General features: G+C 37.9%; 3 protein-coding genes across 5 annotated transcripts in view; 2 read left to right on the top strand and 1 right to left on the bottom strand.

Moving 5' to 3' along the window:
• LOC143598789 (protein SUPPRESSOR OF K(+) TRANSPORT GROWTH DEFECT 1-like) overlaps window positions 1-1052 on the bottom strand; it is a 3919-nt gene extending 2867 nt beyond the window's left edge. The window contains exon 1 of one of the 3 annotated variants that reach the window (XR_013147174.1): window positions 381-1052. Coding sequence is in view for 1 of the 3 variants with exons in the window: in XM_077076923.1 (XP_076933038.1) it covers window positions 381-864 (484 nt within the window). In the remaining 2 variants the exon portion in view is untranslated. The remainder of the gene's footprint in view (window positions 1-380) is intronic. The other 2 variants (XR_013147175.1, XM_077076923.1) reach the window with 2 other exon arrangements.
• Window positions 1053-26082: 25030 nt separating this feature from the next.
• LOC143598787 (uncharacterized) lies at window positions 26083-28625 on the top strand. The gene is made up of 3 exons (XM_077076922.1): window positions 26083-27264; window positions 27994-28111; window positions 28287-28625. The coding sequence occupies exons 1-3, from the start codon at window positions 26623-26625 to the stop codon at window positions 28556-28558; spliced, it is 1032 nt and encodes a 343-aa protein (XP_076933037.1). The 5' UTR covers window positions 26083-26622; the 3' UTR covers window positions 28559-28625.
• Window positions 28626-32236: 3611 nt separating this feature from the next.
• Window positions 32237-38566, top strand: LOC143598786 (pleiotropic drug resistance protein 2-like). Its single transcript, XM_077076921.1, has 15 exons — window positions 32237-32860; window positions 32942-33030; window positions 33119-33494; window positions 33593-34584; window positions 34744-34904; window positions 35066-35169; window positions 35337-35502; window positions 35590-35762; window positions 35867-36199; window positions 36311-36601; window positions 36697-36780; window positions 36863-36996; window positions 37250-37477; window positions 37585-38011; window positions 38154-38566. Exons 1-15 carry the CDS (start codon window positions 32297-32299, stop codon window positions 38421-38423), a joined length of 4392 nt encoding a protein of 1463 aa, XP_076933036.1. The 5' UTR covers window positions 32237-32296; the 3' UTR covers window positions 38424-38566.
• The last annotated feature ends 33523 nt before the right edge of the window (window positions 38567-72089 follow it).

Raw genomic sequence — 72089 nt, 5'->3', positions numbered from 1 at the left:
ACCCTATAATGATGACAATGAGTCAATGACAACTACATTCTAGAACAAAGAATACCTTTTTACACAATATATAAGTTATTACCCGCAGCGCTAAAAACTATGAACTTTAATGTTTGATTAGTCTAATTAATTATACTAAACTCAAATCAATATTTTTCGTGTTAGATGTATCTCGTGCCTAAAGTTCACACTTTTAGCGTTGTGATGACAATGACAAATAGATTCTAAAACAAATAATACATTTTTACACAATATATTATTACCCGCCCCGCTAAAAGTTACAAACTTAATGTTAGATTAGTTGTCTATTAATGATAAATATGCATAACTACTTCATATATCAAAAACCATGAGATCACACAAACAGAAAGCAAACTAACCAACGAAAAACTGCGGAAACTTAACGGGCAAAATCACCGCTTCCTGCAAGGCCTGTTTCGCACTTTGCAGACCCGCAACATCATTCCAATTCACATTCGGCTTCTCCCGGATAATCGCAGAGTTAAGCCCTGACCTAAGCTTACTCTGCTCAGCATCCTCACCATCCCCATCACCACCATTCTTCTTATTCGATTTCGGTCTCGTCGCAACGCCCGTGTCACCCCCAATCGAACCTTTACTATTATTATTATTATTCCCGTCTTCAAGAACAGCCCTGATTTCCTCTGCTCTTCTCAGATAATCAGTGAATTTTTGGGTGATTGCTTCTTTAAGCTTGGGATTCTTCTCGTATTTCAAATGGGTTTTGAAGTATTCCAAAGCGTTCATGTAGAGAGTGAAGGCTTTTGCGTAATTACCGGCTGTGTCTTCTTCAACCGCTTGTTTGACGTATATGATTGCCTGTTCCTTGAAATTGCTGTACATGGTGTGTTTATATTCGGATCGGGTTGAAGAGGGTAATTGGATTGATTGATTACTGAAAGGAATTGAGAATTGGGATGAAGATGTATGTATATGGGTCAACGGAGCGTGCGAAGGAAGTTATGTTCGCGGGTTTTGATTTGGGGATAATAATAATAATAATAATAATAATGTGTGATTTGGGATGTTTCCAGGTAAATGTGTTATTTGCCTTTAATTGAAGTCATTAATTAAACATTCAATGGGAAAGAATGCTCCACGAGACCCTCCTCTATGGGCTTTGAAGTGAGCAGGAAGATGTAGAGGCTTTAAAGCACCGTTTTATACGTGTGTCGATAATGTTTCGGTCAAAAATTGGTAAAGCAACCTTTGATCAAATTAGTGCGTGAGTTGAAGTGTTTGTTGATAATAAGATCGAACACAACGATATGATTACGAGGGAAAAAACCCTTGATTACAATAATCTTACGTCGCTCAAGAATTAGCAACGTAATCTTTGGTCGAATTGCTTCGGTCAAAGATTAAGAACGTAATTTTTGGTCGGATTCGTATATGATTATGGTAATCTCCGGCACAAAAAACCCCCGGACGGTGAAAACTATCACCGTCGACTTTATTAATAACGAAAATAGGTGATTACAGGTGGTGGAGCTGATAAGTGATCGTAAGCTATGTGATACAGTGTTTGCTAGTAAGCTAAGTCGTGAGAGTGTGTGTTCTAGTGATATTATCAGCTCATTTATATAGGAAAAGATTACAACTGTTATCCCGAAATAACCAGAAACCCTAGACTAATTCTTCTTTAATCCGTTAGTTGCCCACGTTCGAATTTGACGAAGTCCAGATAATATCCGTTGTAGTCCACGTTCTTATTATCACATTTACCACGTGTTCTTATCTGCAAAACAAACAAGAACAATATAGGACAATTGAATTAGTCAACGTACCTTCCTCAGAATAGCTGATTAAGTCGTTATCCCTAAGTGAGGCTCAATTCCGAGGATAAAAATTCGCACCCAACAATTGCCCCCAATTTTTACAGCGTGACAGCTGTAAAAATTTTGAATTTTAAAATCAATAATATCTCTGTGATTTGAAAGGACGTGCACGGGGATCAAGGAGACTTCACAACCGCTTCCTTAGGTTATAATTAAACCATTCCCAATTTTCCAAATCATAATACTCTTCCACCAGTTCATTATCAGGTTAGTTCTTATCTCTTGTCTTCTTAATTTCTTGAATTTTTTCTCTCGATCCAATCGATAATGAGGAAGAGAACCCCTCGAGCGCCCAACCCTTTCTCCTTTGCACTCTCGGACGATTTTATTGACCAGGGTCTCATTCCGGCCACCTATGAAGACCAATGTCTCTTTAGAGATCTTGATATCAGATTTCTTAAAGACTCAGGCCTGCTACCCGCCGAAGCCATCATTAGACCCTACGATTCCAAGGCCAAGGCTGACTTTTCCTCCAAAACCTGGGTGTGTTTCTTCTATTATCCTTTTTCAATCGGCCTTTCATACCCTTTTTCCCCGCTTATCAATGAGTTCTTTGACATTACCGGGTTCTCGTACTCGCAAGTCATGCCAATGGTGTGGAGGGTTTTGGCCACGGTAGATCGACTGAACAAAATCCATGGGTTATCCATAGGCGTGCCTGAGATAGCTGCGACTTATAATATTCGTACTCACGGATTTTTTCGCTACTGTCTTCAATCTAAATCCAGCCGACTTTACATGGTTCCTATAATAACCCGGTTTTTCTCGTTTTGATTTACGAACTAGAACCCGACCCGTTTTGTTATTCGGATTATTTTGATCAATAAAGTTAGTGCATGTTTATTACTTAATCGTTATTTATTAAATAATTGTATGGTATATTATTATCCATTTTATTCATCTAACCCGTTTATACTTGGATCCAAACCCAACCCGAACCCAAATTGATTTAATTATCAACCCTAACTTGTTCTTGAGCCCAAATCCATCAACCAACGCCTAATTAGGTGTTCCTAAACCCTAATTCGCATCTAGCCGACCATAATCCCTCATTCAATTACGTTTAAAAGGTTCTAGAACTTGGGCCATAGCTTATTATCCACGTTATAAACCCTAATCTCGTTTTCTATATAAACGATGATAATTTTACAATTAAACTCACACCTAGCTTCCTTAAGCCGTCTCCTTCATTAGCCCTAAACTTAATTATATTAAATTTGCCGTTTTCTAGCCCGTTCGTAAGCATTTGTGGCCGGAAACTGTGGGATCTCGTTCACCTTCAATTATAACGCGTTAAGGTAATATTATTATATGGTTTTGGTCGGATTTAAATGGGAATTAAAAGCCCTAAACTTAATCAGTCGTACCTAAACCCGATTTCCCAATTTCAAAAATTAGGGTTCATGTTCAACTTTGTAACATCCCGAAATTTCTAAAGTAATATTTATTATATTATTTTGTCGGGTGAAATAAACGAGTTAGTGGAACGATAATAATAATAGCAAAATATGAAGACTTAGTAGGATAATTAGATGGGACTAGATATGGACCAAAAGGAAATATGGGCCTTCGGTCCATGGGCTTAAAGGAGTATAAATACCCCCTTAAACCCCAATCCTTTCCATTCCATCCATTTATCCATCCTAATCTCTACACACTCCAAAACACACACAACCCGAACCAAGATCCAAAGGCGAGGACCCGAGCTCGTTGGTGCTAAATCGTCGTGACGAACCAAAGCAACAAGACCAGCTCGTGTTCGTAGTTCGACTCATTTACGGTACGTTTATATCGAGAACTTGTTCGTTTAGGTTTGGATTAGTATAGAAATGATAGATCTGTGTTTGTATGGTAAAAACGAATCCAACAAAGCTAAACTTACTGAAAATGGATATGATTTGATGCATTAATCGATTGATAAAAGAACCCGTAACCTATATGCCTAAATCGCACCCTTTAAACATCGATGTTAGGTCGATTTGATGGTTGGGGTTTGTAGGCGCTGGTCAGACGATTCCGTGGATACCTAAATCGAGTTATTTGGTTAAGAAACGAAGATGATTAAGGGATTTAAGGACGAACAGTACCTGCAGCTGGACAACTTCGCCTGCAAGCTAAGTTCGCCTGATGAACTTCGCCTGCAAAGCTAAGTTCGCCTGATGACAACTTCGCTGCAAAGCTAAGTTCGCCTGATGACAACTTCGCCTGCAAAGCTAAGTTCGCCTGATGAACTTCGCCTGCAAAGCTAAGTTCGCCTGATGACAACTTCGCCTGCAAAGCTAAGTTCGCCTGATGACAACTTCGCTGCAAAGCTAAGTTCGCCTAAGGTTTAACTTCGCCTAAAGCTAAGTTCGCCTAAGGTTTAACTTCGCCTAAAGCTAAGTTCGCCTAAGGTTTAACTTCGCCTAAAGTCAAGTTCGATTAGAAAATAAATTAAAAACGATAAGTAAAAGTAAGCTAATACTAGGCCACCAGATTAAATCAGGCGAATATTGATACGTGTAACTTATACAGTCAGCCGAGCTCAGTTAAAGAAGGGATTTACGACTATCGGAGGAAGAAGCAGAGTTCAGGTGAGTTCTAGCCCCATTTATGTGTTACGTTTTCGGGGCTGTGTGCATACTCGATATGTTTGTTAATACGCTTATCCTAAGAGATAAGTGTATGCCTTATGTGAATGATGTGATATGTATGAATGATTGCTTGATGGTACGTGAACGATCTTCGGATATTGCATGTACTGTCAGGTTGTAACGCTATGTATAAGGTAAGTATGATATGTATGCTTATGTGTATGAACGTGATAAAGTTAATAAAAGAAGGAAATGATGGTTGTATGGTTACGAAAAGGGTACCGAGCCCTAATAATACTCGAGGTATGATGTATGGTTGTATGGTAACGAAGAGGGAATCGAACCCTACTAATATTCGAGAACTAGGGAACCGAACCCTACTAATATTCGAGGAAAGAGGGTACCGAGCCCTAATAATACTCGAGGAAAGAGAGTACCGAGCCCTAATAATACTCGAGGAAGGAGGGTACCGAACCCTAATAATACTCGAGGAAGGAGGGTACCGAGCCCTAATAATACTCGAGGAATGTAGGGCGTAATGCTCTTTATAACGTAAGATATGAAAGTAAGTTAATACAAAAGAAAGTATGAAAGTATGAATGAAAGAATATAAGTTTATGTGTATTGTATAGTGAATGATTAACTAGAACTCACTCAGCGTAGCTGACTTTTAGTATGCACGCAGGTGAGTAGAATGAGACAGCTAGCTTGAGCGGGCACATGGTGGGCGAATAGGAGACTGGCATTTGAAGACTCAAGATGTTTTAATGTAATTGACGTTTATTTTGAAAGACAAGAATGTTTAATTAAGGCAAGTTTTGGATTGTTGTAACGTTTCATGAAAGTTTTTATATTCCGCGAAAGTTTTAATGAACTCTGATTTGTAAGAACTGTGTTTATGAGTAAATCCGACGCTAAAGTAAGGCTACCGGGTTCGGGGCCTTACAAACTTTGTTCAATCTGTTCTGTTATTAAGTTTTGGTTCTGGTTTATATATGCGATGCTGGTTAGCCCAGCTGGGTAGTTCACTTGAGTCATGGGGGGCAGGTCGCGGGTTCGATCCCCTGCCACCCCAAATCTTTATTGATTTTTGTTATTTTTCCTTTCTAAAACCTTAATTAAGTATATTATTAATATTAATAATCAAATAAAACTCTTTTATTGAAAACCGACTTTATGATACTTGTTTTCTCTCGTTTATGTTCGTGTATATATGTATAAGTAAGCATATATGGTTATATATATAATAACATAAAAACTAATATTTTGATATATAAATATATGTAACAAGTAAATTATATATATAAATATATTTATATAATTTAAATTGACAAACTAATAATATTTTTTTAGATGTATTTTACTTTTATATTTTATATACTTTATATATTTATACTTTATAAAACTAACAATATCTTAAGATGTGTTTTACTTTTATTTAAATAAACTAATGATTTTGTATACAATATCTTTATATATATATATATATGATTAAAAAAGAATATATATTAACTTAATTATCGAGCTTTCGTATTTGATCTAGTTCGTTAACTTAGCATATTCGTATTCTATTTTACTTTCTAGGCTTTATCGTCAACGCTTGATTTTCCGCACTCTTATTATCTCAATCACCGTTGTTCGCCTATCGAGGTGAGTACCACATTCCCCTTTTTACTTGTTTCCATGTTTTGGGGACATATGCGTAAATATATTTCTACTTTGTCTTATGTGTTAACAACTTATACCTTACTTGTTTATGTGCTTATTTGCTTTGTATGCTTTCGTATTCGGAGAGGTCCAACATAATCTCAGTCTAGTATAATCATACGCCAGTCGTTAGCCTTTGTGCTTCTCGGCATCTTAGTTATACTTGCTCATTTGGTTAATTTGTTATTCTCATATGACTTGTTGCAACTACATATTTTTGTTATATACTATATGTACATTTAAACTTGTGTGTTGCTCAGTCAACCTTGTGTTGACAAACTATATTATTTTCAACGCATATGCAGGTTATTGTGTGACGTGATTATCAAGATTGTTTGAAGCAACTTAGGATGCATGTTAGAGAAAAGATACAAGAACTTAATTTTGGATGTTTAATGTAATTGTTTATTTATAACTTTGATGTACATGAATATTTGTTTAAAATAATTAAATAAATATTGAAACTTATATTGTGCATGATAGTAACCTTTGAAAAGCTGTGAGCAATCAGTCCACCCCGGCATTTCTGCCGTAGGTTGGGGTGTGACAGTTCCCAAGGTGTCAATTAGCGACCCTGATTGGAAGAAAAAATTCTTTTTTGTCCGTCGTGACTCTATTCCCGACGGAATGAATTTGCCTATCAAATGGGTTCACAAGGGTAGGAAATCTTTAGGATAGAATTTCTTTTGCAAATATTTTGTGTTAATATGGTTTCTTTGTTGGCAGTTGTGTTTGAAGATTTGGTAAAGTATAGGAAGGATACAAATAGAAGGCTTAAGGTTTTGTTTAAGATTCCACCAGAGGATAGGGAGTTCTGATTAGAAGAAGAAACGGGAGAGACGAGTGTAACTGCTGCAAAGTCTGTTGAGAGTATGTCTTCTAGTAAGTTTTTTGGGTCTTTTATGAAATCCATAGGATTTTACTTTTTTGGGAATAACTTGATAAATTGTTGTATAGGGATGCCGAAGCCAAAGTCTTCTTTCAGCTTAGTTGATCTGGACGATCTCATTGAGGATAGGACCGTGGTAAAGCAAGAACACTCCAAGACCGCTTCTCCGATAGTGAGAGTTCCAACGACCCGTCAGAAAAGCGCGGCACAGAAGAAGAGGAAAGCCACTACTTCGGCTGAGACCGAGCCCTTTGCTGATATGAGCACTACTGATGCTGTAGAGAAGCTGCAAGCTCTTGCCAACTTTCTTGGAACAGTAAGTATTTTTGCTTATCCTGAAAATAGTAAACTGCAGAAAACTTATGTCAATTTGGGGATAACAGAAATCTGAAGGTTACCATCAGAGATCCGAGGATGCTGAGTTGGCACAAAAAGATGCTGAGGCTAAGGTTGTCGATCTTCTGACATCAAGGATAAGCTGCTCAAAAAGAAGGATAAAGAGATTTCGGATCTCAGAGCCTCATTTGAGTTGGAGAAGGTTGAGTTCCTTGAAGAGGCCAAAAAGTGTGCAGCCACCAGTATCCTGGAGTCGATGCTCAAGATGTCAGAGGAAGTTCAAGCGAAAGGCTACACGATGGACTCCTGGAACTCTGTGGCTTGGAGGAAGAAGCTGTAGATGCTGAGGGGTGAGAAGGTCGAGGAAGATGATGTGGCGCGCACTTCTGAGGTGGTCAAGGAAGCCGGTGTTAGCGAGCAGGTGAAGGAAAACAAGTCTGGTGAGGTGACGGAGTCGGAGAAGAAGTAGGGCGACCAGGTTGAAGGTGATAAGGTTTAGGCCTGGTTTTCAAGTGTTTTTTTATGTGTTTTTGATGGTTGTTCGGACAATTTTTATTCTGGTTATGTAAGGATAATTGTTGGTACATAAATGTCAGTAGTTCATAGTCTAGCGTTTGTAATCGAGTCTGTAATGTAATTATGTTTAAGTTTATGTTTATGTATGTAAGCGAAGTTGTCAACAAGTTCGCTTAGGCGAACTTGTTGAACAAGCGAAGTTGTCGACAAGTTCGCCTAGGCGAACTTGTTGAACGAGCGAAGTTATGGACAACTTCGCCTGAACATATCGGGCGAAGTTGTTGTGTCTATATATACTGTAGCCGACGGTTTGTTTAGGTTACGAGAGAGGAGTCAGTGTTTGAGTTCAGTAAACGTGTCGAGAGTCTGTAATAGACGTGTTTCAAGTTATAATATATAACGTGTTCGTTTGTATCGCGTGTGTTTGTTTTACGTATTCTACGCTCGTAACTACCTACGCAGGGATTCCGCACCTACGTAGATAGCGATATCCCGTGTAAGATCCGTCCGGGAACCTACAATAATGTAGTATGCTTAGGATAACGATTTGGGTGGAGGGATCCTGGTTCAGGACGAAGCCCAAACCTTTTATTTCCTGCTTTAAGACAATATGATGGTTCAGGCGGATGGGCTCTTTTTTGAGTGAAACCTGAATCATCCTTTTCCTGCAATTTTAATATTAGTAGAATAACCTTTTATAACTTATGTTGGTGTTTTATCTTCGCTCATGTTATCGAATTTTCACAATAAAGTTGATTTCATTTAGAACTTAGAAATCTAAGTGAGATAAGAAACAAAATTTAGGTTTAAGTTAATGAACTAACATAAAGTCATAAAATTCATTAAATAGAAGGAAATAAAGAACATTGCAAAATAGGAAGTCATAATAGAATTATTTAGTAATCAAATTTGATAAGATATAGACCACTTAGTTCTTGTTAACAAGATTACCTCTCAGGTTGTTCTTCTAATCATAAGGATATCCTGCAATATTATCCTGAGAATAATTTCAGAAATTCTGGCGACAAGGCCCAAATATACTGGCGACAAGGCCTAAACTGGCGACAAGGCCCTTGAGAAGAGGTGAAAACCCCTTAAACCTTAGGATTAAACTGGCGACATGGCCCTTGAGAAGAGGTGAAAATCCCTTAAGCCTTAGGATTAAACCGGCGATATGGCCCTTGAGAAGAGGTGAAAACCCCTTACACCTTGGGAAATGGTACTGATGTGCGAAACACGGTCTATAAAAACCTAACCTAACTTAGACACTCTAGTTTTAAAATTTATAAATCTAGACTCTCCTAATGCTAGACCACTAGACAAGCAAGTGTACCTATCGACTGTAGTAAAGCCTAGTGAAGTCCGGATATCGAACCCACGAGATACTAGCGACACCTAAACTAGACTCTGACTAATAATTTAAATAAATTGATTTTATTGATTTTTGTCTTTTTTAATTATTAAAATATAAAATAAATAATACTTAAACTAAAACTGACACGAACAAATAGGGGTGGAACTCAAATAGGGGAAATAACTACCTAGGTAAGGAATCCTACTAGTCAACTCGTAAACTCTCGGAACTGGATTTATGATTGGTACCGTATTCTAAAAATATGAAATTTAAGGAATAACTAAAGTAAGCTAGATCACCTCCCGGTCTCGCTAACAATACCTAAGAATCCTAAATATCATGTAAGCTCAACGGTTTAATGGTTCGGATCACCTCCCGGTCTCACCTTACCTAACTATGCTAAGGTACCCAAAGATTAAATCACCTCCCGGTCTCTCTAATCACAAAACACCCTAAAGCGTAAAGAGGTATTCTTATTTAATTCGGTTATAATTCGGATATGTAAGAATCTAAGGGAATATAGGGTAACTCACTCCCGTGCAATCACTACCCAAACCCGCAAAAGACCAAAACAGACGACACTTAATTACCTCCCGGTCTCTCAAGTGGCAGAATATAAGGTATCTCTAAACTCTCAATTACCGCTCCTATGGAATATGTTAACTATAAACCATAAACTAGTTGTAAACACGCAGTAAACAACCTAATATGCATCCATACATGAAAGACATTCATAAAAACGCATATGGAACAATAAATTGATAATAATTTAATACCTAATACGCATGTGCATCACAACCAAATAAAATAAAAACTTTACCAAAACATGCACCAATCAATATATAATCCAAAACTAAAAATAAAACAAGTCTAAAAGTATTCATCCAAACACAGACAGTATAACAGATTAGCCAATCATAATTATATTCGACGAAACAAAGATATAAAAATTATTGCAGTTCATCGTAAAAAGAAATAAATATGATTGAGCTACTAGCCAGGTTAAATTAATTGAGTAGCCTGCTAGCTTAAATTAATTCACTTTTTTCTCTTTCTTGAGCCGTAAGACTTTGAGCTGCTAGAGTGCTTGACTTTTTCAATATTGCCGTGGACTTTTTTGACCTTCTTGGCAGCTTGTAATTTTGTTTTATTCGTACAGTGACACAGGTGCACAAAGGATTGCGTGACTTTTTAATTTTCCCCAACCTATCACCACCAGGGGTGCCCAATCTCCCAGCCCCTTCCAAAGAATATATGTATAACATATATAGTCAAAAAACTCCCTGCCGACATATCACATATAGGTTTTCATTCTCATGGGCTGGTTGACTTATTCCTTTTACTTTTAATTCTCATGAGCCTTCTATTAATAACTGATTAAAAACAAATGTTTTGAGGCCTTATTATTTTATCTCAACTCCACGTAGCATGCACTTGAGTTTACTCCATGTACCTTTTCTTTCTATTAATTTAGAATATGCACATTTGACCTGCATCAATAAATCATTATATTAAGAATAGATGAACTTTAAAATATGGAGAATTGCACCTACTCATTTTTTTCTTTATTAAACATATATATTATTATATAAAAAAAACTACTACAAAGCAAATAGGTAAATATTTAATTTGTTTAAAGTTTCAATCGTCGATCTCAAGAGTAATAAAAAAAATACATCGTTTAGTTTGTTGTCTCTTGAAACTGATACAATTCAAATATGAACCAATTTGTAGTAATATTAAATAGACTTAGCTCAATAAACGATTAAAAATGTAGGGAGTATTTATATAAAATATGTATAATTTAACCCCTATCAAATATCCCTACACTTGAACATTTTTCGTCCCTGAAAAAGTACTTTGCAATGGAATTAGAATTCGAAACTGATCTTTAAAACATATAGGTTATCTTTTAAGCACTTATAAACGCAAAAACCGCGATTGCCGATATTGTTGTCCACTTAAACCCAACCACCAACCTATCAAGCCCCCAGTTTCATTAAGCGTTTTAAGTTTAAAAACCACGGCTACACCTACCCCATCTCAGATAAAGAGAGCTAGAAAAACTCGAGTCAAAACAGAATGGTTTGACAAATCACCATAAGCCAAGAACTCATTGATGGTACTAAGTAGATGCACTCGGTGAAATTTGATGGATGAATGGTCATGTGGAGGTCGTACGAGCATACCCTAAATATTATTGGACTTTGTCCTATATATCCCTAATAAAAATATTTATTGACTAAAAACATTCGAGCCCCAATAGTGTATCCTCAGAGTCACTATCCCCTTGGTAACACGTAAACTCTAAGTCCCGTCTAGTATGTGCAACTTTGGCCTCTTTTACTAACTTTGAGAATGTTTTTTTTGGCATTTTTCATTACATAACTTTCTCATGGTCATTTGTTTTTTGAACCAACTTTTCAGAATAGACTTTCAAAACATACTTTTTTTTTCTCTTTTTTTTCTTTCTTTATTTTTTCTTTTTTTTTTTCATTTTTTTTCACCCTAAAGTATATAATTATTTCTAAGCTCGTAAAAAGATGGACATGTGGTGGTGTGTTGGTTTGAGTGCTTCTAAGTCTTACCATCTCAAAGTTTTTAGATTATGGTCATCCTCCCTAAGCATCGAAATTCGGTTTCACCGTTTTTAAAATTATTATATATATAAAATTTGCTAAAGAGGACTATCAAAGCTAGTTGGGCCTATCGACACATCCCAAGCTTAGTACGTTATCTTTTATTTAATCTCATATATAATAGTAGTTTTAAAAACTAATCTCAAATTTTTCTATCATTTTCCATTCTTTGCAAAAATTTTCGATAAAAAATTCGGGACATTTTTCAATTTTTTTTTATTTTTTATTATTATTATTTTTTTTAAATTTTTGAATTTTTTTAATATAAAAATGTCAGTTTCCTATCCCCACACTTAAATGTCACATTGTCCTCAATGAGACAGGAAAAAGACAAAAATTAAAGCACATTCAAATATAAGTAAAGTGGAACAGACTAACCTGGTAAATATGCGGATATGCCTCATGAGTCGTGTTCCCGTGCCCTCCAATTCGAACGAAAGCCTTACACTCCAATGCTCTCTACCAAGCAGTCACTTACAAACGAAAGCGACAATCAATAAGTAAGTAGCCTCCCCGCACTTGAATCAAACCGTGTATCATCAACCTTCCACAAGAAATCCCAGAGCAACCTGAAAGTAAAAACAGAAAACACACGGCCAGCAAACGAAAGCAAGAAACCCCAAAAAATTAAAATAAAAAATAAAAGTAAAAACATACTACCGGGTTGCCTCCCGGGAAGCGCTAATTTTACAGAAAAGTTTTCAGCCAGACTCGCTCCCGAAATCTCAATCGGGAGGCTTTTCTTTAATCCAACCCCGATCTAACCCGTTTAATTCCACCCGTCCAACATATTTAAACAAATAGCACATAGTGAAACTAAAAGCATTCTAAAACATTCAAACGGGTCAGACCCCCAACACTTAAACTTACCCGGACCAAACCTAATACGTGACATATAATGAGGAAAACGGTAATACTGGCGAATAATACCTTTAACCGGCGACAAAGGCCAACTGGCGACAAGGTCTAAAAATACTGGCGACAAGGCCCAAATTAACTCCATTCCATGTGGGGATATCACATATCTTCAAGCTACAAAACATTCAACTCTAGGTGAGGGGTGGGTGTTAGCCTTGCTAACACCCCTCCGATGCTTAAGTCAATACCAGGATAGAAGAATAATAATATTGAAAAAATAAAAAGATAAATTATAATACATACCTTAGTTGTTTAACATTACTGTTAAATTATCCTCGGGATAGAAATCTTACATAAAATATTTTTTGTAGTGGATAGCGTTCCAAGCCCTTAGTAGTAAGTCACCATCCAAAGTGGACAATCTGTATGCCCCCTTTCCTGCTTCTGAATCTATCAAGTAAGGACCTTCCCACTTTGGTGCAAGCTTTCCATCTACAGGATTTGTAGTATTCTGAAAGGCTTTTCGGAGAACCAAATCCCCTTCTTGAAATCTACGAACCCTGATATTTTTGTTATAGGATTTCGCTATCTTCTGCTGATAAGAGGCCATTCTGATCTTCGCCAAATCCCTGAGTTCTTCTACTGCATCTAGATCTTCAAGTAGACTTTGAGTGTTATCTTCGGGATTTTGATGACCGACTCTAGCTGTAGGGATAACCATCTCTGTCGGGATAACTGCTTCAGCCCCAAACACTAATGAGAAAGGAGTCTGACCAGTAGCATTCTTTGAAGTGGTCCTGTCTGCCTAAAGAACGAAGGGCAGTTCCTCTTCCCACTTTCCTTTCTTAGACCCCAACTTTTTCTTCAGGTTATTGATAATGATTTGTTGCTTGACTCGGCCTGTCCGTTAGCCTGAGGATGGACAGGTGTTGAGGTGATCATCTTGATTCCCCAACTGGCACAGAAGTTAGTTGTTCTCTTGCCGATGAACTACGAGCCGTTGTCACACACTATCTCTGCTGGGATTCCAAATCTTGTCAGGATATTGCACTTGATGAATGAGATAACTTCTTTCTCTCTGACTTGAACAAAAGATTCAGCCTCGATCCACTTCGAGAAATAGTCTGTCATTGCCAGCATAAAGTCTTTTCCTCCCGGAGCTCTTGGTATCTTTCCCACGATATCCATACCCCACTTCATGAAAGGCCAAGGGGATATATTAGGATACAATGGTTCAGCCGACTGGTGCAGAATGTTACTATGTCTTTGGCATGCATCACACTTCTGAGAATAATTCAAAGCATCCCTCTTCATTGTTGGCCAGAAGTATCATGTTCTCAGGATTTTGGAGAATAGTGCTCTGCCCTCAGTATGATTCCTACAGTCTCCTTCATGGATATCCTGAAGAACTTCTTGAGCTTCTGCCTTCTCCAAGCACCTAAGATATGGTCCTGCAAAAGATTTATAGTATAATATATCATTCATTATAGTATATGGGATTACCTTTGTGCGAAAAGCTCTTGGGTTTTCATCCTTGGGGATAACTCCATCCTGAATATATTTCCTGTCGGAATAATCCAAGAATTTTCAATATCTTCAGGATCCTTGGCTCCCATATCTTCATCATCTTCTGATATTTCATTGACACCTTGCTCTTCTATTGCTGGGCTCAGGATGTGTATGATGGGTGTGTATGATGGGGATCTTGACACCTTCCGGTATTCTGAAGGATGAAGCTAAGTATGCTAGGGCATCTGCTTCAACATTCTCTTCTCTAGGTACCTGTGAAATATCAAACATTTCGAAACATTTTGCTAGTTTCTTGACTATCTCTAAATATTTCATTAGTTTTTCTCCTCTAACAGTGTATGAACCATTAAAATGATTAGTTAATAATAATGAATCAACATGTACTTGAATAAACCTGATTTTCATGTCGATTGCTAGCTGTAATCCTGCTATCAAAGCTTCATATTCTGCCTCATTGTTTGTGGCTTGGAATCCGCAGGATATGGAATGAGGTATAATGTCCCCCTGTGGCGATTTCAGCAGGATCTCGAGACCTGTTCCTCTAACATTTGAAGCACCATCAGTGTATAGAGTCCACTTATCTTTGGTTTCTTCAAGTTGTTGGACTTCTAAGTCTGCTTCTTCTTTAAGTTCACTGGTGGAATCAGCCACAAAGTCTGCTAATGTTTGGGATTTGATGGCAGTCCTAGGTTCGTATGCTATATCATATGCACTCAACTTTACAGCCCATTTTGCCATCCTACCTGACATTTCTGGTTTTCTCAAAACAGACTTAATATGGTAATTAGTTTTAACAAGAATAGGACGAGTTTCAAAATAATGTCTAAGTTTAGTAGATGCCATAATAAGTGCTAAAATTAATTTCTCAAGATAAGAATACCTGGTTGTAGCATCTAATAAACTCTTACTTACATAATAGATGGGATGCTGTTGACCTTCGAGGTCCTTAGCTAAAACTGCACTCACGACATTATTTGATACAGCTAGATATAGAGATAGAGGTTCACATTCTTCGGGTTTTACCAGTAGAGGAGCAGAGGAGAGATAAGCTTTTAAGGACATTAAAGCCTCCTCATGCTTACTGGTCCATTCAAACCTTTTGTTTTTCCTCAGGATATCATAAAGTTCCTTGCACTTTTCTGAGGATTTAGATATGAATCTGTTGAGTGATGCTATCCTGCCAGTCAGTCTTTGAACATCTTTGACTGATGCTGGGGATTTCAGGTTTAGGATAGCTTGTATCTGCTCTGGACTCGCCTCTATCCCCCTTTTGGTGACAATGTATCTCAAGAATTTGCCAGCCTTCACTCCGAAATGGCACTTTGCAGGGTTCAGCTTCATGTTATATTTGTCGAGGATATCAAATGCAGTCTTGAGATCCTGGAGGTGATCCTCAGCTTTCTTGGACTTCACCACCATATTATCAATATAGACCTCCATCGTGTTCCCCAGTTGCTCTTTGAACATCATGTTGACTAACCTCTGATAGGTTGCACCTGCATTTCTAAGTCCAAAGGGCATAGAAATATAACAATAAATACCTGTGGGAGTCATGAAGGCTGTGTCTTCTTGATCTGAGGGTTCCATTTGGATTTGCTGAAATCCTGAGGATGCGTCCATAAATGTCAGCATCTCGTGGCCGGCTGTAGCATCTACCATCGAATCGATGTATGGCAGAGGGAATGGATCTTTAGGATAGGCTTTATTCAAGTCTGTAAAATCTACACAAACTCTCCATTTTTCATTCTTTTTTCTGCACAACCACCACATTTGCTAACCATCGGGGATATTGAACTTCCCTGATCATATTTGCCTTCAAAAGTCTTTCAACTTCTTCTTGGATAATTATGTTTCTCTTAGGTGCAAACTTTCTTCTCTTTTGATGGATTGGCCTGAAAGAATTATCAATTCCAAGTTTATGTGTTATAATGTCTTTGGAAATACCTGTCATATCTTCATATTTCCATGCGAATGTCGACAGTCTTGACTTGAGAAAATCGAGCAATTTTGACTAAATATCCTCAGGAATGCTGGTTCCCATCAGCACTTTGACTTCAGGATCCTCGGGATAAGGAAGTACTTCTTTGATTTCTTGTTCCCTGGCCTCCATTACGCCTCGTGCTGGTTTCTGTAATTGCTACGCCAGCTGGGGTTTGGCAGTACACTTCATAGAGGATGTGTAACAATTCTTTGCATCTTGTTGATCGCTGATGATTTTGATAACTCCCCACGGACTTGGGAGTTTCACACATTGGTGATAGGTGGAGGGGACTGCTTTCATGTCGTGTATCCAGGGCCTGCCTAATATGATATTGCAACAAGACAAACAGTCAATAACACAAAATTTTTGTATTATATTTACCCCTTCAACGTATACTGGGAGTTTTAATTCCCCAATAGTGCTCTTAGTCTCTCCGCTGAATCCAACCAATATTGAGGAACTGGGAACAATCTCATCCTCAGGAATATTCATCTTTCTCAACACATCTAATTGAATAATGTTGACAGAGCTTCCACCATCTACGAGGATTCTACGCACATAATGGTTAGCCACATATAATGTTATTACCAAACTATCATGGTGAGGATCCTGAATGTTGTCTCTATCACTTTCATCGAAGGTCATGGTATTTGTTTGAGTGAGAATGGATGTCTTTGTTGGTCTGTCAGCAACTTCTAACTTCCTCTGATCAGCATTTCTTTTTGCAGCAGAATAAGAGGTTCCACAGATGTCGGATCTTCCGGATATGAACATGATTGTTTTTGCATCCGTTGGTGGAGGAGTTGGCTTTTCAGGAATATTCTCAGGATTTTGTTCCTTTCCCTTTTTCCGGCCAAGTAGCTCCTTCAGGTGGCCTTTACTGAGAAGATAACTAATCTCCCTTCTGAGAGCAATGCAATCATCAGTCAAGTGCCCTGGAAGGCACACCACTTTGATTTGTCTTTGTAGACTCCTTGTTTTTCCACCTTCTTTGGCCACCTGGCTTTTTCACCTAAATCCTGCATGGCAAACATTAATCCGCCAATATCAACAGAAAAACAATATTCAGAAACTTTAGGATATTCTTCATTATTCTCATCATCTACTGCATTGATCCTGGGGTTATCAGGCCTGTAGTAAGGCTTTGACCGATATGATTTTCCTGGGGATTCGGCCTTCCTGTTCGTCTGATCGTACTTTGGGATACCGATCTTATAGTTTTTCTTATCATCTTCTAGCCTGATAAACCTCAGAGCTCTGCTTCTTGCTTCATCTAATGACCTGCATGGGGTTAGAGGTGCACAAACCGGTTTTTTTAAAAAAACCGGTTCGGTTATTAACCGGACCGGTTTTTTTTTGCCCGGAAAAAAACCGATTCGGTTAATAACCGGACCGGTTAATAACCGGTTTTTAGCTGTCAAAACCCTAACTGGTCTAACCGGTTAGGACCGGTTTAGAAACCGGTTAGAACCGGTTAATAAACCGGTTTTTTTATTAACCGGTTTTTTTTATTAACCGTTTTTTTTGTTAACCGGTTTTTTTTTTTATTTTTTAAATTTCGCGGTTTCAAATACGAATATTTGTTTTTTATATTTTGTACTTAATGAAGACCATTATTTTTTCACAGTATAAACAAACCGGTAACTACAAGGCAAAACGGTAACTACAAGGCAAACGGACTGACCGAAGCCATTCTTTGCTTTCGTTGTTAGGGTTCTTTGCTTGGAAGATGAGTCTGAGTGTGTGTTGGTGAATGTGTTTTCAACAAACCAAAGATTAAAAACACATAACTTTCATTTATAGTTTTTACATTAAAAATACAAACATTAAATCGTTATCGCATATTCGTAACTCAAAAATACAGACATTAAATCATTAACACTGAAGAAATATCTGCCAAGAACTGTTGTTCATGATTTAACTCAAAAATACAAACATTAAATCGTGAACTAGCAGATGCTCCTGTTGTTCCCAATCGCAGTTTGTTCATGATTTGCCTCCATGTTTGCTGTTTCTTTAACTAAATTAGAAAAATCCAAATCAACAAGTAAATAAGAGCACATATTAGGAAAAAGAATGCTTAGACACGATTACATGAACAACTTGCTGTTTCTTACTCATGATTTGCCTCCATGTTTGCTGTTTCTTTAACTAATTTTCTTCGCTACCCGATCCCGAGCTATTTCTTAGGTAATCGTTGTACGCGGCTTCTTCATCGGTCATTGGTTGAGTGTGTCCTTCATTGACCTCGTCTTCATACAAGCCCGCTTCATACTCCATTTCCCCCTCGAGTGAGCGTTGATGTTGTGCCCTATCTAAAGAGTCCAAGTAATCCTTGTAGCAAATCGACATCTCTATAGCTGGTGCAGTGAGTCGAGTCCTCCTAATCGATATAACCCTGCCAGAAACAGAAAAAGCAGACTCCGAAGCTACCGTGGAAGCTTGGACCGTTAGTAAATCTTTGGCCATGGCGGCGAGGATCGGAAACTCATCCTCCTTACCTCTCCACCAAGCCAGCAAATCAAGACTTCTAAATTCATCCGGAGTCATGTGTTTCACAAAGTTGGTACCACCATACCTTCCAAGTTCACTGCTTGGGGTGTTTACCTTTTGACGTTTACTGGCGTCTTCCCAAATCATGTAGTACATCCCCATTTCAAGGTCGGTTTGGGATTGGGATTGGGCAACAGCTCTTAACGAGTCATGAATTTGGGAAGACGACCCGTATTTTGTAAGGTAGACATCATACATGTTTGACAAGGTGGTGTTGAAAGCATTCTTTAAAGTTTGGCTATAATAGGGGTTTTGATCGTCGTTTAACCCTAGCTCATCACAAATTTTTTCTATTAAAGCTTCAACACCACCAACATTGATGCAAGGGTTTAACGCAGCAGCACATGTCAAAACAGCGGGTAGTTCTTGAAAATATTTTCTAAATTTTTCTTTCATTTTTACACCCATATCAAAATAAGGTGCACCCCTACAATGAAGTTCACTCAACTTTGTACACATGATAGCAATTTTTGGTAAAGCAATGGGGCTTGTTGGATAGTAAACCCCGGATAAACTAGTTGTGCAAGATTTAAAAATTTGAAGGACCTCCGTAACGATCTCAATCAATAACCAGTTTCTAGGATCGTACGGTGCACATTTACCCCTACTTGACAAAATTTGATGAAACGCAATTAATGATTCTTTTTGTTGGATGGCTTTCTCAAACATATTACAAGTCGAGTTCCATCTTGTTGGACAATCCCAATTTGGCCCCAACCATTGACAATTAGCTTCTACACAAAATTTTTTGTATCTTGAAAATGTTTTATTGTTGCTAAAAACATCTCGTAACATTCTTTTAAAATTGTTTCTTTGCGTTTCGATCACGTTTAACCCATCTTGCACGGCCAAGTTGATAATATGTGCAATGCATCGGCTATGAAAAAACGCTCCATCACAAATAGGTTTATACTTTAATTTTAAATGGCCAACCGCGGCCGTATTGTTGGACGCGTTATCAAACGAAATTGAAAAGATTTTATGTTCAATCTTGTATTGTCGAATGACTTTATCCAAGATTTGAAAAATATTTCTACCCGTGTGCGGGTAATCAAACAATTGAAACGCAACGGTTCGTTTCATCATTTGCCACGACTCGGGGTCAACCCAATGAGCCGTCACACAAATGTATGAGTCGGGCGAACCATGAGGTACCGACCACACATCCGTTGTTAAGTTTACACCAGTTTGTAAGTTTGAAAAGTATGAAATTAGTTCGGATTTAGCGTTTTTCCATGCTTTAAGACAATCTCTTCTAAGGGTCGAACGACTTACGTGTTGGTAGCGTGGTTGAACATAATTTTGCATCATCTCCGTGAATTGAGGGTTGTCGAAGTGGTTGAAAGGAAGTGTTTGTTGAATCACAAAGTTTGAAAACTGTTGACGTACCGCTTCAACGTCGTACGTAAACACCGCTCCTTGATTCGTCATCTCCGGCTGCGAACTACTTCCCGATTCGTCCTTCAAGGCCTTGCAAAAGGGCCTTTGTACATGCGATTTTAAAGTGGAGTTTGCATCTTTGCCATAAAACTTCAAACAATGTTTGCATCGAGCTTTTTGGCTACCGTTAGACATTTCGCATAGGTCGAAATGTTGCCAAACATCATGGTTTCGTTTCGTGGGGATGACCCGAACGACCGTTTCTCCCGTGTTCGAGGCACCCATGTTGACGGATGAAGCAGCACTTTGGGAGGCCATGATAATCGACTACGAAATAAGAGTGGTATACTCGAGTATGAAATAAACGACTACGAAATAAGAGCGTATGGAGTGGTAATGTGGTATAATTGAGCGTGAGATAACAAAATAATCGCGTATGAAATAAACGTTTAGAGCGTTTGGAGTTGTATAATCGAGTGTGATCTAACCAATACCCAACCTAAACTATATATAGATGTTTGTGGGGGTAAAATGGTAAACAAAAAAAAACGGTCCAAAAACAAAAAAAACGGTCATATAGCCGTTATAAACCGGTTTTTTTATAAACCGGTTAACCGGTTTTTCCATAACCGGTTAATAAAAAAACCCGGTTTTTCCATTAACCGGTTCGTTAACCGGTTTTGGATCTAGAACTTGTAACCGAAAGACGAACCGGCGGTTTCTAAACCGGTCAAACCGGTTTTTAAAAAACCGGTTTTCGTAAAAACCGGTTTCCGGTTTAAACCGGTAAACCGGTTCCCCAACCGGTTTTTTTGGCCATCTCTACATGGAGTCATAACAAGATCATCATAGAAAGAGGAGCCCTTTTCTAACCCCAGTTAAGAGCTTCCACTGCTGAAGCCGGGTTTAGATTTGGAATTTCCAACGGCTCCTTGCTAAACCTGGTAATAAAATCTCTCAAGGATTCCCCAGGATTTTGGGTAACCCAGTAAAGATCACCTGTCATTTTCTCAAATGTTCTACTGCATGAAAACTGGTTATTGAACATGTTAATTAAATGAGAAAAAGAAGTGATAGTATTAGGAGGAATACTCAGTAGCCATTTCATGGATGCTCCGGTCAAGGTAGACCCAAATCCCTTGCAAAGACATGCTTCCTTGATTTCCATAGAGATTGGATTGATCTCCATACGCTCTCTATACTGTGCAACGTGTTCCTCGGGGTCCGTTGAACCATCGTACGGTTTCATATTTGGGGTTTGAAACCGTTTTGGGATCTGTACGTCACCAATTGATGGTACAAATCGGGATATTCTATGACTATCAGTGGGAACTTCAGCTATGGGACGGGTAACACCAGAAACATTTGATATCATGTCCTTAAGCTTTTGTAATTCTCGGGCTAAACTTGAACTTATGCCTGCATCCTGCAAAAATCCTTGATTAGCATTAAAAGGAATTGTATTGAAAGTGTTACCCTGATTGATATTCTGAGGAACGGTTTGGGTGTTGTAGCTGGCATTCCCGAACATAGTATTTCCTGGAGTGACAAATGGAGTGGCTGAAGGGTTAGCTTGCATCGGGATGAAGTCTCCTTGGTGCATCTCGGAGGACCCTGCAAATTGCTGAGTCTGAGCAAGTGGCTGTTGAGGATTGAAGAACCCTGATGGAGGTACTCCTGAGAATCCTGCCTGTTGCGGAAATCCTGAGGATAACACCTGCTGGTAAGGACCTGAGGATCCTCCCTGCTGCGACAATCCTGAGGATCCTGCATGTTGAAACGGCCCAGCAAAGGATGCATGCAAGTATCCTTGGGATCCGGATGAGTACAATCCCGAAGACCCTGAGTGCTTGAAGAGCGAGGATCCAGGATTGTACACCGTGGTTTACTCCGGACGCACCAATCCTGAGGATCCTGGAGGAGTGAAATCCAGAGATCTCGGGATTAATGTACCTTCCTCACGTTCGAATTTGACGAAGTCCAGATAATATCCGTTGTAGTCCACGTTCTTATTATCACATTTACCACGTGTTCTTATCTGCAAAACAAACAAGAACAATATAGGACAATTGAATTAGTCAACGTACCTTCCTCAGAATAGCAGATTAAGTCGTTATCCCTAAGTGAGGCTCAATTCCGAGAATAAAAATCCGCACCCAACAGATAAGATGAAGAAACTTTAACGTCTCTTCATAGTGAACAGTTTAATGGTGGTGGTGTTTCATAATTTTGTTAAGAAATAAGAATTTTTTTATAGATAGGCTACCGTACTTTTTAAATTTGGAGAGCCCTGATATTTCATTTGGTTAGATTATGTTGTTTTAAGTGAACCACACTGGGTTTAGAGTTTGATCTGATGTTTAACAACTAACATATGTTTGATTTTTATTTTCTTTTATTATCTGGGCTACATAGATTGTGAACCATAAACGACTAATGATAAATATAAGTATTTGGTTATGTTAGAAGTAACTTATTTAAGTTCTTATTGATCATGTATGTGTGTAAGTGGGTTTAACCTATTAAATTTGTTTATGCCATGCTAAGTTGATTACTCATTCGATAGATTTAATAAACAAAATAATATGTCAACACAATGCTAAAAGTGTGAACTTTAGGCACGAGATATGTCTAACATTAAGAATATTGATTTGAGTTTAGTATAAACAGGTTATGGTCGTTTTTGGGTGTACCCCCAAACACGTGTAAGTAAATTTTTTATTTATCTATATTTTTAAAAGAAAAAAATGTAAAAGTTATTATATATAACACAAACTGAGCTACATCTGGATAATGGGTAAGCGAGCAACAAGTTGCGCCGTTATCCCCTTTTGAATCGCAAAGTCTATTCTATTAAATATAAATCATTGGTTCCTCGGGCTCTACGAGTCACTATGGACCACCTTCTACACCCGTCCAAGAAGCGAACCGCCTCGGGAGCTAGGGATCCAAATGTGTCAAAGACAAATGGAATGAACACGTGCTGATTCTCCAAACACGCTGCCTCATGCTTAGCAACCTTCCTAGATTCCGCTCTTAAAACCGCCTGTCCCGGTACGAAGCCACTGTCTCTCAGCCCCACCAACGGGGACACCCCAGTGAGGTCAACACACGCATGCTTACCCCCTGCCCAGCCAAACACAAGAACGTCTGCATGACGTAGGGTTGATCTTTGCTCTCGCGGATCAGTCAGAAAGTTAACAGGTGCCTCTTTCTTGGTTAAGATCCCGGCACGCCTAAGCACATCCCATAAAAAAATATGTTATAGATTTAACCAACTAAACATTGTACGCTAAATTTTACGAGCTAAAGAAGAACTAGTAGATTTTAATAGTCGTTCAAAAAAGAAAAAAACAATCTAACAATGATTCGTGCATATTTAGTACTTAAGACACTCAAATCACTCATGACTTAGGCTATGAGGTGTGGATCTTAAATGAGCAGATGGAAAAGAAGAAGATGAACAGAGAGAAAAGAAGTTTGTGACAAGGAAAAAGGATGGTGAGGGAAGGGGGGGGGGGGTGTTTGAACTTTAACTATATTTGATATTATTAAAAGAAATATAATATGAAAAATTGGTTTACTACCCACGATGTATACTTAGTTTTTAATTTTCTAATTTTATGTTTCTAATGTTTTTTTATTAATTAGTTGGTAATGTTTTATTAATTTCAGTTATGAATGTAGAATTACTTATATTTAATTCCTAAATATATATATTATTATTATTATATTTTAAAAATAAGGGAAGTGGTGAATTGGTAAATTGGTGACTATTTTCATGGTATTGTAAAAGAGAGTAGAGTAGGGTGAGGTATGACATGACGCTGAGGTGACACTGTAAATTAGAAAGCAAAATGGCATGTATACATTATAGTCTTAATGATTTATAATATAAAAGTGGAACTAAATAATTAATTGAGTAGAGTTAAAATGGAAATCATAAAGGAGGTTAGGTTTGGTGGCATGTTCTTGGTGCAGAAACTTGTGATTGCTTTAATGAGTGAAATATCTTTTAGGACCTTGGCTTCGACGTGCCATGTACGCTTTGACTCATGAACTAGCACAAAAACTTGCATCTAAACCCCTTAAAGTTTGTGGCTGTTGCCCTTTTAACCTCTCACTAGTTTTATCACAAAACTTTCAACATCTATTAATTTAAACGAGTAAACATGTTAACCCAAACACAACTAATTTAATTAAACAAGTAAAACTCATCAATTCAAACATACCTGGTTCTGATTTCATATATCATAATCAACGTCCCCTGTTTATCAAGTCAGATCGACCTTTTAATACAATGATACTTGGTTGCTCAATTACGAGACGTCAAATCAAACCAAACCACTTTTTACACAATGTAGAGTGAACAAAATTTGTGTTACCGTTTCAATTTCGAAACATTTCGTTGTTACCTCTTCAACAACCTTCAAATGATTATAATATGTCACTCTTAAAAACATTTATGTTTCATAAAGAATTCTATAAATGTGTTGCAAAAACATTTAAATAACTAATATAATAATTAAGTGTGTGCGTGGTGCGGTGCGGTTTTGGACTAAAATTAAACCGAAAGTTTGGTTTTGGGTTTTTGAAACGGTTCGATTATTTCGGTTTCGGTTTTTTGGTTTTCGTTTCAGTTTTTTCGGGTATTGCAATTTGAACTTGAAAATTTTAGGCCGGAAAAAAAGCTAGACCAAAAATAATGAGTACAGGTATGAATAATTTTGTTGATTATTTAAGCTATTATACACTTGGCCAACAATATTTGACCTAAATATTTATTAAATTCTTGTAAATTACGTAAAATAAAAAATTAAAAAACTTAGAAATTCGGTTCGGTTTTACAAAAATACAAAACCAAAGCGTCAGTTTTTGTTTCAGCTCCGGAGTGATTTTTTCAGTTTCTTGCACACCCCTAATTAATAATAATACTTTATAAGGGACTCAATACAAAGCACATCAAAACTTTGGTGTCAAATATGAAAACTATAGCGTACTATACGGACGTAACTAGAACATTCAATTCATCCCCACCTTTTACACTCTCAACACTTTTTATTATTTATTTTTAATAATTTAATTTAAAATTTCATAAAAAAATAATAATAATAACAATAACAATAACAATCAATCTGCACATAACAGTTAGACTGACTAGGGTTGGAGATCCAACGGCCAGCATCGCTTCAGCCTCTTTATCTTCACTTACCCCTTCTCTGCCATAACGGCCACCATCCTTCCACCACCACTTCTTTATAATTCTATACTCCTTCCTTACGCCGTCATCAGGTACGCGCCAAATCAAAACACACACCCATGTATGTATAATTGTATATGTATGTAAAACATATACAAAATTATTACTTTTTCAACGATTGCTTCGTTTTTCGTCAAACCCAGATCTAATATGTCTCCATAATCGTTTCTTGTTCATGGGTCTTTGATTTTTGTGTATAATTTTGGGTTTTTGTTGGTGGGTGTTATAGAATTAGGGTTAGGGTTTGAATTGATTTCGTGGGTGTTGAAAATCTTGAAATTGTGAAGAGAATTAGTGAAGAAAGATCGTCTGAGGGTGTAATTACGGTGCCGGAGTCGATGCCGTCGGTGGAGATGAGGAGGACGACTAGGGTTTTCGGGGCTAGGGTTTTGAGATCAGGGAGACGGTTGTTTCCGACTCAAGATGTTAATAAACATATGAGACGCCCGACGTTAGCTCCCGCGGATGCGGAAGATGGTTGGATTGATTTGCTTGATCACGGCGGTGGTGGAGGTGGAGATGTTGGTTTGAAAGAAAACGGATGGCGTAATTCGAATGAAGAGGATAAAGGGATTGATGATGGTATTAAATTAGGGCAATCGAAGGATAATGAAATCAATTCGGTTGATGGTCTTGAATTGGATGTCGAGATTGCACCCGGAAGTAATAGGTGGGGAGTGGTTTATTCTAGAAAACGAAAGAGGACCGAATCGATTGGTGGCAGTAATTTAGATAAAAAGTTTGGGAAAAAGTTTTCTAGAAAACAATCTGGAAAGAAAACTGATACCGAAGACTTGCAGTCGTCTGTTGCGGCTGAACCACCAAAGGTTAACACCACCAAGCTTCGTTTGTCATCGAAGTCTAGGAAAAAGAAGACTACGGGGGTTGCTGTCACAGCCTCGGTTGCTAAACCAACTCGTTTAAATTTACCGAATTTGCCACCAAGACAGACGCGGAGCTCGTTAAGGTCAACAAAACAAAGTAACACTTCAAGTCTCGTGCAGGACGGTGTCCCCTTCTTTCCAATAAAGTCAAACCCCGAGAGTTCACGGTCAACGCAAAAAGTTAGTTTTAAGGAGCTCAAAGAATTAACACAAGATTTAGATTCTGCAAGATGCAATGCAAGTATATTAGTAATCGAACCGGACAGGTGTTATAGAGAGAAAGAAGCAGTTATTACTGTGCAAATGTCGGGTTCTAATCAATGGTTTTTTGCTGTTAAACGAAACGGGGTTGAAAAATTTCGCGTTGAAACTCAAAACGTCATGAAACCGTGTTATGTTAATCGGGTCACTCATGCCATAATTTGGCCTAGCGGGGAAGGAAGTTGGAGACTTGAGTTTCCCAATAGGCAAGATTGGGCTATTTTTAAAGAATTATATAAAGAATGTTATGAAAGATCCATACGCGTGCAAGATTCAGGTATGAGTAGTATTATACCCGTTCCTCAAGTGAATGAAGTATCAGGTTATGCAGAAGAAACGTGTGTACCGTTTAAGATGCCCGATTTGTATATCAGTTCGCGAGGTGATGAAGTTTCTAGAATATTGGAAAAGAGTGATTCGGTTTATGAAATGGATTCTGATGATGATGAGTGGTTGGATGGATTTAATGATGGACGTGGTTCACGGGTTGATGAAGATACTTTCGAGAAGATAATTGATGCTTTTGAAAGAGGGATGTTTTGTAGTCCTGGTGATTATTCTGATGTAACGAAGGCGGTTGATTTGTGTTTGAATCTGGCATCAAAGGATGTTTTGGAAGCTGTTTATGGTTATTGGATGGATAAAAGAAAGAAGAAGCGTTCTGCTCTTGTTCGGGCTTTTGAGGTAAAATTTGTTAATATTATTACCTGTTTTTACATCTACCCGTTTCCAAATCTACATATTTTAGTTTTAAGTTTTCTGTATATGTTTATATCATATAAAAAATCAGACTGCCTGTTGCACCTTTGGTCCAATATTTCTATCTTTTTTTTAATATTTTGTGTGGCAAAATTGATCACATAAATTATAGTACCTTTGTATTAATATAACATTTTTTTTATAAAATTGTTTTATGAGGTTATATGTATTAATATACACTTTAGGCAGTTGGAAATAAGTCATGCTGGGTTGACCTATAGCACTTTTAATTTATATAAATAATAGCGTGTTGAATAAGATTACATGAATTATATTATTTTAATGGTTTTTAAACTTTGTTAATTAAAATATTTTTAGTTGGTTGAATGCTTTAGTTGTACACTAGCTGACTTTTGACTTGTTTGACCCGGTTTACACATTTCATTTTTAAGCTACCTTGTTTTTTGCTTGACTCGTTTTATGATCGAGCATAACCCAAATAGGCTCGATGTGAGCAAATGGTCGAATTTGTTTGTTTGATTTGTTTTTTTTTCTGCACTGGTGCTATATTGTGTACCTGGTGTCATGTCAGCATGGAGGAACATGTGTGTTACCGTGTGTTTATCCAGTCAACAAATTTATAAAATAGTTTTAATATTGGAAGTGTTAAGTGCGCTTTTTGTGACAAATGTTGATCATCAATCTTTGTTGCAGCTTTACAAACAGAAAAAACCCGATAGACCAAATTTCAAGGCGGTTTTGCGCAAGAAGAGATCGTTTAGACAACGTGCGGCCCAATCTGGACGAGGAAAGAAAATAAACTTCTTGAAAGGTATGTATTTTTTGCTTTGTTTTACAACTATTTCTCTGTATCGATTAATTTTTAAATATGAGCGAAGATTACCTTTTTACCCTCTCATGCTTTTATAAACAATCAAACACACATATGTAGACTGTAGTATGTGAAATTACTAAAACCAGATATTGTTTTCAATTCATCTTTACAGCCGCCTTATATGACAAAACAAAAACCGAGGCCGTGGAAGCTGAAAACGTCTCTGCGAAAGTTCAAGAAACCGAGGAGGCGGCAAATAGGGCGGCACAGGCGGCCATCATGAAGCGGGAACGAGCTCAGGTGTTAATGGAGGTTGCAGATTTATTAGCTTACAAGGCCTCTATTGCACTTAAAATTGCAGAAGCCCGAGCAATGTCGGTAGATGATGATAGTAATAATGATATTGAACTTTTTTTACCTGTGGATAATGCGGGTTTTACTTGATGTTTTGTTTTTTTTTTGCGGTTAAAAAGGTGGTCGTTTTATATGAGTTTTAGGTTTTGAAAGCTTTTGCAGGAAAAGGCTTGTAGTAGTGTAATTGCTGTACAGAACTGATTGCATGTACATTCTGCACCAATAGTAGTACCTTACAAAAATCAAATGTTGTACAATTAGAGATTTTGGTTTTCTTTCTTAAAAACCAAGTGGTTTTTAAACTTAGGCATCGAAACTCGAAAACCTCTGCTTGTTCCTTTTTTTAATGTTTGGCTTTTTGGGGTCTAGTTTAGTTTGTTCTTGTTCTTTCTGGTGCGCAACATATCTTATAGAACTATGATCTGTTTAACCTAAGGGTGGCGAACCCAATCCAAATGGATTGTTTTGGGTCAAGATGGATAAACTTTAAAAGTAAAATGGGTTACAATGGATCATAAAAATTATTCAAGTGGGTCAGGATGGGTTGGAAATATACAAGTGAGTTTCATTTATAAGTTTTAATGGGTCAAAACAAAATATCCAATTTATCCAAAATTTATCCATTTCAAAATACCCAAACTATCATGTGCGAAACAAAACTCATTCGAAACCCAAAAAACGAAACAAAAACCCCGAACTGACTAAAACGAAACAAAAAACAAAAACGAAACTGAACCGAAATAAAAAAACGACCAAAACGAAACAAAAAAAACGGGAATGAAACCGAAAAACTGACCAAAACGAAACAAAAAAAAAGCGAAATGCAACCGAAAAGCTAACCAAAACTAAACAAAAACACCGAATCGACCAAACCGAAACAAAACTGAATCGAAATAGAAAAACGACCAAAACTAAACAAAAAAACTGATATAAAACCGAAAAGTTGACCAAAACGAAACAAAATGCAACTGAAAAGCTGGAAAAAACAAAACAAAAACACCGAACCGACCAAAACGAAACAAAAAACCGAAACGAAACAAAATTGAAATAGAAAAACGACCAAAACGAAACATAAAAACAGATATGAAACCGAAAAGCTGACCAAAACGAAACAAAAAAAAAAGCGAAGTGCAACTGAAAAGCTGATCAATACAAAACAAAAACATCAAATCGACCGAAACAAAACAAAAAAAAAACAAAACGAAACTGAACAGAAATAGAAAAACGACCAAAACGAAATAAAAAAAAGCAAAATGCAACTGAAAAGCTAACCAAAACAAAACAAAAACACTGAACCGACCAAAACGAAACAAAAAAACCAAAACGAAACAAAAAAACCGATATGAAAACGAAAAGCTGACCACGAAACAAAAAAAAAAAGCGAAGTGCAATTGAAAAGTTGATTAATACGAAACAAAAACACCAAATCGACCGAAACGAAACAAAAAAACAAAACGAAACTGAACCGAAATTGAAAAACGACCAAAACGAAACAAAAAAAGCGAAATGTAACTGAAAAGCTGACCAAAACCTGAACCGACCAAAACGAAACAAAAAAACCGAAACGAAACTGAACCGAAATACAAAACGACCGAAACGAAACAAAAAACTGAATTGAAACTGAAAAACTGACCAAAAGGACACATAAAAAAACTAAATGCAGTTTAAAAACCGGACCAAAACGAATCAAAAACTCCGAAGCGACCAAAACGAAACAAAAAAACTGAAACGAAATAGAGAAACGACCAAAACGATACAAAAAAACCGATATGACACCGAAAAACTGACCACAACGAAACAAAAAAAAGCGAAATGCAATAAAAAAGCTTACCAAAATGAAACAAAAAAACTGAAACGTAGCCGGCCAAAATAAAATAAAATGAATCGAAACGAAATGAAACCAAAAAAACTGACTAAAACAAAACAACACTGAAACCGGAAAAACCGAGAAATCGAAACCGAAATTATTGTAACCGAGCAGATACCGAAACCGACCGAAATGAAAAAAACACAAAACCGAACTGAAAAAAAAAACCCCGAGAAACTTGAACCTGTACAAAACGGTTTTTTTTAATGAACAATGATGAATTGGGCAACATTTTTGTTATTTTAAATTTTGCATTTTTTATTTATACTTTAAGTTATTATTTTTTTAATAGTTATTTTGAATATTTTTTTGAGGGATTTTTAAAACCCTTTGTATGTCAACCTTTACTTGGGTCAAGATGGGTTAGCTTTACTCATCTTGACCCATATCCATCCTAACCCTCTATTTTAAAAATCCATCCTGACCCATACCCATCCTGACCCATCACCTAAATCCAACCCAACCCAACCCACTCACATTGCCACCTCTAGTTTAACCCAATATTTTACAGCCCAACCATTTAATCAAAAGCTTACAACTTGATTTTACACAATTTGTTATACATGTTTAAATGACATGTTAAAAGGGTTGTATTCAAGTAACATGATTTTAAGTATGCGATGGTTTCATTATGAATAAAAATGTGGGTGGTGTTTGGGTTGAACACTTTAGCTCGTTCACTCGACATGATTGATATCCATAGTTTTCGGAATATGTATGGTTAGGTTTTGATGTTTAGTGCACCAATCGGCTGATGTCCATATGGTTGAGTGCTATGTGTTTTATGTTCAATGCTTGATGCAAAACTACTATCGAGTCAGGGGTTTCACCGGAAGCAACCTCTATTTCTACGGGTAGATATAAGGCTGACTACATGCATTTATCTTCCCAGACCCTACCATAGCTTTGCTATTTGCTATTGGTGAAATTTACCGAGTACGATGATGTTAGGGTTTTGATGGTTTACGGCTTGGAACTTGAAAATTACCATGTAAAACAAACCAATCATTTAAGATTTATTATTATTGGTTTTTCATTTTTAGAACTATAAAACAAAAACAAGTAAATTCCTCTTCAAAAAACCGACTAGTTTGGCCAACCTATTCAACTCGGTCGGTTTGATTTGTCGTTTTCTGAAATCATAATTAGCAGCTCGGATCAAACTTATTGCTAAAACTGCGCCCTAAAGTCTAATTATACAGAACTTTAAAATGGCGAATATTCTGTTAATAGTGTTATACAAAGTCGTCGTTTTTTAGTTCAAGGAATTTGTTTTTTAGATTAATGAATTCGAACATGATCTATATACAACCCGAACATGGCCCGTGAAACATGTTAATCTAAACGAGTCAAATAGGTAGATGTGTTGTAGTTGAGATGTTAAGATTGTAAACGGGTAAATGAGCCAGAAAAGGTGGACAAGTTGTGATAAACAAAGTAAACTGCTCGTAATCGAGTTAAACATTTCAACCTGAATCTATGTCAAAAATGACAACTTAAAACTTGATCATTTCATTTCATGTTTCGGATCGTGTCAAGAACTCCCGTCAATTATGAATACCGTTAACCGAACCATTGAGTAATCAGTTTTGGTCAATCCTACCTCTTGATTCTAGGAAGAGCTATCAGCTTCGTCCATTTGATCGAATCTTGTTTGACTTAGCCACGACAAAAAGCTGAATAAACTGCCACTTTTAATATCAAATATTGCTTATAATAAAATAAACAATGATGTCTTTACACATCCTTGAGAACAAGAACCTCAAACCATGACAAAAACTGGAACCTGGGTGACACAAATAACCTTAATGCTGATTCTTGTCATCTTTATTTATTTGTACTATAAAAATAACCCAAATATTGAAACTTATGACCATAACATTTCCATACAAACCCAATCAAGATTCTTCAATTCATGTTCATATAATTTTTCTTTTTGTTGATTTACATCTGAGGTTCTAATGGCTTCAGCATTGACTGGTGACGACTTGATGCGGTCAATGAGCCGGACCATGAGCCGAAACATGAGCAGAAACATGAGCCGGAACATGAGCCGAAACATGAGTCGTGGAGGCAGTCTGGCCTCTGGGAGCACCCGGGGTTGGGGAACCTCTAGTATCCGGGAAGTGTTCACAACCCCGGGTGGAGACGTTTTCCAAAAAAGTGGGAGAGAAGATGACGAAGATGAACTCATGTGGGCAGCCATCGAACGGCTGCCCACATATGACCGGTTAAGAAAAGGATTCTTAACCAACATTTTGGATGACGGGAAAGTTGTTCGCGAAGAGATTGATATTTCAAACCTTGGACCTGAAGAGAGACAGAATTTAATGAAGAATATGCAAAAAGCCATCGATGATGACAACGAACGCCTTCTTGAAAGGCTTCGAGAACGTATTGATAGGGTCGGAATCGATATTCCAAGGATCGAAATTCGATATGAGAATTTGTCTATTGAAGGTGATGTGTTTGTTGGAAGTAGAGCACTTCCAACCTTGTTCAACTCTACTATCAATTCAATTGAGGTAAAGTTTTCAGTTATTTATATAAAAAAAAGTGCAAACAGTGTTTCAGGTCAAATCAACCCGTTTTTATTGTGTTTTTAGAACGTTCTTGGTTTCTTGAGGCTTTTCCCGTCGAAGAAACGGGTTATCAACATCCTTCATCAAGTATCTGGGATCGTGTCGCCTTCTAGGTAATGAAATCTTGTAAATATTAATCATTCTAGCTTCGGTTCGGGTAAACTTGATTTTTAAATATTGAAAACACGCGTGTTCTTCTAGGATGACTCTACTTTTGGGACCTCCCGGCTCGGGGAAGACCACATTGTTGAAAGCACTAGCGGGAAAGCTCGAAAATGATCTAAGGGTAACGGGTAAGGTAACGTATTGTGGCCACGAAATGAACGAATTTGTTCCTCAAAGAACTTGTGCTTATATCAGTCAACATGATCTACACCACGGTGAGTTGACCGTTAGAGAGACTTTGGACTTCTCGGCACGTTGCTCGGGGGTTGGAACACGCTATGAGATGTTGGCGGAATTGTCAAGACGGGAAAAAGCCGAAGGCATCAAACCGGATCCTGAACTTGATGCATTCATGAAAGCTATTGCGGTTTCAGGACAAAAATCTAGTTTAATCACTGAGTATGTTCTCAGGGTATGTTTGCTTATTCCTATTTTATATCACATATTATTATTTCAACTGAATATTAATACTAAGTACTAACCATTAATGTTATGGTTATGGTACCATAGCTACTCGGGCTAGACATATGTTCGGACACAGTGGTGGGGGATGATATGAGAAGGGGTATATCCGGGGGGCAGAAAAAGCGTGTAACAACGGGCGAAATGCTTGTGGGACCCGCAAAGGTTTTCCTCATGGACGAGATCTCAACCGGTCTAGACAGCTCAACAACGTTTCAAATAATCAAGTACATGAGACAAATGGTGCACATAACGGATATTACAATGATAATATCACTTCTTCAACCGGCACCGGAGACTTTTGAACTCTTTGATGACATAGTCCTCCTTTCTGAAGGCCAGGTGGTCTTCCAGGGCCCAAGAATAGAAGTTCTCGGGTTCTTTGAACACGTGGGGTTCAAATGCCCTGAAAGAAAAGGTGTCGCGGACTTCCTTCAAGAAGTCACATCTAAGAAAGATCAAGAACAATATTGGTTCAACAAAAGTATAGCTTATCGATATGTGTCGGTAGACGATTTCGCTCATCATTTTCAAAACTACCATACTGGCCGAAAGATTGCGGGCATTCTTCATGTTCCTTATGACAAATCAAAAGCTCATCCTGCTGCTTTGGTGACCAACAAATATGGGATATCTAACAAAGAACTCTTTAAGGCATGTTTATCTAGAGAATGGCTTTTAATGAAGAGAAATGCTTTTGTGTACATATTCAAAACTACACAAATTACAATCATGGCTTTGTTTACTTTCACCGTGTTCTTTCGAACCACGATGAAGTATGGCGATCTAGATGACGGTGGAAAGTATTATGGCGCGTTGTTTTTCAGTCTGATTAATGTTATGTTTAACGGGATGGCTGAGCTTGCCTTGACCATTTTTCGGTTGCCGGTGTTTTATAAACAAAGGGACTCATTGTTTTATCCTGCTTGGGCTTTTGCTCTTCCAATTTGGCTTTTGAGACTACCACTTTCACTTTTGGAGTCTGGAATTTGGATTTTGCTGACTTATTACACTGTTGGGTTTGCTCCTTCTGCTAGTTGGTATGCTGTTTTTCCTTCTACTTTGACTTTTTTAGGTCAGATGGTCAATTGACCTTTAGAGTCAACTTACAATTATTCTGCTTTGACCTTTTCTTGTCAACATCAAGAATCTACATTTTACATGTTAATGATGTTATTAACTTATTGTACGCATTTCAGTTTCTTCCGGCAATTGTTAGCATACTTGGGTATACATCAAATGGCGTTAGGCCTATTCCGTTTCATTGCGGCACTAGGAAGAACACAAGTCGTTGCCAACACGCTCGGCACGTTCACATTGTTGTTGGTTTTTGTTCTTGGCGGTTTCATCATTGCCAAAGGTTAGTAGTTTGTATATTAATATATAGAGGGGCGTTTATTTCAGAACCAATAATATGTTGAAAACTGTAAGAACTAAGAACCAGATAATGGATTTGTATTGTAGTATTTCTAGTAGTAAATTGGTTTTGTACTTACAAGTACACATTTTTTTTTGTGTTAGATGACCTTCAACCATGGATGAAATGGGCATATTACCTTTCTCCCATGTCATATGGACAAAACGCCATCGTGCTTGTTGAGTTTCTTGATAAAAGATGGAGTGCGGTAAGTTTAAATAGATCAATTTGTTACAATACCTTATAACTAACAAGTTAAAATCTAATAATTGAAGGCCCGGCCAGGCTTTAGCTTATTATTTTTTTTACAGTCCAACTCCAACCGCCCCTAGTTACCCTTGTTCGAATATTTATTTGTTCAATGATGTTGTGCAGCCAAGTTTTGACAAAATGTATCGTGAATCTACCGTTGGGAAAGAACTTCTAAAGGCTAGAGGAATGTTTACCGAAGGCCATTGGTACTGGATTTGTGTTCTTGCACTCTTCGGATTCTCTCTAGTCTTCAACCTTTGCTTTATGCTAGCACTTACATATTTGACCCGTAAGTCGAGTTTTGTAACACCAATCAAAATCTTCGTTCTTGAATCTTTATGCATCTGATGATCTTCTTTCAATACTTGAAATGCAGCCATGGTGGATTCTAAATCAGTTGTAGACGATAACAATGAAAAGAACAAGAAGTTGGAGAAAATGGCAAGCGAGCCCGGGCCTAACACGTTAAACAAAAAGGGAATGGTGTTGCCGTTTAAGCCATTATCTTTGGTGTTTGATCATGTTAACTATTATGTCGATATGCCTGCTGTAAGTAGCGTATGATATGTTTGGTTTTCATTTTGAAGTCCTAGTTACAATAATCAATTTGAAAGATAATAAGCTCGGCTAACATGGTTTTAAAACATTGTTAGGAAATGAAAAGCCAGGGCGTGGAGGAGGATCGGCTGCAGCTTTTACGAGATGTAAGTGGTGCGTTCCGGCCAGGGGTTTTGACAGCGTTAGTTGGGGTAAGTGGTGCTGGAAAAACAACTTTGATGGATGTGTTGGCCGGAAGGAAAACCGGAGGATATATTGAGGGAAGTATAAGTATTTCTGGTTACCCGAAGAACCAAGAGACTTTTGCTCGTGTTAGCGGCTATTGTGAACAAAACGACATTCATTCTCCTCATGTTACAGTTTATGAATCTCTCTTGTATTCAGCTTGGCTTCGGTTAGCTTCAGACGTCGATGAAGCAACACGAAAGGTATGTACAAGTTGTTATTTAGACTACCTAATGTGTGATACAGATCAGAAGCACAAAATATAAAAACCATAATTCTGAATATTACTAATGTTTTTCGGGTTGAAAACTTAGATGTTTGTGGAGGAAGTGATGGAACTTGTGGAGATAGGTCCGATCAGAAACGCTCTTGTGGGACTTCCTGGAGTTGACGGTTTATCAACCGAACAAAGAAAGAGAGTCACCATAGCAGTCGAGCTCGTGGCTAACCCATCAATCATATTCATGGACGAACCAACCTCCGGTCTAGATGCTAGAGCCGCAGCTATAGTGATGAGAGCTGTTAGGAACACAGTGGACACAGGCCGAACCGTCGTGTGCACCATTCATCAACCGAGCATAGACATTTTTGAAGCTTTTGATGAAGTACGATTCGTACCATACTTTTTAGTGAATTAACATTCTAGCATTCTTAATCATCGGGTTTGCTTAAAACTTTAGAACATCTCATCTTTTTGCAGTTGTTCTTGATGAAACGAGGAGGGCAAGCCATATACACTGGACCTCTCGGACGATATTCTCACCTTCTTGTTGAATATTTTGAAGTCAGGATATATCTTTTCTTGATCTTTTTGACTTGAACTCGATATCAAACTATCGATCTTACTTGTTTTTACTTGTTTACAGTCCATTAAGGGAGTTTCCAAGATCAAGGAAGGATACAATCCAGCAACATGGATGCTAGAAGTCAGTTCTACCGCAGTTGAAGCTCAATTAGGAGTTGATTTTGCTGAAATTTACGCGAATTCTGATCTCTATCGGTACAAAAATACTTTCAAGATTTGTATTTTTTTTATGATTTGATCATGTTAGAATAATTTAAAAGACTAAAAAATCGTATCGGTAAATAGTATTTTCTGTATATTGAATAAGTGAATATCTGGAAACCAGAATGATAAATGATGATCAACAAACAAACTAAGGAATAATAAATGATAAATCAAATAACAATAACTATAAAAGATAATAAGTTCAGCTAACACTGTCTTTGTTTTTTGATGGATGATTTGTCAGGAGGAATGAGGAGCTTATTAAAGAACTGAGCACACCGCCACCAGATTCTCAAGATCTTCACTTTGCAACACAGTATTCACAACCGTCTTTCGAGCAGTTCAAGGCATGTTTCTGGAAACAACATAAGTCGTATTGGAGAAACCCTCAGTACAATGTTGTTCGGTTCTTTATGACGACGGTTATTGGTCTTATTTTCGGGATCATCTTCTGGAACAAAGGAACCAAAATGTAAGTCTCTTGACTTTTATTATATTTGAAGATTTAGACAAATATTTGACAAAAGACATGAATTTCGAAATGCATAAGATATAATAATACTATTGATTTTCACACAGGTCAAAACAACAAGATCTGTCTAATCTGATGGGAGCCATGTACGCTGCTGTTTTGTTCCTCGGTGGAACAAACACATCCGCAGTTCAATCCGTTGTAGCAATTGAACGAACGGTTTTCTATCGTGAGAAAGCAGCCGGGATGTATTCAGCATTACCATACGCATTTGCTCAAGCTTTGGTGGAAACCATATATGTCGGGATCCAAACATTTCTTTACAGTCTTCTGCTTTATTATATGATCGGATTCGAGTGGCAGATGGGCAAGTTCTTATGGTTCTACTATTATGTCTTCATGTGTTTCGTTTACTTCACCTTGTATGGAATGATGCTTGTCGCTCTTACACCAAGTTACCAAATCGCTGCGATTGTCATGTCGTTTTTCCTCAGTTTTTGGAACTTATTCTCCGGTTTTCTCATCCCAAGAGGAGTAAGTAAATTTATTTAATTTTATTTTATTTTTACTACGCACCTTAATACCACTAGGCTACAAATTTGGTTTTTCGATGGTTACATATATACCTACATTGCTTCGTAGACGTGTTTTTTTAACACTTAATTAACTTATGCAGCAAATTCCCATCTGGTGGAGATGGTACTACTGGGGTTCACCGGTGGCTTGGACTATTTACGGGTTGATAACGTCTCAAGTAGGCGACAAGTCAATCCCGGTTTTCGTGCCTAAACACGACTACATGGAGGTTAAGGTCTATTTGAAGGAATTCCTCGGATACGAACACGACTTCCTAGGATATGTTGCTCTAGCTCATGTTGGTTGGGTACTTCTATTCTTCGGTGTTTTTGTATATGGTATCAAGGCGTTGAACTTCCAAAGGAGATGATTGGAGAAAAATATTGTCAAGTTTCATTCTTTGTATTTTGATCGTTGTATGTTTAATTGTTTATTATCTATGTGAAATAAAAGCATATTTAATTACCGTCATTTTATTTTAGGGAGAATATCATATTACCGTTACAAATCTTCTAGATATCATATATATAAATATACCCAACCAAATAGATATTATATATACCCAACCAAAGTTTAAAATATCATACATGCTCATTTTTAATGGTTTTTTTTACGTAATGACAATTTACCTTTTTCAAATATATTATTTTAACTCTTACATGTCATTGTTAAAATTATTTTTAAGACTTTCTTCTCACTTGCACTTGACACTTTTATACTCACTTTAAAAACTTGTATCTATTGTTTGATTTTGGCGCTCAACGTCTCACATTCCAACTTCTAGATATCGGGAATGCTATGTTTCTTATGTTGGGATTTCGAACTTGTATCTATTGCTTGATTTTGGCGCTCAACGTCTCACATTCCAACCTTTAGATATCGGGAATGCTATGTTTCTTATGTTGGGATTTTGTACATAGTTTTAAAGTATTTTTATCAACCGAAATAATATGACTTTTCAAAATTGTATATGTTGATGTCCTTAGCTAAGATTTAGGGTTCTAATCATATAGGGAATTATGAGTGAAGAGGTACGTTTGGCTTGGGAGAAAAAGAAAAGGAAAAGGTTAAAGATGAGACACATTTAAGAAAAATTAAGAAAATGGTTTTTCAATGTTGTTTCATCTCAATCAACGTTGTTTTGTGCATTTAAGAAAATGGCTTTTCAATACATCTAGATGCCTCATCCTCTTAAAAGTAAATATGATTTTTGTTTACTTTTCATTATTGTAAATAAACTTTTAGATGATAAAAAATTATATATCTTATATTATTTTTAAGTGATAAAAGTTACATATTATATGCCATATATGAAGAACCAAATGCTACAATGATTTCTTGTCTTAATCGATGTATCCACAGGCATCCATTAGATGTTAAATCAAGAAATGCTAGTAGTGTGTTGGCCTGCAACTCGTGAGACGCGGATTTAACTATTGGGGTATCACTCGTAGTTTTTCTTTATATAAGAAATCTTTAAGTAACACCATCCAGATTACATTGTCGCTACTGAACTTTAGTAATGTTATTTTACAATTCATTAAACTTTAATAACTTACTTTGTGTGTTTTTCTTAGTTTTTTAAAGCTTTTTCCGAGTTTTATTTTTTCTCTTAGTTTGTTGCCTTTATGGAATTTACCGTCATAATCTGCTTGTTTTTATCAACATTTTAAACCGCGACAATACATGGAGTGAACAAACTAACTAATATAAAGAACCACATGTATGCATTAGCTCTAAAAACATCCGTAGTGGGGTGTGTTGCGACACATAGATCCAGGTGTTGCCCACATTACATGTATACTTTTTCCAATCTTTACATTTGTATTAAAGATTCGATCAATCATATATTTCTCTTTTTTTTCTTAATTTGTATTTATATAACTATTTTGAACATTATTTAACTATTACAACGGCGTAAAACCACTGCACATAAAACTAGAAAAAAGAAACTCATATTTACGTGAGGGTGACGTTTTCTCTTCCACTACAGGTGCCCTGATTTGACCACTTATTTATATAGAGTTGGATATATATGTAATAAAGGATGAAAGAAGATAAAAAGTAGAAAATGGTTAGTTTTTTTTATTCATTCGTTCAATTCATGTGGTAGTACCATAGTGGCCCTCTAATAATATCAATATTGCAATAGTAAATTAATTACTTAGTAACGAATAAAACCATGCAAAAATATCAAATACCTGCAGACCGGAAGTGATAAAATTTCTTGACCGGTATATTTACATATAATAATTAATTAATTAATAAACTAATTACATCTACTTTCAGAAACCCTTACACGTCACCGAAGTTAGACCGGAGAACACCGGCGACCGGCAGAACGGACATGTCGTTTGTTTCCTATGAAGCATGTTTCCAACACACTCCGAATGAAACGCATGACCACACCGGCTGAGCTGGCAGATTACGTCATCCTTGTCATAGTCAGTTCTGCATATTAAACACATCCGATCCACAGACCTGTGCTGGTGGTTTTGAAGATCTTGGAATCTAATAATTGGTAGGTCCACTAAACAGACGTCTTCTTGGTGGTAACGAGGATTCACACCGCCGAATCCAAGCATATACGACAGGTAATCTTTTGTGAGGATGAATATATCGGTTTTGATTCGAATAATCGGGAAGAGTAGACTGATGTAGAAGAATATGTTCATCAACATCTCGATGTTTTGAAGATATTATTATTATTATTGTTATTATTGTTGTGTTTTGGTTTGTTTGTTGGGGTAGATGGGATTATATAATAGTGGGAATTATATTGTTTTAGAAGATTACATGGTTTTTTTTGTAATATTAAAATGATAATAGTAATTCATGTGGCATGGACAGCTATTTAATTTACTTTAAATAAATAAAATTTTGAGGAGTAAAAGTGGAATGACGAGATGTGACCACTAGAACATAAACACGTAGACATTGAAAGTGAAATGGATATATTTATACTTATAATATTTACAAAATGACAATGAGAACGATAAGAATCACCAAAAAGGTAAAAAAGCAATGGATAGACATCCCAACAATAAAAAGGGGTTGTAGATAAACTAACATTTGACATTATGATATGGTAATCATACATTATTGTCTTTCCATCTTTTTACTGATTTTGATTTAAGTTATAACTTCATTTTACGACTTTTATAATGTTGACATTGGTTTATCTAAAGGTGGTAAAAGAGTTAGCAGTTAGTGTTAGTTAAGTGTTAAAGTGGTTAATTTGTGAGTTGTAATAGTTAAACGGCTTGTAAATAACTTAAATATGTCAACATAAACATGTCTCATTTAGTTGAATAGATCAACCTGAATACGACACACCTACTCTTTTCATGTATTGCCTTAATCCATTTGGAGTATTTAGTTGCATTATTGTAATCTTCAAGATCACAGGATGTGAAAACTAAAAACAACAGTATGCAAGCGACTGTTTTTCAAGACAAGCAAGATTTGCATGATGTTTTGGTTTAAAAATGCCCGCTTTTGAACGAGTTGTCATCGGATGGAGTGAAGATTCGCTGAAGGTGGAGTGTTCGAGTGGTTGTAAGGAGGTTTGTGGCGGCAATTGATGTGGTGAGGTGGGCTGGTCAATAGGAGGGTTAACCGAGTGCAATGGGTGGTATTGGTTCATTAATTAGTTGGGCTGATGGACTTAGGCAATGGTCAATGGCAATCGACTTCTTTATATGAAAAGTTCGTATGCATATTGCATTGGCACACAACGGATACGAAGAAAAACTTTAAAAATGATAGATATAAACTTCAACACTAAATCATATAACTCTAAAAGAAAAGGATAAAACACAAATTTTAAAAATATAAGATGAATAATCAAGTAGAATCAAAGAGTCCTAGTTTACAAATTTTTAATAAAGTTGTTTATCTTGTTTATTATGTTTATCGTTTGGATCTAGTTAAGTTTGTATTAGATTATGTTTAGTTTAAGATATCTGGAATAAATAAAAGTCGATGTGAGTCATCTGTTCTGATTTTTTTTCTTTTGTAGAGTTCGATTAATAGAAAAGAGTCTGAATCAGTTTCTTGGAACCGTTAGAATTTTATAACACTGACTAGCAAGAAATTAGTCATCAACTAACGGAGTTATAGAGCCACGACTGGATTTTGTAACCATAACACCCAATTTATGTTACAAACCAAAAATAGAATGCACGAACAATATAAATAAAATGGTTTCCCTTAACATATCATTATTGTTAAACACAACACCGTTTTAATAACGTCACGACACCACCATGCGTGTCGACATAACAATATCTTCATCTCCGATTTCTTTGTATACCTCAAGGAGATACGGCCATGCCTTAACATCGCTTGAATTTTTAGAAGCAAGAAGATCAAAATCCACCGGTCTAGCAACTACATTTTAAGTCTTCACAACCTCACAAAAACCAAACAAGTGTAAAGTGTTCCATCGTCTCAATAACGTAAATAGAGGAAACCAGATTTAACAACGAGGACTATCACCGTCTCTGCTTACTAAATTTAACGGATTATAGAGGATATTAAAAGGATCCATCAAGCTAAGTGGTTAACCATCCTAAGAATAAGTCAATGTGTTTTCATCTAAAACCTTCAGTTTGATAAATTGTTTGTTTCCAACATTTTGATGACATGATGGAGAACTTGAGAAGACATTAGACCCAGTCACGTCTAACATTAGAAGGTTCTCTAGAAGTCGTGTGTGAGATTTACTGCTCAATAGGGACTCTTTATGTATAAAAAATGACCCATATATTATCACTTCTATTCACCGGGGTTTTGTCCTATTTACCCAAAAAATCGACCGCATCTAGAACCTTCTAGTGAAAAAAGGTACACCTATAATTGATTTGGGGAATCTAAGTGTGAGGCCGGACAAAGAACATAAGACATGTCGATTGTAAGTTGTAACAACTAGCTTTTTAATTTTAAGATAAAATTTTAAAAATAATAAAACATTTAACTATGATCGATAACCAATTAACCATTAACATCAAAATCAATATAGGCCAAGTATACTTGAATGTATAACAATAATAATAATAATAGTAGTAATTATTATTTATAATAATAATAATAATAATAATAATAATAATAATAATAACAATAACATTGATAAGTACTAATAGTAGATGCAGTAATTTTTTATTTTCAAGTCGCTCAACGTAACTTGAACATATTAAAGACAAAATAAAAAGATAAACATATAAATCTGGTAACGTAGTTTTATTATATTAAAATCCTTACAATTGTATAGACAACATATATTTGTGAAAATAATATATATTAAAACTTTAACAATTTACACCTTTAACAATTCTATACTTTTATAAAACAAAATTATTCAATCTTATTATCGCTGATTTAAGGTGTAATGATTTATGACTGTAAATACTTTTGATAAATACATGAATTTTAAATAAAATGTACATAAAAAACATGATTTTTTTTATATAAATGTAGAGAGACCTTAATAGTAAAATTTTGTTCAAAGATTTTCCGTTGTCATTTAGCATTTTTAGAAACTTTAATATGCATGATATTTATGTTGGGTGATATTTTTTTAATAGAAAATGAGAAAATACATTGATATTTTTATATCAAACCCGAATGGATATGCTTTGCGTACGTCACCTGTGGCGTGATCGTCTAGAAGTTATGTTGTCTATTCACCAGGTGGTCCCGGTCCCTTTTGGAAGTTAATAAAGATACGGGAAAGGTAAAATAAACTTTATACCCATGAAATATTAGTTCCATATCCAAATTTCATTATACAGAATTATAGCATATTAACTTTTTAGCAGTAAGTTACTATAAGTCTATACCAATTATGTTGATTATAGGATTTAAAACTCACAAGTTAGGTCTTTTGTTGTGTGTGCAATGTGCATACGTGTGGGGTACTTATCATGAAACACCATAAAAATCCAACTTTAATGACGTCACTCATATTTCAATTACCAATTTACCATAGTTCATAAACCGTTTCTTCTTTTTTACAAAATAATAATAATGATAATAAAACACAAATGATACCATTTAAACAACATAAAATAAACTATCATTAAAATAAAATAATTATATAATTCAAACTTATAAAAAAGACTAAAAATAACAAGGGCCATCTATATGTGCTCGATATTTCATGTTTTCGGTTTAAAATTATATACAAAATCGCACCGGTCACTTGGTAATGCGAGTCCGTAAAAGTTTTCAAGTCCCGGTCATATTCTTTTTGCCTTCCCAGGGCCCGTTCCTCCTCCACCATCACATGTTGCGCCTCCATCGATTCAATGACCTTTTCTCGTATCTTTTTAAATTTTGTCATTTCCGCCATTGTCGTTTATTTAATTGATGTGTACCTATTAAGTTTGTCAACGAAAGTTGTTTTGCTTGACGACTCGCTTTGTCTCTTTTCTTTTGAAGTTGGTCTTTGTCGGTGTGATGTCTTCATTGATGTTCGACGTATGACTAATGAAAGCATCGTCGGGTGTACTTACATTGTAGTTACCATCTTTTGATGACTTTCTTTTCTTGTTGGAGTGGTTATCAGATGCTTCAATCATTAAAGGAATTGCCTCCCATTCTTCATGTCATCCTACTACTTTCAACGTACCGATGTGATCAAAACCACACGGGTGTTTTTTCGGTAATCCGGTGTCACAGCCTCCGATCCCTATACCCCGGGAGGGGAGCAGTGAACATTAAGTGGTGGTATTGGTGTTTATTAAAATAAATTTGCAGCTGTTGGTACATGATGTCAGTAGTTCAGTATCTAGTGTCTGTAATTGTGTTAGTTGGTTTTGTTATTTGTTAGTTAATGTGTTTCACAAGTTCGCCCATCATAAGCGAACTTGTGGTTTAAGCGAAGTTAGTGACAACTTCGCCTAGCATGTTAGGCGAAGTTGTCGAAGTGTATTTAAGTTAGGCTACGGGTTCTTTTGTATTAACGATTTCCAGTACGTGTAATTGGTTATTGAGACATCACGTGTTATTAGTTGCAATACAACGTGTCTTTTGCGTATTGTAACGTGTGTTTGCTTGTGTTTAACGTATATTGCTTCTACGCTCGTATCGTCTTACGTAGGGATTCCGCACCTACGTAGAACGAGATATTTCCGTGTAGATCCGGCTAGGAACCTACAATTGGTATCAGAGCATTTGCTCGTGATTGTGTGGTTCGGGATTATCACACGGGTGTAGAAATCGTTCTGTTCGACCATTCGCGGGACGAGTTTACGTTAATATACCGAGTTTTCGTGTCCTCCTCACCTCCCTCCATCAAAATTAACCCATTGCACCTTCGAATACCTCGCAAAACGTCAAAATAAAACCTGCAAAAACGTTGTGTTCATCAGGCGAAGTTGCCGCCACTGTTTGTAGGGTTTAGGCGAAGATATAAGATTAAGCGAAGTTATCATCAACTTCGCCTACCTCACAAGTTCGCCTATCTTAGGCGAAGTTGTCATCAAGCGAAGTTAACATCAGGCGAAGTTGTGAAGAAAGCGAAGTTGATAAATCAAGCGAAGTTAAGACTTAAGCGAAGTTAAATATAACTTCGCCTACTGTACTGCTCAGAATAATAAATTATTTTTGTTTTCTTTGAGTGTTCGTTCGTATTTCTTCCAAAGATGACTTCTATAAATATTACGGAACTGGTGAAAATGGAGGTGGAAGCAGGTTCAGCTACTAAGGCTCCGAAAATGTTTAAGGGTACCGATTTCGTTGCTTGGAAAGATCGGTTTGAACAATATGTTAAATATCAAGATGCTAAGATGTGGGTGTGCATTCAAGATGGTTACATTCCACCAACGGCTATGTTTGAGGGTCGTGAACAAATAAAGAAGTACAATAAGATGGAAGAGGAAGAAAAGAAGATGTATGAGGCAGAAAGCAAAGCTCATGCTGCGATAACAATGGCTCTTCCGCAAGAGATTCTTCACACCTTCAGGAAATACAAAACCGCCAGAGAGCTATGGGAAGCGCTTGAAAACCGATATGAAGGTAATGTGGGGATACGTGCATCCAAGATTAAGCTTCTCAAAACCCAATTCTCGGTGTTTAAGTATTTAAAGAATGAGTCACTTGATGATATCATTACAAGGTATTACCACTTGATGACCGAACTCAGAAACTATTCAATTGACTATAAAGAAGAAGAGATCGTAGAAAAACTTCTTGATGCTCTCCCACCGAAATGGGAAATGTACACTGTCTTGATGAGAGAAGATAAAGAGTTTGCAAACATCGACTTGGAAAAAGCAGTCAATAAACTACGAACTTTTGAACTTAACATGGTTCGAAAAGAGACACCAACTGATCAGGTTCAGGATCCGGGAATGTATGGTGCGAAAGTTACTTCAAGTTCAAGTTCAAAGTCAGAATCATCTGCTTACTACTCAAAGGGAGACTCGAGCTCTAACTCAACTCAAGATGGTTATGTAACTATCAACATGGATGGTGATGTGTGTTTCGTAGCTGGTGGAACAAATTCTTCTAAACCTCAAGCAACAACTGGTAGTTTTTCCTCAAATGTTCCGAACAACAACTACTCTCAGATGCCCATGAGTGTTAAGTCTGCTGAACAGCAGTTTGCTCTCTCTATGCATCTTTCATTGCTTCTTACGAAAATTACATCAAAGGTAAAATTGTCGACCCTGCTACTTTAGACGAAGACTATGATCAGATCGATGCTGATGATCTGGAAGAGATGGATCTGCAGTGGCAGATGGCGATGATAGTAAGAAGAGTTAAAAGGTTTATGAAGAAGACTGGTAGAAAGTTCGTTGGCGAAAGACCAGGTTTTGATAAGTCAAAGGTTCGGTGTTATAACTGTCAACAGAATGGCCACTTTGCTAAAGAATGCACAAATGAAAGAGTAGAACGTAGTCAGAACAGGCCAACACAACCAAATGGGGGAAGTAATGAGAATAGGGCGATGGTATCCAGACAGAACGGGGGATACAATTGGAATCTACAGGTTGAGGAAGTGTTCGAACAGGCTAACCTGGTTAACATCGAAACTGAAGGAAGCGACAGAGAGACAAGAGAAGATCAAGCTTATATGGCGGAGGTGAATGATCAGCTCTCTGAGGTAAGTTCTGAACTCCCTTGTATGCAATGTGAAAATCTGTCTGAACAATTGAAAACATTAACTGATCAGTTTGTTAGTTTGGACACTTAATTTAAAACATTAAAAGAAGATCATCATTACACTAAAATTAGAGAAAATAGTTATTCAGTAAAGATTAAAGCTAGTGAAAAAGATATCAGGAGTCTTAAAGCAAGTCTAGCTGAAAAAATACAAGTAATTGATCTTAGCTATGAAGTGTTAGAAGAGAAAACCAAACTAATTGCTGAAAGGGATAAACAGATAGCTGACTACCAGGTGAAAGTGGTGGAATTAAACAGAAAACTTGAGCAGTTTAGAAATTCCTCTGCAATGCTTGATCATCTCGTAAGTGATCAACGTTCCCCAGTTAAAAGGGGAGGAATTGGATATTCTGAAGTTCCACCACCTTATAATCATAACTATACATATGATCCTAGTATCAGAAATCTGTTGATGTTGAGATTAGTCAGACAGTTCCTGTCAAAGTTTCTATTAAAAAACCTGAATTGAGTGAAAAAGATACGACAAAGTCTGTTTCGAGTGTTAAGATTTCTGTTCCAAGTTCTGTCTCATCAAATTCGGACAAGACATCCGAAGCTAGTGAGACAAATGAAGAGGTAGTGATACTAAGACGTGGGGAAGAATCTAAACCTACTGAAAAGAATTCCCCTCTAAACCCGTATGTCCCACCATATGTTAGGCAAACGGGTAGTAATGCAACCTCAACATCTGAAACAACTGTTGAGACGAAGGTTGAACACAGGAGCTGTTTCAGATGCAATCAAATAGGACACCTGATTGCTGATTGCCCTCTGAATCAGAGATTAAGAGGTATGAGGCCTCCGAAAACTGAGAATAAAACCAACAGTAATTACTATAATGGTAAGAATGTGAACTCATCAAAGTTCAGACATTGGACTAATCCAGGATTTCAAAGAAATCGATCTCAGTTTTTCCCTGTTAACAACCAAACCACTAGTTATAATTCATTTAATTCACGAAGGTTTGGATGGCCTCATAGTCAATCTACAAGAAGGTATCCTTTTAGGACTTACAGAAATCATTCTAATACTAACTTTGGACAGCCAAAGTACGGGATGCCTTTTAACAGATTTAATCGACCCAAGACCAATAGGTCTTGGGTCCCCAGATTTTAATCCTTTGCTTTAATCGTGCAGGAACAGTTGAACAGGGCTGCAAACAATCTATGGGTCGTGGATAGCGGCTGTTCCCGGCACATGACTGGTAACAAGAATTTGTTACACGAATGGAAACCTGTTCAGGGAGGTAGAGTAAGTTTTGCTGGAGAGAGTGGTGGTAGAATTACTGGAATTGGGACAGTGACAAATGGTAAAATGAAGTTAGAAAAGGTGAATTTCGTTGAAGAGCTGAAGCATAATTTGCTGAGTATGTCTCAGATCTGTGACAAAGATTACACTGTGCACTTTACCAAAAATGAAGCGATTGTACTGTATCCTGGTTTTAAGATACCAGAGGCATGGATAGTGATGAAGGCTCCAAGGGAAAAGAACACATACGTAATGGATATGAGGTCGACTGAGATGGCAACAGATGAGTCATGTCTTTTGTCAAAAGCAACTGAATCAGAGTCTGAGTTATGGCATCGAAGAATGGGGCATATACATCTTCGAAAAATGAACTACATTGTCAAGAATGGGCTGGTACTTGGTGTTCCCTTAAAAAATTTCAACTTTGAAGACCAATGCTTATCGTGCAAAAAGGGAAAGCAACACAAGAAACCTCATCACACCAAGAAGATCAATTCAATAGTCAGTACCCTAGACCTACTTCACATGGATCTCTTCGGTCCCTTGAATGTAAAAAGCCTAGGTGGAACATCGTACTGCTTGGTGATAACTGATGATTTCTCTTGATATTCTTGGGTATATTTCCTGAAGACAAAAGATGAAACGGTTCAGTTGGTAATTAACTTGATTACCAAGGTTGAGAACATCGTTGGGAGAAAGGTTAAATACATCAGGAGTGACAATGGGACAGAGTTCAAAAACTACCAGATGGAGATGTTCTGCCTACAGAAAGGGATAGACCACCAGTACAGCGCCCCGTATACTCCGCAACAAAATGGGGTGGCTGAGAGGAAGAACAGGACGCTAATTGAAGGAGCCAGAACAATGTTGGCTGATGCTAAACTTCCTGTGGTGTTCTGGGCTGAAGCTGTTGCAACAGCCTGTTATATCCTTAATCGAGTTTTAACTGTTAAAAGATTGAATAAAACATGTTATGAACTTATGCACGGTAGAAAGCCTAACTTGAATGGTCTCGAACCATTCGGGTCCCCGTGTTCGATATTAAAGACGAACTCAAAATTTGGTGAGAAAGCCGACGAAGGTATTTTAGTCGGATATGTTGTTGGGACACCCAACAGACGAGTCATTAATCTATCGACCAACAAGGTTGAGGTGGTGTGTAACACTGACATCACAAGTTACAAACCACCAAAACCAAGCGCGGGTCCCGCTGAGGCTTTCGACTATGATAAGCTTTTTAACTCTTTTAATATGCCTTACTTGGATTGTGCAGAAGTTGATGAGAGAAGTGCTACGCAGATTCTTTATGATGAGGAAGAAAGTTTTGTGCAACGACCGCAGTACGATGCATGTCAACCTTCCTCATCAAGTGCTGTTGATACCCCTGCTGCCTCTACAGAAGACGAATTCTTCAATCCTTTTCACTCTCAACAACAATCGCCCATTGATGAACTATCTTCGAACCTGGAAGACAATCTGAAAGTCGGTTCGGTTCCGACTACTGGAGTTCACAAAAATCACCCTTTGGAGAACGTGATAGGTGATCTGTCCGACGGTGTACAAACAAGACGAAGTTTGAATGAGCACACTTGTGTTTACACAAGCATTAAAGAAACATGCATCATTAACGAATGCTTGTACACCTGCTTCATCAGCCAGATTGAACCAAAGAACTATCAAATGGCTCTGAAAGACAGCTCGTGGGTCGAAGCCATGCAAGAAGAGTTAGCCCAGTTCAAGAAGATGGAGGTATGGAATTTGGTTGCAAAACCATAGAATGTGCATGCGATTGGCACCAAATGGGTTTTCAAATGTAAGAGAGATGAGAAAGGAATAATAATCAGGAACAAGGCGAGGCTGGTTGTAAAAGGTTTTAATCAGCAGGAAGGGATTGACTACAATGAAGTGTTTGCTCCTGTGGCGAGATTGGAAGCGATTCGTTTGTTTTTGGCATTTGCTGCACACAAGGAGATGAAGGTGTTCCAGTTAGACGTGAAAAGTGCGTTTCTTAACGGTAAAGTCGATGAGGTTGTGTACGTTGAGCAACCTCCCGGATTTCCTGACCCAGACTTTCCTGATCACGTGTACAAGCTAAGTAAAGCGCTATATGGGCTACATCAGGCCCCTCGTGCCTGGTATGCAACCTTATCCGATTACTTGCTTGAGAATGGTTTTGAAAGGGGAAAGATCGATAGCACACTGTTCGTTAAGAGAAAAGGAGGAGACTTTCTGCTGGTTCAAGTCTACGTGGACGACATCATCTTTGCTGCATCAAAAGTCGCCATGTGTCAGGAATTTGAAGAAGTCATGAAGAAGAGGTTTGAAATGAGTGCAATGGGTGAATTAACTTTCTTTTTAGGATTGCAGGTGGATCAGAAGAAGGATGGGATGTTCATCCATCAGACTAAATATGTCCAAGACGTTCTCAAACGCTTCAAGATGGAGGACATCACTCCATTTGATACTCCAGTTTGCGTCAACCACAAACTGGGTGCTGATTCAGACGGTGATGCAGACGTGGACCCCACACAATATCGGGCAATAATAGTTTGTCTTTGTGCTCGTTTTCAGGCAAACCCAAAGGAATCTCACATGAAGGGTGTGAAGAGGATATTGCGATATCTCAAAGGCAAGCCTAAGACGGGGTTGTGGTACACGAAAGGGGGAGACTTGGAGTTAGTCGCTTACACGGATTCTGACTATGGAGGATGCAATCAGAATCGGAAGTCGACAACAGGTGGATGCCAGTTTCTTGGAGGCAGATTAGTGTCATGGCAATGCAAGAAGCAGACCTCAGTCGCCATTTCTACCTGTGAAGCAGAGTACATGGCAGCATCGAACTGCTGCTCCCAGGTTCTTTGGATACAACTGCAATTGCGCGATTATGGTCTGAATTTCACTCATACTCCTATTTGCATAGATAACACTGCTGCAATCTCAGTAACTAACAATCCCGTAAAGCATAGCAAAATTAAACACATTGACAATCGTCATCATTTTATACGGGATTGTGCTGAGAAGAAATTAATAATGCTCGAAAAGGTTGATTCGTTAGATAATTTCGCTGATTTGTTTACTAAAGCGTTTGACAGAACTCGTTTTCAAAACCTTGTTGAGCTTAATGGGATGATCAATCCCGAGTAACCGTATTTCTTGTTTTTACTTAAAAAAAAACGTCACTATCGCTTAGAATTATGTCGGTTGCTTCAGTTTGAAGGACATATTTTCGGATGTGTTTGGTCCTCACTTCTACCAGTAGATTATGAGGATAGCCATTAACCAACTGACTGAAAGTGACCGGGGCGGTTCATGATGTGTTTTTATTCTTTCGCTGAAAATTAGTCGTTCATACTTAGTTAGAAGGACACATACTCGTATGTGGTAAGTCCAGCTGATCCATTGGATCTTCAGGATAGCCGTTTACCTAAAGACTTTGACTTGATCGGGGCGATAGAATTTAAAATATTTTTATGGGAGATGATATGATTTTTTTTAAGTCTATAACTTCGTAAGAAGTTTCTTTACTATGTTTAAATGAAAATTGATCCAACCTTGGAAAGTGATAGACAAACTAATTCTGTGTGCTTAACTAGTGAAGTCATTAGGCCTAAAAGACTTTAGAGCAGTCATTGTATGTTGTGGTAGCCTTTTTATAGTGCGTAAAAGTTGAAGTGATACTAACTAAATCCTCTCGATTTAAAGGGACAACTCATTAAGAGTTGTATATGTCTCCATATATATCTTTCCGAATGATAGGCAGAAAAGTGATTACCCAGTCATACACGAGCCCGTGAGTGTTCTGATTCGCGAGAAGATAGTGTGTCAAGAAACTGCAGTGATCCAGATTCGGGACTTGCAGTAGTCTACTGTTTAAGGCTATGGAAATCTTTAAAAAAAAAATAAAAAAAAAATAATAATAATAAAAAAAAATTCATTATGATTAAGCCTTCTGAAGCCTATTATGTTATACTTATCAATCAAGAGGCAAGACCGAGAACGAGACGAAGATCAAGATGTATTTACAGCTTAATCAGACACTACGGGTCGAGGTCAATTCGAGGTGACTTAGGGAAAGCCAAATAAGCTTTGAGAATAGATAGGAGGCATCACAATCTCTGATGTGGTGTCCATTTATATTTTGAGCTTAATTGAACCTAACCCGTATCACTGAAGCGATGAAACCATACTAAGTTGTTTACCTTCTTACAACCTGTTTCTTTATGTCATAATACAGCTGAACATGGATCTATATGACAGTCACTTAATTAGTATGATTCCTGTTCGGATCTTTTCTAAAAACATGCTGGTCCCCGACAAGACTGAAATTTGATCCCGTGTACTTTATTTCTAGATTTTATCGTACTTATGTCATTTTATGGTTTTATACCTGGTTACTTGGTCTTTGATCGTAACATTTAACTCTTTAAAGGATGTTATAAAAGTTAATTGCATAATATTCAATTTATAAGGGCTTGTTGTGTAAATTTCATAACAAGCGAAGTTGTGTTAACAGGCGAACTTGTTAAACAGGCGAAGTTAAGGGGTAAGCGAAGTTAACCCTAACTTCGCCTGTATAACTTTGACCCTATATAAAGAAGATTATTGGTCAAACTCTTTTCACTTTTCACTTTTCTTTAAACCCGGCGAACTTATCATCCATTAACCACAGGCGAAGTTATATCTTGATTCAATCAGTGTTATTTTTCCTCGATTTCAACTCATGTTAAAGGTGTGTAGGTTTTGTTTAGATGATAATCTATGTCAATGGCGTTAATCAGAGGTCGTTTTGGTCCGATTTGTGACCCCGTTCATTCAAACCCTTTCAACACCCACATTTTAAACTAGTTTTTACGTTGTCGTAACCAACTTGATCGTCTAGATCTCCTTAAAAACATGTTTTGTAGAGTCCACAATCACCAAATTATCCAAATCTCACGTTGTCAGCCATCTAAACTGTTGCCGCTTCAGTTCAGGCGAAGTTACAGTTTAGGCGAAGTTATCCTTAACTTCGCCTAAGGTTTAACTTCGCCTAAGGTTTAACTTCGCCTGTGCTTTATTAATTAACTAATCTTAAGCGAAGTTGTACAATGGCGAAGTTATGTTTAAGCGAAGTTGTCCATAACTTCGCCTCATACCTAACTTCGCCTGTTTAATTATTTCATTTAAAATTATATTAATTGTTATAAGGCGAAGTTGTGGTAAAGGCGAAGTTATTAACAACTTCGCCCTTTCCCTAACTTCGCCTATACAAAAACAATCACAACTACGCTCATGGTAACAAGCGAAGTTGTGATTTGCTTCGACGTTTCTCTAACTTAGACCGTTTGTGTTGCAGATATGGCAGCTGTAGCGGAAGCCGATGGTGCTGGTGGTGACGATGGAGGAGATAACAATCGTCAGTTTTTCCCGGGGCATAATATGTACATTACTTTGGACCCGGATACGAGCGGTGTTGATGATTTTCGCGAGATCATCACGTTTCTTATCCGCTCGCGTATCTTCCATGCTATTACTACAACACTGACCATCTCTTTACCAAACATAGAAGATTTCTGGCAAACAGTTGAATATGATTGCAGAGTTGAGCCCCCAGTTATGCGTGCAACGGTTAACAATCAGGAAGTGCAGTTCTCGTCAGAACAGATACGGGTTGCTTTGCAGTTTGGGGATGAAACGAGAAATGATCCTACAGACTTTGTGGCTCCATTCAGAGATGGTGCCTTTTTAAGAATGGGCTATTCTGGTCCATTGGGGGACACTCAGAGACGCAAGGGGTTTCTGTTAGATCAATGGCGCTTTCTCATGCACGTGATGATCGTGTGCATGTCGGGCAGAAAGGCTGGTACGGATGGAATGGGTGCGACGATGCAGTCGGCGATAACAGCACTGACTTACAACAAGCGTTATAGCTTCATTCAGATGGTGATCTATGAGATAGACCGTCAAAGACGAGCGATGGCACGTGAGAGATTCTTGATGTATCCAAGATTCCTTCAAATGATCTTGAATCACGTGGCTCCCACGTTACCTCAGCGCCGCCCGATTCGATATGTGGAGAGTGTCAGCAAGAGGATCTTCGCCCAATGTAGATCGTCAAGTGCTAGAAGTAAACCAGAGCTCCGTCCTAGACATACTCTGTTATTTGGGTACTTGATCAACCCGGAGTATGTTGCAGCTCGTGGGGACGAGTTTCGGGATCCGGCACCGCAACAGGCTGGAGCACCTCAACCACCACCTGAGGTACAGCAATCTCCGCCTGCTGCTCCTGTTGGGGCACCGGAGGAACACGTCGACCTTGAAGCTGCTTTCGGCGGCCAAGGATTTTTCGATATGGAACGTGTTGATCCAGAGGAAGAGGTACAGGTCTCGGCTGCACAGGTTTCAAGTGTGGATGTGTCGCTGGCAGCTACGACTGTGGCTGATTCTGAAAGAACTGATTCTGATTCCTCAGATGATGATGTGGCTGAAGCAATACAGATTCTGATTACTCAAGAAAGAATTCACGGGAAGAGAAAGAGAGACACAGATGATAGTGAATCAGATTTTGAGGAGGATCTACAACGGTTGGTTCGTCGAGCAAGAAGGGCAATAACGGATGAAGGATCGGGAGCTGGTGAGAGCTCGAGGGTGGTTCGTTTTTCTCCACCCGCACTGTCTGGTATGACTATGGTCCCTACATCATTGACAGTTACATGGCCGGTCACCTCGGGTGTTCCCGTGTTGACTACCTCATCCTCCTTTGGCATACCACCCACTACATTTCAACTCCCGGCTCCAGAGATTGTGTCCTTGCCCCCTCCAACTCTTACTCCATCGGAGGTCGTTGCAAGGTTTGTTGAGTCGACGGTTGTTGCCACTGCAGGGTTGTCTGTTACGATACCACCTGCGGTTACGTTTCCACCTGTTTCTGATGTGCCGGTTACCTTGGGAATCCCTCCTCCGTACGCTCAAGACATTTCACATATGAGGTTTGATTTTGATGCAACCTTATCCGACTCGGAAAGAATAGCAGCTCTTGAGAGGGTCGTGGCAGAACAGTCAAGAGTAAATCTGATCCAGACTCACGCTATTCAGCGCCTCGTTGCAGAGAATCAGATTCAGTCGTCCCTCCTGATTGAGCATGGTAAAATTTTTGATGCCTTGAAACAGTTCTTGGCATCTCAGGGGGAGACGAGCTGTAAGGGTGACGAGCTGAGGACGAAGAAGAGAAACGATCGAGACGATGATCCCAATGCATCGAAAGATGCAGGTGGAGAGTTGCCAAGAACTGAACAAGCTCTTGGGACTTCCACAACTCAGGGGGAGTCAACTGGTGCAACTGGCGGATCGGGGGTGATGACGTGGTGGTAGTGGATGCTGAGGAGGCGTTGAATGATGATGTTACAGGTGATGACGACGTGTTACCGTTTGAGGAGATTGAGAAGATTGGGGCTGGTATTGTGATTGACATTGAGGTTGAAGAAGGAGAGATTCTGGAGGATAACATTGAGCATGAAATTCCCGAAGTTGTAAAGTCAGATTTGGGTCAAGATACGGAATGTAATGAGACTGAATGGGAAGAGCAGCCAAGATGGAAAGAAGGCTACGCTCAGTGGTTCGTAAAGACTAAAAAACCTGCGGTCCCTACTATGTTCAAGAAAAGTTACAACATCAAAGGGTATGATGAATAGAAAAAGGGGATTATTTGCTGGTTATAGGATGAGCAGTTGAGGCTCTTTGTGATTAAACATTATGATGGGGTTCAGTATTTCAAGAGATTGTTGAGGTCGTTGAATACTTTGCCTGAGTGTGAAGTGAAGGACTTAGCCAAGTTGGGGTTGATAAACAGGAGTGATGATAACATTGCTAGGATTATTGGAAAGATAGTCCGGAAAGAAAGCATAAAAGAGAAAAAGTTCGTGCTGTTGAAACTGCAGAAAGGAAAGCTCGTTGAGGATAAAGATAGAGGAATGAGAGCTGATGGCAAGCCTTGGATGATAATGAAGTATAAGCCGATCCGGTGCTTAAAAGAAGTGCCGATGAAACAAATGCCCAAGGATGTGCTAAAGGATCTGAAATGGTGGTACGTTGATAGTGAAACGGCTGAGGCAGTGATGGAGGATGAAGATGAACAAGAGTTGCTGAGAGTGTATGATCCTATGCACTTAGTGAATTTGTCTCAAGCAGACTTGCAGGTGCTGAACGAGAAAAAGATATTTTACATTCCTGCTTGGAAAGAAGAAGCCAAGAAATACCAAAGAGTAGTTTCAGTTTGTGTACGAGAAGGCGTTCATGCTTGAAGACGGGAGATACGAGAGTTTTAGGATTACGAGACACGTGATTGAAGATGAGATATGAAGCTACTGCCAAGGGGGAGTCTATTGGTACATGATGTGAGTAGTTCAGTATCTAGTGTCTGTAATTGTGTTAGTTGGTTTTGTTATGTGTTAGTTAATGTGTTTCACAAGTTCGCCCATCATAAGCGAACTTGTGGTTTAAGCGAAGTTAGTGACAACTTCGCCTAGCATGTTAGGCGAAGTTGTCGAAGTGTATTTAAGTTAGGCTACGGGTTCTTTTGTATTAACAATTTCCAGTACGTGTAATTGGTGATTGAGACATCACGTGTTATTAGTTGCAATACAACGTGTCTTTTGCGTATTGTAACGTGTGTTTGCTTGTGTTTAACGTATATCGCTTCTACGCTCGTATCGTCTTACGTAGGGATTCCGCACCTACGTAGAACGAGATATTTCCGTGTAGATCCGGCTAGGAACCTACAGCAGCAGAATATTTTATCAAAATTGTAGTTAGGAAAAATGATCAGAATTATAAAAACAAGATTTTTATTTCATAAACTGGGAATAAATCCCATATTTTATACAAACATGAGTTTTATAAGGATAAACCATAATTTATAAAACACGTTTCTTTATCCTGATGACAAGCCACTTATTTCATATGGAAGCCTGCGGACATCATTTCTTAATCTCTAACAAGTCACATGAAACATGTTTAAAAATATTTGATCAGCAGGAAAAACTGGTGAGAGCATTCACATGTAAATGAACATTTTACAATACAACATTAAGATGTTTTTATATCTGTCTGCTTACAAATTACCAAAAGGTACTTGTCACTCGACCATATCTGTGACTGTGGTCATATTACTTATTGTCTAACACTTGTCCAATAAATAATGTGTAATAGCCCAGTAGGCAAGCCTTGTATACAAAACCTCACAATACCAATAGTAACCATACTGTAAGCCTATAGAAACTTAGTCACTATAATGTACTTTATAACACTTTGAAAATATATTGAAAGTATTTAGATTATCCGTCATGAGTTTAATAGGTTTAAAAATCATTATGACGGTATTGGAAAACCAGTTGTCTCACGCAAATGTGAGTTGTACAAAAATTCGAATGTCTCACTTTGTAAGTTTATAATTAATGAGCTCATCTGGTATTAAACACCTAAATTAAAAACGATGTAGCATATTTAAATTAGTATAAACCCAATCATTATAACAATTATCACAAGGTTAAAAACTTTACACGATGGTACAATGTCTTACCTTGTACAGACATAGCCTTCGGATCAATGTATAAAAGTTTCTATCGATCGGAAAGGGTATCGTTACGACTACTCGGGTATTATACTAACACCTTTATATATGAAAAGTGAGAGAGAAAGCAAATGTGGGACGAGTTGTGATGGCTGATTTCTGGTCCCATCACGTACCGCGATGAGACTAATCTTAATCCGTCGCGTATCGCGATGGGAGGATATGTAAAAATTTTAATTTCCCATAAAAATACTAAGACGACTCTCAAGCGATTCACGATGATGCGAGCGTGTGCCATCAAAGCGTCATATTGCGCCCACCGCACTTTAACCGTGCATGTCGGGTGCTTCACACCCTTTGTTAAGACCATTGGTGTGATTTGTCTTATAAGAACATTATCATATAAACTAGCGTTTTTATAAAGAGCCTACTAGTTTTATAATCCAGCAATGTGAGAAAATAACTCACTTTCTTATTTATACCAATGTGAAAGGGTTTCATTTTCTTTCATTCACCAATGTGGGATTGAATTCACTTCTTTTATTTTTCTCACTTTTCCTTTTGCTTATTTTATGGGCTTGTGCTTATTTTCTAGGTTGTTGTATCCGATAACGCCCGTATCATCATGTCAATATCGTATCATCCACTACTTGGTAAACGCTCCTATAGAGTTACAAAAGTATTAATCAAAAAGTTAACAAACAAAAACAATAGTAAACCATAAAATATATTAAACAATAATAAAGTATAAAATATAAAATATAAATTAATACAAAATAAATAGAAATTGTAGCGCTGGTTGAAATATCCTATTGAAGAATATCATCTTTCTTGCATAATGGTTCACTTTTGAGTTTACGTGATGAACCGTGTGATTGCTTCCACCAACGAAATTATTGTAATGTTTAAGTACTTCACCCCAAAAATATATGATTGTTGATTTCCGACCCTTTCGTTGTCGGAAATATGAAGCAATGCTTTACACAAAGCAGCCTCTTGAGCGGTAGTCCAAGTTACACGATCCGCTCGTCCTTTGAATTTTTGTGTATTTGTATCACCTTGGCCACATTCATCCGGTACTTGCTCTTATTAAACGTGGTCATCATGAACTATATTTCGTTCTTGAGTTTCTGCAACAAAACCTTGATCATCATCTTCTTCCTCATTAGGATCATCATAAAGCGTGAGGGAACATTCCTCATTGGCTCGTAGTTCATGATGAGTTGGGCTTCTCATCGCATACAGGTAAAACGGGTAGAATGCCATTTGGTCTTCCAGAGGGTAGTGGTATTGTCCTGGTGTAATGAGAGTAGGAGGTATTTGCGTTACCGGATAGCCAAATTGTTTGAACGGTACATTTGTGGCCGGGTGTGGTATTAACAACCCTATAAATTAACATGGTATCAAAGCTTTGAGAGCTTTGATTCTTGGGATTCCGCTGATTGATTCGACACTGATTGCAAAGATTTAAAAGTTTTCAATTCGAAGCCCCAACTTTTGGGCATTTTTCTAGTCTCGTGTGATTACGCTTGGATCTAAGGTGTGACGGTATCTGTCACGTGGTTCTGATATTGTCAGTGATTGACGTTTCCTTCGCCGCTATTTTTTTTTGTCAATATCTATAACCCTAAGTGAAGGTTGTGGGTCTTGACTCTTGGAAGGAACACCCTAACTTGGGCGCCCTTTGGTGAGTCTGTTCCTGCTTATTTGTTAAGTCAGTTACCAGTTAAATTTGATTAGTTGATTAGACATATTTGGCTGATTAACAGTTTCATTGAGTGTGTTGCATCCTTTAATTGTTTGCATATTAATTGATCTTTGTGTGTATTTTTGTAAGTGTAATAATGGGTAACATGTCTAGTTCTAATTCTGGTACTTTGATTGGTAAGATTGAGGCTAATGATCCTTTATATTTACATGCTAGCGACTCTAGTAGTCTCACTATTGTAAGTATTGATGTGGTGTGAGGTATATATATTTTTATTAAAGATTTATCACACTTTGTCGGGTTTTAAAAATTGTTTTCACCTAGACTTAACCACACACACAAAAGGCAAGTGTACCCATCGTGTGGTAATATAGTAACGGCGAGAACCGGTTATCAATCCATGGACACGTAAATTTTAATAACAAACCCTTGCAAATATAATAACCGTGAGAAATGAGCTTAATTGATTTGTTTTTAAGATTAATTTTTAGAAAAACTCGTAACAATAAATTAAAGCAAGTAACATGATAATGGAGATAAACAAGAATTAAGAAGCTATCACCTTAACTTAGAATCCACTTGACTCCTAATGATGGTAAACTTAAATATATGATAAATTCACTATTTTGTTTTAAAAAGAATAGTTTCTAGTTATAGATAACCATCCAAATGATTTTTTGGAAAACTTAGTATGAATTATACAAACTAATCACCTCAAATCATACTATAATGTAAGTGAACCTTTATGCTGAAATTTAAGGATATAGATTATCATTCAATTACGAAACTCAAATCTCACAACCGGTCGGAAATATTACATGAACAACACATAATCCACCTATGGTTGATTAAATTAGACTAAGTTCAAGTATTCCTTTGATATATGAATTTTCAACCCAAGTGTAATATTAAAATAGTTGTGTTATTATTTTTAATATTACTTAACAAGGATATCAATTCATAACAAATGTTCAATCTTTTCAAATATAAACATAAGGATATGTGTTTAACCAATTTTCATGTAGCATACAATAATTATTTTAACTATTTCTAGATTAAAAGTTATAAAGTTGCTATGAACAACATTTATAAATAAATGATAAAATCAAGAGTCTTTCAACACAACAAGATGTACCATTTGTAATTCTTGTATATTACTTTCAATTGTTTAAACACAATATTTCATCAAAATATAACCAAGAACTAGTCATTATTTTAACATAAAATTATTATCATATATTAATTCCAACCATCAAAAGTTGTCAAGTTTCATCATGAGTTAATGTGATATAAAGAGTTTTAGCTCATGATAATTATAAAAGATACACCAAAATAGAAGAATATAGCATTCATGTTTAATATTAAGATAATCTAACCAAGCTAGATAATTATGATGATGCTAAGACTTCTTCTTGGTGTTGTATCAAGGTTCAAGAGCTTCTCTTTCTTTACTTCTATGGATTATGAGAGTGAAAATGAGTGTGTTTTTCTCCAAAATTGTGCACACCAAATGAGCAACATGCATGGTCTTTATATAGGCTCACTTGTGTACAAGGCATGACCCATGCTTAGTAGGGCATGACCCATTCCATGTAGTACACCACGTGCTCCCTGGTTGTACTCTTTGGCATATTGCTAGGCACGGGGCATGTTTGGGTGAGGCATGACCTGTGCTGGTCCCTCAAGCAATAAATGCGAATGATACTGATTTGTACTTTCTTGGCAGACATGATTGGCATGGGGCATGCCTGGGTGAGGCATGACCCTGTCTGTCTTCAAAAAGGGGGACAATGTACTGTGTACTTTATTTTGTCATTTTCTGAGGATGTGTGGGGCATGTCTGGCTGAGGAATGGCCCATGCTTAGCTGATGTGTCTTCAGATGGACATGGGGCATGCCTGGCTGAGGCTTGGCCCATGCTTAGCTGACAGACTTTCGTTTTTCTTGATTATTTTCTTTGTTTTTCATCATGTTTGGTTTTCTAAGCTCATTTTTCCTATAAAAACAAATAAAGACTTACTAGAACCGATTCTCAATAATATTATCACGAAAATAACATGAATTGGGTATAAAATGATGCAATAAAGATGTATAAATAATTATACATCAAGTATCAAATTATCTGGTTCTGAATTTTACACTGTTTGGTCTAATGCAATAAACCTAGCACTTCAAGTAAAAAAAATTGGTTTTATAAATGGCTCTTGATGACCGTCGTTTGAGTAAATCAAAAACCTAATTAAACTATCTAGATAGGATAAGTAAGGTATCGTATCCACCGGGAGTATGTGGTCAATGTGATTCGTGTAAACAACTTTAATATTATGAAGTAACAGATTTAGTGCTGATCACACAAGCAATGATTTGAATTTAGAGTTAAACAAGAAAACGAGTAAACAAGTTTCAATCAATTAACAAAGCAAATCACACCCGAGAATTCAAGTAAGCAACCTATAGTAATCTCATGCAACCTAACAGATTAATTATTACTGGTTAACTACAGACTGATCAATCAGACAAAACCTTAGACATCAATAATCGTTTTACACACGACATTGGTTATCAAACGGTCCTTGCCAGTGTGACTCAGTTAAGGGAAATTATATGTTTTATCGTATTCAATTTAATCAAACAATCACATGATCAATTATCTAGCAACTGGTAACAAATCGTTCAGACCAACGTAAACCTAAACCGACTGAACACACAGAAATACTAAACATCAATAATCATATATCAACCATAAACAATTATACATAGTGTTCTTAATCACATGAGAAAAACTGTAAAAGTTACAAACTATACATCCCGGGTATGATTGGAGAAGACTAGCCGAGCATCGTAATCGATAGATCTTCAATTATGATGAGGAAGGACATTAGGATTGATCAAGAGATGATTGATAGCCCTGGAACTCACCCAAAATCGCCTAATAGCTGCTGGAAGTCATCAATACCTATTAGGGTTCGGAAAATAGAAGATATAGGTCAAAATCCGTTTTTTCACGTTTTTTAAGACCATCGCGTATCGCGATGGCCATAGACCCTACTCGTCGCGTACTGCGACCTAATAAAACCTCATATTTGGATTCCTCTTGTCGAGAAACCCAAAATTCATATATTATGGCTCCCGTAACTCATTTTCTAGCTCAGGATATGCTCGTTTTACTTCAAGATCGCATTTTGTCAACCCATCTTGTTCAGTTTTAGCATTGGCTTATGATTTCTCATCCATACTCTTCCCGAATCCTTGTAACACTTCCCAAGACATCAAATCATGCTTCGGTCTTCTCGAGATATCATTCCATGCTCGTACAGGTCTCGCATTTAGCATCTTTAACGATCAATTACTTGAAATACAAAAGCACGTATGAAGTACCAAAGTTCTAACAATATACTCAATAAAACTACATAATTAATACACTAATATATATACAAAATACCCGACCATCACATGCCCACACTTATCTTTTGCTTGCCCTCAAGCAAAACTCTAAAGTAAACATTAACCTCCATCATAGGTATGTGAATTATCGCCATTAATACTAGTAAGGTTTAAGGTCATACCCAGTTTCCCAGACTGATACTTTCTAGATTGACATCCCACAAATACGGTTAAGTGCTAAATAAAAACAATAGAGCCGTCCAAACGAGTGTACTTTGTTTCCGGTTAAAGCATACATGTTCATACCCCTCACACTATCAACACTCCTCTCGATTTAATATCTGGACTAGCAAAAGATGTGCCAGTATATGTCTCTGCCCTCAAAAACCAAATATGAGTCACAACTTAATAAGCTTGCAGGCCGGTCTTATCTCAATCCATTACCCACCGGTTGCATAAAGACTCGGACTAAGGTTTTGCTGGGGCTTAGGTTGGGTGCAGAATAGGCATATTTAGTGACTAAGGTGGATGTAACTCAGTTTACAAATACATAAACAACTAATCAAAAATAAACAGACTGCTAATTACATAACTGAATAAGAACTGACTTTCTTTTTTGTTTTTTTCTTGTTTTGTTTTTTTTTGTTTTTTTTACCAACTGATAGACAATACACTGAAGCAAATAATTATACAACTCTGACAAACACATATTTACAACTCAACCGAGACATACATACATTGTGTGTTATGCTCAACAACTGACTATATACAACTCGATAACGATCTGGATTTCATCACACAGGGTTAAAATAAAGTGAAGGCCAAGGCTGAAATGGTGTGTAATGTCTGGTTTAGCAAATAAACAGGAATTAGGTCCAAACGGGCTCCTAGGGGGATATTGTCGGGTAAGGAAATTTATTTAGTGGAGGAAAAGTGTATGTAAAGGTTTTCTAAAATCCTAATCTCCATACAGGTGGTGGTATTAAGATCTCGATAAGCATGTGACAAGCAAGTTCTAACTCTGTAAAACATACCGGTTTCCCTCAATCAATGGTGTAAGACATGTTTTATATCTATTATATAATATGTGTATTAAGTATAGGGGGCCATCTCACAATATGTCTGGAATAATGGGCTGCCGATATGAAACATGTATACCCGTCCCCTTGACTCGTTATCCCCATCTAAACGACCCCATTTTCAACTTCTCTTTTTGAAAACATTCGTGAGTAAAACTATCGAGAAGCTGAAAAACCAACCATGACCAGAAACATATAACTTGGCATTAATGACAATAATTAACAGATAATAACTTTGGTTTCTGAACACTCTTCGAGGTACTATCGGGCTAAAATTTTCAAATTTCCCCCATCCCCACACATGAGGTTTACATTGTCCTCAATGTTAAAATATTTAAACAATTAATGAACATTTGAGGGACGGGCTTATAATTGACTTTTTGACTTTTAAACAATTTTAAAAATTCGGGCTCAAATGTGACGGTTCTCCTAGCAAATATACAATTACACTTTTAACATTTAAACTAATAAGACAAAATAAATTATGAAACTGAAATCACCTGATATCAATGAGGTTGGAAAAGGACCAGTCGGCTCGCGAACTCTCATAAACACTCGTATACTCTCGTCTCGACCAAGTACCAAACTGACAACCGAACTTGCAAAATCTCGAGACGTGTAGAAGCAAGCTTCTCACAAGTGTAAGAAATAGGTCTTTTACGAGTTATAAATATGATTTTCTGTTAATTTTATTAAAACAATTACCGAGCCAAATTAAGTCGTTTCATAATAAATTTTGTTAAACAAGTTAAAAACGATAAAAGACCTAACTCACTTTCGTAGGAATCACGATTGCATTTAGCATATGCAACAAGCCCTGTAAACCTCCCGGTAGACCGTGAGGACGAGTGGGGTCTCGTGAGGGTTTATAGTGAACTACACCCACAAAGTTCGGTTACAACATAATATACACGTACCTGGATTAACCACAGCAAGATGAACATGAAAGAACTCTGGGTCACTTAACTGAAACCTCATTTTCTCGTGGTGCAGTATCCCCACACTTAGCTTTTGCTATGATGGAACGCTTGAAAAACAATTAGTATTATAAAAAGTAAAACAAAATGGAAACTAAAAATATACAAAATGTACAATTACCACCCTTTTGAAACTTGTATGCCATTCAAGGTGGGCGTCTGGCCCGCTCCCGTGCAACCTTCTCGTTACATGCACGCTCCTCAAGTGATTCCTCCCAACCTTTTGGAACGCCATGATCCTGCCATTTTTCATTTACGTCTGGCGGTTTCTTTACCTCTTTCTTTTTCGTCTTCTTTCCCTTTCTTGTAGTTGCTTTCTCACCATCTCTAACTCCATGCAACATCTCATTCCATCCTTTCTCCTTCATGCTACTCCTTAGCTCATTCCTGTCAGTCACAAAACATTTCTCTTTTGTGTGATCATTTCTCAAGGATTCACACTTGTCAACAACATGGTTAGTAGCATTTTCAAACAATGGTTACCGTTTATCACGATCCCCACACTTAATCTCCAATATCCCCTTAGCAAAATCAATTACCGCATGTGTTGTGGCAAGGAATGGCCTGCCCAATATGACTTGCGGTTGTGTATTATTCACACGTTTGGCATAGTCAAGTACAAGAAAGTCAACTGGGTAGAAAAATTCCTCCACCTGAACCATTACATTAGTCACCATGCCCCGTGGAAGTATATGAGTTTGGTCCGCCAACACCACGGTGGTGTTTACCCTTTCTAATGGGCCAAATTCATACTGATCATATAAACTACCAGGCATGATACTAACACATGCTCCAAGATCTAGAAGTGCCCTATTAGTTTTAATTTTCCCAATTTGAATTGATAAAAGTAGCACTCCCGGGTCTTGGAGTTTACTTGAGGTGGTATTATTCTCCACCTCCTCATCTCTCATGTTGGTCAATTTACCATTTAAACATCTTTCACATGTGCAATTTTCACAAAAAGACATTTCATTTGTTTTTGGTTCTGAATCATTTTGGAAAATTGATTCATTTTGACCGACACAATCACTTTCACCACTAAAATCTTCCACCACCCCCTCAACAAACTGTGGTGGTGAATCAACTTCAACAACATAAATTTCAAAATGAGGTAAAAGACTTACAACATTGATGTGCACATTGTTTCCCTTCTTGGAGCTTGAGCAGTAATGGTTCGGGTTGACTGTGGTGTCACTCGGGAGTTGGCTCGTGCTCTTCTGTAACTTTGCCACATCTGTAGCGAGCTGACCGATCTGCTTCATCATTGCCTCTGATGACTTATCTCGTAACTCGAACTGTTGCTTCGTTTCATCTTTATGATCAGTCATAACCTTTAGCAACGCATCCAACTTTGAGTGCACCGACTCATCCGAATTTCCCGAGGACCCCCTCTGCTGGTCCTGATTACCCGATGAATTTCCACCCCGGTTACCGTCTCTGTTATACCCCCGATTCTGATCATACGAACCTTGCTGCTGCTGATAACCGCCCTTGCGGTAATTACCTTGCGACCTGTTCTGGCTCGATCCCTGAAAGTTCGGGTTCAACTGTGTAGACGCGTTCCCGTAACGAAAGTTCGGGTGATTCCTCAGGCCCGGGTGATATGTGTTCTAATTGAACCCTTGGCCTTTGGAATCCCCGTAAGTATAATTAACTTCCTCGGTGTCATCCTCCTCATCATCATAATACCCGGGGCAATTTTCTGCCTTTTGCCCGAGCTTACCACAATCTTCACAAATCGGGAATTTCACTCCAACTTTCCCGACCACTTTTTTCTTACCTATTTTCAACTCAGCCAGTTCACGTTCCAACTCAGTAATTCTTTCAGGCTCACTCACAACTAACTTAACTGACCTTGATGAGTTACCCCGTCTTCGTCTGTCAGCTGCTGCTTCAGATTTCGAATCTTCATACCTAAACTCTAGAAAATCCCAATCATCTTCCTCAGGATGATTCAGCAACAGACCATTACACGAGGCCTTAAGAAGCTTTCGGTCCTCGTATGTCAACCCATCAACAAAGCACTTTACCAGTTCCCACAGTTCGATTTGGTGATGTGGGCATTTCCTGATCATGTCTTTATACCTGGTAAAGGCTTCATGAAATAGCTCACCAGAGAACTGTGAAAAGTTGCGAATGTCTGAACGGGCCTCGGTAGTCTGCGACTGTGAATAAAACTCATTTAGAAACACCTGCTGCATCTCGGCCCAATTTCTGATACTGTGCATCCGTAGTGAATTAAACCAGAGTTTTGCTTTGTCTTTCAGGGAAAACTGGAATAATCGCAACCGGACTTCATCCTGATCGAACATACCATCACCAATAGACCTGCAAATAGCCGAAAAATCGGTCAAGTGCGAATACGGGTCTTCCGAAGCCAACCCGTGGAAATGAGGAACGATGTTAATGTAAGATGGCCGGGACTTGAAAGTTTGCTGTCCCTGCACTCGTTCCTGTGGGACCAACGGGGATGCTCCGTCCGAGATAGCCGGTCTGAACCGACTGTTAACACCGTGAACCGGAGCCATATAATTCCTCCTAAGCCCCTCGGGGTTTCCCAAACCACCCCGATTAACCTGAATACCATGAACTCTTTCGTTTTTCATGCAGTACAATGCCTAAAGATCCCTTAGGTTGACAACCCCTTCGCTCTGACCTCTAGTTGTGACGGTATGACTCAGCAAACGGTGGATGTACCTCATGAGTGGGTCACGCAATGCTGTGCTCTTCGAAACGCTCGGCCTATAGCTTGCTATTCCATAACTCAACTGTTCCCAAGCTTCGTCCCTAATGGCACCTGCTTCAACCTCGTCATCCTCACCGTCATCTGTAAAAGTCGTTTTGGCCTCGAACCAGATATCTGTGTCAGTTTCCTCGGTTGTGTAGATACCCAAATCGATTCCCAGTTGAGTGACAGAGGTTGTATGCCAAATACCCCCACATCGGAACTCTATTGCCTTGGTATCCCACATGTCGAACCTTTTCTTCTTCATGTTGAATGAGGCTAGAAACTCCTTTGTAAGTTCGGTTACTGAATCCCTTGTTTGCTCAAAAACTCGTTTCCATGGTCTTGTGACGATGTTCTAGTAGCGCTCCCATTGATTAGCTTGTCTGAGGGTTTCTTCGCATGCACGGAAGTGAGCTTCAGGATATCTATTATTGAGATAGGTTAATCTTTCGTTTGCCGATCGGTACTTAGTCCTACGGTTTTCTAAGACTAGGAATGCATGAAACTCTTCCCCATACTCGGCCATCTGCAATTTAAACTTAAATTAGTCCAAATTCATAAAAATTTTCCAATTTGCTGAAACAGAGAGCAAAGCACGGTGGCGTGCTTTCAGAAGCACGGCCCCGTGCTGCTGCTTCTGGTTCAGTTTTCTTTGACTTTTTGTTGACCATGAATCGTGTTGTTTTTGGGCACGGCTCGTGTTCCTAATACCGATTTCTAACTTACTTAGACTCGAACCTTCGTTTCTAACCGGTTACATCAATTGGGTTTAATGGTTTGTCGGGTATTTATTCTAATACCCAAAACCCGAATTGTTTCTTTCAGTTAATCCCTAACCATCAAACAATCTACAATCTATTCATCATAATCAATCATAATAACCCATACCCTTTTCAGGGTTTGACCCGATTTGGTCGATTTGAACAGTTTTTGGGTTAATCTAAACCTAGAATGACGAATCTGAGTAATGCAATTAACATACCTTAGGTTTAGAATCGAAGATTAGATGAAGAAATTCGTAAAATGGTCGAGGGTCGGCGGTTTTTTTTGTTCAGAACGCAGTGAAATTAGGTTTGGATGTGTGAGAAAGTAATTTTCTTAAAGGTAAAACTCGTAACTGCTGTTTGTCCAAAAACACGGCCCCGTGTAGTAGGAAGCACAGTACCGTGCTGCTAAGTGCAGACAATACTGTTTTGTTTATTTTGTTTATTTGTCGAGCTTGGTTCGTTTTTAACTGGTTTTTATTTATTTTCTGGTTATTTTAACATGGTAATTAAAAATCCTAAATTTCATTAAAACATAAAATTAAAGACATAATTAAAGATAGATGAAACGAAAAGTACAAAAACAATTCTCGGGTCCTAACACATAGTACTAGCGAAAACAACACGAAACAAAGTCGGAACTTCAACGGCTACCACCCCCAAACAAGTCCTGGATGTGTGGTGGTGCTCGTTTGGCTTCTAAAAGTTCGTCAAGATTTTTGTTGAGTGTGACGAGTTCTCGATTGAGAAAGATAAGTTTGGAAGTCAAATCTTTGTGGTGGCCATCCACAACATGGAAGTTCTCGAACCTGAGCAGGTCGACTTTGTTAATCAGCTCGACCACTCGAGCCTCGGTTTGCATGTTGCTCTCAACTTGGTCTCTTACGATGCATTGGAGCCTCATGATTTGTTCCTCAAGGAAGGAAGATTCATGTTGTTTCCCTTTCTTCACTGGTTTCCATTCAACCCGTTTTCCTTCCATTTAGGTAGTTTTTGTTTGGTGTGAATGGAATAGTGAATTTATGCATGCATTATATAGAGACTGGAAAGTTGAACACGACACCGTGTTCCTGGAAGCACGGCCCCGTGCTGCTAGAAGAATAAATGTTTCTGATTCAGAGAATTTTACGGAGTCAGCGCGTATCATGCTGAAGATTCTGGATGACCACGGCCCCGTGCTTAGGGAAGCACGGCCCGTGCTTTTTGTCACAGTGATTTTTCCTTTAATTTTCAACATGATTCATGATCCTGAATTTTTAGAGTGATGTTTATTGTAATAATTTGGAAATTTGGTCATCTAAAAATTACTTTTAATTAAATAAAGATCCTAGAACAGTTACGGGATAAGCCCGGGTTTTCCTAAGAAAAGAAAATAATTGGGTTAAGCCCGAAGTCCTAACACATTGTGCTTAATGCACTTTTTTTTAACATAGAAAAACATAAAATTAAGTTTCCTAGAGCTCTCCGAAAGGTGCTCCTCCTCCGAATGGTCCTGGCGGTGGAAAATACGTGAAACCAAGAACTTGAAACTGGAGTTGTTCGTTAATGTCTCGGAGTTCCATTTTCATGTTTTCCACCAATTCGGTGAGTTGCATGAGACGCATCTCTGCGAGGACATTCATTTCGGTGAGTTCTCTCACGAGTTCTTGAAGTTTCAAGAGAAGCTCGGTTTTGGAAACATGGCAGGCATCGTTTCTCGGATGTCGGGAAACGGGAATTACATCACTCATTTCAGTTGGCATGCTGAATTATCAGAGGTTTTTGGTTTTGGTTTTGGTTTGTTGCAAGGAATGCAATGACACAAGGTGCCTTTTATAACCAAACAGGAGACCGAGCACGGTACCATGCTTTTAGAAGCACGCCCCCGTGTTTTTGCTCTGACAATTCTGTTACAAACCAGTCTGACTGAGATTTTTGCAGCGTAGATGCCGGCCTACATTTTTAGGCACGGGACCGTGCTTTAAGGAGCACGCCCCCGTGGTTTTTCTGATTTTTTTAAGTATATTTACAAGGCCTATTTTTGCGAAGGTCTTGGCCAGACCTTGTTTCCTTAAAGTCTTATTTAAAAAGTTTGGATTACCTCCAAAACTTCTTTAAGTGGACCGTCGATGTATGGTTTTAATCGATGTCCATTGACTTTGAACTTTTGGCCGTTTGAACTTGAAATTTCGATGGTTCCATAGTCAAAAACTGTTTCAACTAAGTATGGACCTGTCCATAGGGATTTCAGTTTTCCTGGGAAAAGACGTAAATGAGCGTTGTATAACAGTACACGATCGCCGACTTGAAATTTCTTGTTTCCTTTTAAATGGGCGTCGTGTATTCGTTTAGTCTTTTCTTTGTTGGACTAGGAATTTTCGTAGGCCATCGCTTTCAGTTCCTCGAGCTCACGAATTTGATCTTCCCGGTTTGCTCCGGCGGGCGTTGGATCACAATTCACTGCTTTGAGAGCCCAATAAGCTTTGTGTTTTAATTCTACTGGTAGATGACATGCCTTCCCGTAAACGAGCTTGAAGGGTGTCATTCCTATGGGAGTTTTGTAGGCCGTCCTGAGGGCCCACAATGCGTCATCTAACTTTTCTGTCCAATTTTTGCGATTCATCCCCACACTTCTTTCCAAAATTCTCTTAATTCCTCGGTTTGAGACCTCCACCTGCCCACTGGTCTGTGGGTGATATAGTGTTGCTAGTCGGTGGCGAACCCCATATCGTGCTAAGACCTTGTCCATCAAGGTGTTACAAAAGTGAGTACCTCTGTGCTGATGAGGGCTTTTGGAGTACCGAATCTTGAGAATAACTTTTTCAGAAATCGTACGACTACTCGAGCATAGTTGGTGGGAAGAGCTTGTGCCTCCACCCATTTAGACACGTAGTCGACTGCTACAAAGATGTATTTATTTCCGAATGAGTTAGGAAATGGCCCTATGAAATCTATCTCCCATACATCAAAGATTTCACAAATTTGAATGCCTTTTTGAGCCATCTCATTTTTTGATGAGATGTTCCCGGCTCTTTGACAAACATCGCATGCTTGGATCAAAGCATGTGTATCTTTGTATATAGTTGGCCAGAAAAATCCTGCGTCAAACACTTTCCTGACGGTGGTGGCAGTACCGTGGTGTCCGCTTGTTGGTCCTTCATGGCAGTGGTTGAGAATGTCTAAGGCCTCCTTGCCTGCTACGCACCTACGAATGACTTGATCCGCACCTATCCTAAACACATATGGATCTTCCCAGAAGTAAAACTTAAGGTCGGAGAAAAATTTCTTCCGTTGTTGGGTAAGTCCTTTTCTGAGGATCCTACAAGCTAAGTAATTAGCGAAGTCGGCATACCAAGGACTTTCGTCTTTTTCCTCTATCACTTCTTGAATGTGCATGAGAACTTCATGTGGGAAATTATCATTGATAATTTCCTTGTGGAGTTCTTTGGAAGTT

The sequence above is a fragment of the Bidens hawaiensis genome, unplaced genomic scaffold (assembly GCF_021521415.1).
Source record: "Bidens hawaiensis isolate Kalapana, Puna unplaced genomic scaffold, B.hawaiensis_p1.1 tig00050823_1, whole genome shotgun sequence".
Lineage (NCBI taxonomy): Eukaryota > Viridiplantae > Streptophyta > Magnoliopsida > Asterales > Asteraceae > Bidens > Bidens hawaiensis.
The sequence above is the reverse complement of the archived record's forward strand: the minus strand, read 5'-3'. Positions and strand labels throughout refer to the sequence as shown.

What these genes read in the sequence shown, in the direction of transcription:
- LOC143598786 (XM_077076921.1), top strand. Translation starts at nt 32,297, where the DNA reads ATGGCTTCAGCATTGACTGGTGACGACTTGATGCGGTCAATGAGCCGG. An exon ending in CGGTTTCATCATTGCCAAAG is followed by an intron (nt 34,905 to 35,065) that starts GTTAGTAGTTTG and finishes TTTTTGTGTTAG; the next exon opens with ATGACCTTCAACCATGGATG. An exon ending in TTTTTGAAGCTTTTGATGAA is followed by an intron (nt 36,602 to 36,696) that starts GTACGATTCGTA and finishes ATCTTTTTGCAG; the next exon opens with TTGTTCTTGATGAAACGAGG.
- LOC143598787 (XM_077076922.1), top strand. Translation starts at nt 26,623, where the DNA reads ATGTCGGGTTCTAATCAATGGTTTTTTGCTGTTAAACGAAACGGGGTT. An exon ending in CTCTTGTTCGGGCTTTTGAG is followed by an intron (nt 27,265 to 27,993) that starts GTAAAATTTGTT and finishes TCTTTGTTGCAG; the next exon opens with CTTTACAAACAGAAAAAACC. An exon ending in GAAAATAAACTTCTTGAAAG is followed by an intron (nt 28,112 to 28,286) that starts GTATGTATTTTT and finishes TCATCTTTACAG; the next exon opens with CCGCCTTATATGACAAAACA.